Below are 67,412 nucleotides of genomic sequence, written 5' to 3' on the forward strand. Positions count from 1 at the left end.
TCCGTTTCCTGACGATTCAAAGTGTAAATTCTGTTCAGTTAGGGCTTTTCTTTTTGGCCCATCTGTTCAGTAACTATCGATCGAAATCTATAGAGTGGGGCAACGCCCCCTGTTCTCTAATAGAGGCAGCCATATGTCAATGTTGCACAATTACTGCGGAACCAACCAGACCCACGAAAGAACCAGCAAACTGACTCGTGAAAGAGCGGCGCACCCCCTAGTGGCTTCGGATGTCTCTGCAGGTTAAACCTCCCTATAATAATAATACAAAACTATAATAAACTAACTAAAGCGGAAGAATGAAGGCAATAGTAGCTCACTTTACTGTAAAAACAACAAAAACGCCCAATAAAGGTTGATACATTTAATTTGATTTAAACGACTGAGCAGTGTTTTTTGCAGCAACACATTAGTAACGTTATACTGCATTATAACCGTGCCTCCTGTCTGCTCTCCACACTCTTATGTAGTAATAAACACTCTGTGTGCTTAGAAACAGGTGTCAGGCTTCAGCACACACACACGCACACACACACCCACACACACACACACACACACACACACACACACACACACACACACACACACACACACACACACACAGAGTTAATAATTCATCCACTGACTGAAACGCTGACATGGACACCGTTGAAGAGGAGAATTTCTCGTCATTGGCGCTGATGGATGTGCGCGGACGACCTGCAGAGGGATGATGGTGACAATGAAGTTCTTCTCAAGCATACCAACGACATCTGAGCCACGGCTGGGAACCATTCTTTTTTTTGTTTGTTTGTTTTTGTTATAAATATGGTTTTACTGACAGGGCAGGAGATAATAAAAATAGGGGAAATAATGCATCTGTATAACAGACACAGACCACCTTTGTCAGGGACCGCTTAGAAGGATACAACAGTGGCAGTGATGCTAAGAACAAAACAGAGACTCATTTTGAAATAAACTGGGAGTTTCTTTTAATATTAACCGTTTATTTTAGATACGGTGCTATTTATAGCGTCCAGAGACAATTTTCCACGGGACATTAGAACAGTTTCTGCGCTGGTCGCGCTGAATGTGGACGAACCCATCCCCAGTACGGGGGTGTTTAAACCTAGACAACAACTAAATGCAAAGAACTGCTATGTTTACCAAAAGCCCGATTTTCGCAGATAAACACGTCTCTGGTAGTTTACAAGCTCATAAAACATATGCGCTTTTCTCCGAAGTGTGTGCAATCCTTCTTTAAAAATAATTCACCCCTCGTTTCTAACTTGGACCGGTCGATTGAAAACCGAGCTCTGTGCCACATCTTCCACTATGATAAAGCCGCTGGACCAGAAGGTAGCCGCGCATAAATGACACCAGTAGCTTAAACTAACGACCTTTCAGCCATTTAACACAACTTCTTTACCCTTTTCCAAAGTCTCCGACCAGGAGCCAGCGCTCATTAATGCCCATTAAACATTCTCTCGTTTTCATCTAACATTAAATGTGTTAGGTTGGGGGAAGTGGGGTTTTTGGCTTTCGTTCGTAACGAAAAAGTAACAGAAGACTTTTAAACCGGAAGACCCCGGCTTCCAGCGAAAGAAAAGAAAAGGTACGATTTTTCAGCATTACGCATTAAAATGTTACACGTATGGTCTGAGCAGCTGTATTTGTGCCGCCTGTTGCGGGCTGCTGTGTCAGTTTTCCAGAGGCTGAGCTGCCTGTTCCTGTACCAGGGGGACTACACCCAGACTGGCATTGAACGCCTCACACGCCCCTGATGATCTGCGTCTCCAAATGTTCCCATTTTGGGGGATTTTAGTCGCTTTTGATGACTGATTATGAACCCAAGGGAGGAAGTCAGCACCAAGGGAAGCTAGCAATAAGTGGATCCCATAAAGTGAATTCCCCCAAAGTTAAAATTGAGGATTTCTTCACTTCCACCTGAGGTGATTGTGTAAACCAAATAGTGATTAGGTGCTTCATTGGCTCGTTCTTGGTGCTGATCATCTGATTCTGGTCCAGATTTGAACCCAGATCCAACTCCAGCATGGTCTTAGGTTTCTTTTCTTTTATAACCCCCCAGAAACACATCGACTAATTCAAATAATGTGCTGAGCTGTTCCTCCATTTGAAAGCATTTTTTTGTCTGAATATTTTGTGTTTGCAACCAAACTGTCAATGTCATTATCCCGCCTTTGTGACCTTTTGCCATCAAAACAGATGAGGCTGGAGTCTAAATGTGCTTTAGAGACGGATGTCACAACAAAAATGACCAATTCCTTTATCAATTATGTCAAAGAATAATTCAATAAATCTCCTGTAGGTCTTGATATCTCCTGCTCTGCCCAGCTTGATAGTTACGCTGCCTCGCTCCCATAAACTTCAGCACCAACACCCTGTTGCCTTGACTACTGGTGTGTCATGGGACTTCAGTCTGAACCACCCTGCGATATTTTCTGACACTAGTTCCGAAAAAAAGCTATGTTGAGGAACAACTGGAGTTCTCATTTATCGTCTCTCTTCCTCCATCCCACCTGAACCAGCCCACGTCACCGGTGTTTCACCAGTCGTGTGGTATTGCGTAACAGTGTTTATAACTGCGCATTGTTGATAGAAAATATGTGATTCAACCACAGTAATGATATTTTCCTCTAGTTGGGGATTAAATGTCCACTATTCTATTCATATGGGAGATAAAAATGGCTTGGATGCTATCCAGCACCTTTGCCTCATTTATGATATGATGATCTATTCTTAGCATCAGCCTTCCCTCCCTCCTGCTACCGTCAGCAGCCGTCTCCCCGACCTCATGAGAGGAAAAGTGAACATTTCCATCGTGACCTACAGGGTTAACGACAAGAGGAAGGTCTTACTGTACAGTTTGATGCAGCCAAATGAGAAATTTCGCTTTCACTTTCGGGCATTTTTTATTGCCATATGGCGAATCTGGCTGTGCCCGCTTGCCTTTCTGAGAGGTTCATCTGTAGACTGTATTTAGTGGGATTTAAAACACAGAAAACCTCGTACTGTCATGTTGTCCAGGTTCAAACAGGATTTCCTCAAGAGTGGGAGCAGAAATGAGTTTTCTCATGTTTTTCTTCAGGCGTTGTTCAATGCAACAATATGCTATTTTAAAAAAATGGCTCTATTTCACAAACATTTTTCACACCCCATTTTTCTCTCATAAAAGTACAAGAAGTTATCTCATTATCTGTGGTCCAACTCTGTCAGGGGCCTAATAAGCCCCATCAGCTGTGTGAGGCTTCGTGGATGCGTTATTTTATAAGCACGGCCTTCATCCCTCCATCTCTGAGCATCTCATTTGGTCCCCAAGCAGTAATGAGCATCTGGGGAAGTGAACAAAGGCTTTCTTTCTTGTGATAAACTATTACCCAGGAAATGAGGTGGACCTAGACACACAGCGGTGAAGCCGGCCTGGTCAGAGGTTTACAGGTTCCCCTGTGAGTCTGGATGTGTGTGTGTGGTGTGTGTGGTGTGTCAGGGGTCGTAACAGAGCCTGTGTGAAGCAGTCTCATTAAGAAAAGTGGAGTGTATAGAACCGTGTGGTTGGAGGGGGGATGGGGACAAGAAGCCATGCTGTTGCTGTCTAGTCCAAGGGAAGAAAACACTGTTTTTTCCCTGCTGATCACCTGTATGCCATTTAATTTAACCTCGGCCTTGTCCGGCCTGGAATCCTCTGGGTGTCCTGCTGCTCCGAGCGTGTGAGGAAATAAACACGCCCATACGTCTGCGCCAGCTCGGCCGGCCCTCCTGGAAAAGTTCATGTGACCCTCAGCTCAGGAGGTGCTGTCACTTCCTCATTCTGTTCAACGTGAGAGCGGAAGGTATGGCCTTTGGGCCGCCGTCCGTTGCGCTACATCTCCATTCGCACATGCTGCATGTGGAAAGATTCATAAAGAACCTGAAGGTTTGGAACCTTCCCAGCCAAACGTCCCACTTTCCTCAAAGCTCCCGATCGTCTCTGGGATGTGACAGCATGGAGCTGCTGTAGAGCTCTCGGAGACAAGAACCCCCATAAGTAAAGAAAATCCTGTTGTCGTGGAATATCGGAGCGTTTGAGTAGCTCTTTCTTCTTCAGACGTGCAGTTTTGAAAATGCCAGAATACTTTCTCGTAAATGTGAAAGTCATTTGTGACTCTGAAATGTCACCTTTTTCCTTTGCTGATGTCTGACGCGAGTGATGAGAAGCTCCCCCACTCTGGCTGTTGAACAATGTCGTCGTGGCCGAACAGCCGATTTCGCCGTGTGCATAAACAGCAAAACTGTGGCGCTGTGATGGTGTTACTGGCGTCCCTGACAGATTTTCCATGAGTGGAATCCTTACAGGCATTGCAGCCATGTGGCCAGAAGAGCAATGAGAAACCACCAGCTCTCATTTTTCTTACAGGGATCGCTGGAATAATACACGCCTGCCTCAGATATTCATTAAAGAGGTGATTTGCTGGAGCGGGGGTGTTATTCACCGGGCCCATTATGTTATTCAATCGCAGGTATTAGCAGAGAGGTTTAAATTATCTATTTTTCTGACTCCGGCGTACAATTTCCCTTCTTTCTCTCTTCCTTCCCCCGCAGGTTTGCCTGTCTCAGCCCCCCTCCTACACATGCACGCACACATATGTTATAAAAGAGTCCTTTTTGAGTTCTTGTTATGAGGGCCGTATTATTTTTGTTCACTTCCACACCCGTGGTGGTCACTGCTTTATGAGAGGGGAGAAAGACTATTTATGTCCCTGTGCTTTTATTGTGTGTGCGCACAGTGCCCTAACCCTAACCAAGAACCCTGCTTACTTTATTACCAAGACACCCCCGTTACAGAAACAAACACACCAACAATTCTGTCTTCAAAACTCCTGAGTTTGTGTGTGTCCCATGTGTTTGTGTGTGTGTGTGTGTAAGGTCCTTATCCTTGTGGCCACGGGGAGGATTTCCGACATGTCTTACGTAAATAATGAATGAGATGAGGTTATTAATGAGGGTTGTGGATTTCCTGCAGGATCAGAGGGAGATTTGCCAAGGAAAATAAAAGCTGAAGGAGAAGGAAGGAGCGCAGGAGAAACTGAGCCCTCCCAGTGCCATGGGGAAACAGAACAGCAAGCTGCGGCCCGAGGTCCTGAACGACCTGAGGGAGAACACCGAGTTCACCGACCACGAGCTGCAGGAATGGTACCGCGGCTTCCTCAAGGACTGTCCCACCGGCCACCTGACCGTGGACGAGTTCAAGAAGATCTACGCCAACTTCTTCCCTTACGGAGACGCCTCTAAGTTCGCCGAGCACGTCTTCCGCACGTTTGACACCAACGGGGACGCCACCATCGACTTCAGGGAGTTCATCATCGCCCTGAGCGTGACGTCCCGAGGCGGCCTGGAGCAGAAGCTGCGCTGGGCGTTCAGCATGTACGACCTGGACGGAAACGGCTACATCAGCCGGGCAGAGATGCTGGAGATCGTTCAGGTGAGGACACCTGCTGGATCAAGCTAAAACCAAGAAAAAGGGAGGTGTTTCTCGTTTTACAGAATTTGATAAAACTGTCCCTGCAAAATTAATTTTGAGAAAATCAAAGGAGAAATGAGAAACGTGGATTTAGGCTGGAATTTGGACATTTTCTGCTCACATCATGGAGACAGGATGACCTTTCCTTGTTTTCTTATCACTGTGGCTTTATTGACTCTTCCACTGTAGCTCTGAGCCGCCTGCTGGGATATATCAATATTAGTTCGGCCTGTGGTGGCTGTGGGCACGAATGAATGCAAAAAAAAAGAGATTTTGGTTGCATTTGTTACTGCAGAAAACTAAAAAAAAGGCAAAATTATTGTCCATTTATGGGAGATACAAATAAGAGAACACTGAGCCTCACAAACACAAAGAAAGAAAATATTGTGTAAAGAAAATATTGGTTTTTGCTGCATTTTCTAGGCAATTTACAAGATGGTGTCATCAGTGATGAAGATGCCTGAGGATGAATCGACCCCAGAGAAACGGACAGACAAGATCTTTAGACAGATGGACACCGACAATGATGGTAAGACTCTGCTTTACATAAAACAAAGACTGTGGATTTACAGAAGCTGATGAGGTACATTTTACAAATACAATCATTTGTGCAGTTTAATTGTGAGCAGAAGCCCATCTCATCTTCTTTGTTGCTTTATTCCTTTCGGGGTCTTGGGGGGGAGGGAAGCTGTAAATTAAAAAATAAATGATGTGGAATAGCAGAACCATGAGTCACGGCATCGTTAACAACCCGCTGAGCAACCTCAGCACAAGAAGATTGACATTTAGCATGAATAGGGGATGTTGCATCCATGTCATATGCACTTCAACATGCACTAGTCGCTCCTCGACCCTTTGTCACATCTCCATGAGACATTTAGAGCCATTCATGTTAAAGCCAGATTGAACAGTGGGGTCCGCTGATCTTCAGCTCCAGCTGCACTTGTAAATCCAAGACAAGTCAGTTAACTCCCCTTTCGAACGCACTGCGGAACATTCCTGCTATTTTAAAAGGGAGACTTTACATTTGCTTTTTTATTATTCCCCATCTGTGAAATTAATTCCAATAGAATTCATAAGTAGCGCGCCAGCACCCCCTATTGGTGAAAGTATGCGTAGCTTATTTCTGATCTAATAAAGCCTTTAAAGATGGTGCGTGTGTGGGTGTGGGTGGGGGGGGGGGGGGGGGGGGGGGGTTAATAAAAGCCTTTTATTTTTGAAGGGTCGAGGACCAGCTGGAGCTTTTGTGTACATGTAGGTGGGTGGTTGAGCCACCCTCACCTGAGTTGAGCGACAGCTGCCCATTCTTTTTTTGGCCTCTTCTTCACAGGTAGGTTGTCTTTGGAGGAGTTCATTAAAGGTGCCAAGAGCGACCCCTCCATTGTCAGGCTGCTGCAGTCGGATCAGGGGGGCTCTCGGCAGCTGTGAGGACGGGGACACGCGCCATCTCAGACACATCATCGTTCCAGGCTTACACTGTTGAGCTGATCAGCACCTCGCCTCCAGCAGACAGTCGTTTAATTCAACACTCGGTGTCTAAGTGTTTACATGAATGGATATTTCTTTTATGGGAGTGGCTCCGCCTCTGTGGACTCAGACGTGCTTAGCTGCAGTATCCTGCATCCATGTTTCCCTGCACTGTTAACCTCGTTCTTTGCCTGCCCAGTGCCATATCATATCAACAATTACTGGATCTTGACTCCCACGTTACAACACTTCAGATCACGTTTGCGTTTCAGGATAGTTGTACTCACCCGCGGTATTGCATGACATCTTTTCAGATATTGTGACTATTTCATGCAAAATGGAGACTGTGGTTGTGTTTATTTTTTATTTTTGTAACGAAAAAATGTACTTTGTTTTCACAGAACTGAAATAAAGTCGTGTAAGAAAATTTTTTAAAATCCACATAATCCGTCCGACAGTATCCCCTTGATCTGGGACGCAAACCCACCAAATTTCACACGTCCACATTTGAAAAGGAGGGAAAATGAGGCTCAGACACTGAAGCGCTGTTTTGACAAGTCCACGTCTCAGAAATAGGTGCTTGGAGGTGGCAGCAGAGGAGGGAGAAGGACGTCAGAAGAAGAAAAAAAGACATTCTGAAGATCCTTGCTCCTCCTCACAGCTGGCAGAGGCCATATAAATATGCAACTTGGAATATTCAGCAGGTGTGTTTAACTCCGGGGACATGACGCACAAACAGCCTAAATGTCCCCAGGTGACTGAAAAAGATGATGGGACAGGCACCAGCAGCTGTCCCACCTGTGTCTTTTCTGGAGTATTTCAGCCTGGCCTCCCATTCGTCCACAGGAGAGGGGAAGCGGGTCCGACTCAGACCAGATCCAAACAGGACTGTCTGGAAAAGATCTTTCCCAGGCCGGGCTCACAACTCATCTTTGTCAAAGTCTTCGTCCATGTCCACGTCGCTGAGGTCGTACTCCTCCTCCTCGGGGAGCTGCGGATGGAGATTAGCGTTAGCAGATATCATACACAGCATATTTAATGTGAATATTTGAACAGGTGTCTGCCCATCCCTGAAGGTAAAGCTCTCGACTCACCTGTCCGTCTTTGCCGTCCCAGGCGTCAACGCTCTGAATATTGGGCATGGCCCCCCCTCCAAAGGTAGCAGTGGAGCCTCTGCCCACTGAAAGCTCCCTAGAGAAAAACATTACGGAGCTTTATCGTTCTTACTTTACATTCCGATATTGTGAGATAGTCGAAGCGCGTTTTACCTGAGGAAGTCGTGAATGCCCGTCTCGCTGAAGGAGCCTTTGAGTAAAGCGTACTTCATCTTGCGGGTGTTGATGGCTGCCATGGCGGGGTAGCCGAACCCACCGATGCCCAAAGAGGCCTCCAGCTCCAGCTGAGCACCGGCTTCTGCCCACAGCCAGCTGACGGAGGGAACGGAGACGTTACAGCTGCCGTCTATAAAAAGCATCTGAAGACTAAACCCTGGCCACTCATCCTCACCCCCACATCTTCTTCTTGTACTTGTCAGCCATCTTCATCATCACTTCCAGGTATCCGTTTCGACCCGTGGCACCTGTAAGAGGAAAGCTATTTCAGCAGCTTGTCGGCTAATTTACAAAGGTGTAGCTGGGGTGGGGGCCTTGCAGGTCTCACCTGTGTCCAGGATGTGTGGCAGGACAGCGATGACACAGAGCTGACTGTCCTCACAGGTCTTCTTCACCACCTCTTCATTCAGGATCTGACACAAACATTTAGGTGTAAATGACACCCCGTCGGCCGTGCACGGGAGCAGAGAAGCACACTGACCTCCAGCAGCTCAGGGGCAGGGGCGTTGTCAGAGAACAGATCCAGAGCCCGCTCGATGATGTCAGCGCGGGTGCGGCCTCCTTGGTAGTCTTCAGGCTCCTCCCCTTTACGGAAGATCTTGATGGTGGGGAACCCTCGGATCTACGCGCAGAACACACAAAAGCAAATTTGGATTATCTAAGCTATCAAGTCAAATATTCCCATTTCCATAAAACTAATGGCCTAATCTAACTTCTAATCTAATCTAACTGAAATGGTGTTTAATCAGCTTCTTATTTTACTCACCCCGTAGCGGCTGGACACAACCTGATGAACGGTAGCATCCACAGCTCCGAGGCGAACTTTGCCCTTGGTCTGCTCCTTGACAGCTGTGGCAGCAGCTGTCCACTCAGGTTCCAGGCTGTTGACAGATGGCAAAGTTTGCTGGAAATGTCTCAGAACGCGAGTTCAAGATGTGGCTACATAATGTGAGAAGCCAATTTGGATCCATTCTCTCAAGGACGCCACTGACTTTTTGCAGTGTCCACACCAGGGGGCGAAGAACTCCACCATCCACACCTCGCCACTCTCCAGCACCATCTGGTCGAAGTTGTCGTCGGTCAGTTCAACCACATCCTTCTTGCTGCCGCCACTGCCGCTCTGCTGCTGCGGGGAGAGCGAACGTTACTCCAACACTTTCATTTGTTTAACCTCAGATATCATTTAAAACAAAGGCGCACTTGTTTGTTGTAGCCTGAGCCGCTGGAGCCTCCACTCAGCCTCTCCTTCACCAGACTACGCAGAGCACTCAGAGCTCCGTCCACGATGGCCTGGCTGCTGCGCCCACCTGTAGCATTATTATTATTATTAATTGTGCCAATAATGAGGTGAACAGGTGCCTTTTGTCTGGTTTTTAGCCGTACCTTGGTATTCCTCTGGCTTGTTCTTATTGGCTCCAAAGATCTTAATGGTGGGGAATCCTCTGACGCCATACTGACCACCCAGTGACTTGTGCTGGTCTGCATCCACAGCACCGACCTTGACGATTCCCTGAAGGTGTTAAGAGACCAGATGAAGGTGCAATCTTGAAATTAATATAACTGAAATAATCACCCAACAAATATAGACAACCTCCCCCTGTTTTATTTACAGTTTTTCCATTATGCAAACAAGAGATTGGAAATACTGTTGAAACATCACGTGTCAAAGTTCTAGAAGCGGTGGAGGCATCATGTTTACCTTGAGGGCTGCTGCTGCCTTCTTCCAGTCTGGAACCAGGTTCCGACAGTGGCCACACCTGTACCAATAAACCATAGAGGACACATCAGAACATCTGACTCCAACCAGCAGCTACAGCCAGGATGAATTCAGTTTTATGGAACATCGAAGGTGCACAACTTCCGGTATCCACTCGGCACTGTTACCCTCGGAAAGCTTTCACACATTTATGCACAGACTTCACAGTCAGAGTGTCAAGTAACAAGTTCTCCATCACCGAGCCGATGGCTGTAATGTAAAGGAGAGACTTACCAGGGCGCGTAAAACTCCACCAGCCACAGAGCGTCACTCTGGATCACCTCCTTGTTGAAGTTGGAGGGGGTCAGCTCGACGACATCGTCGTCGGGTGAGTAAAAAGCCCGGACAGACAGGAGCAAGGAGCATCCCAACACTCCTGCAGGAAACAAAAGACTCGTTCAAAACACCGACTACGAATGGAGGAGGACGACACAAGCAAAGAAACGGCAACGATGCGGTTTGTGTGCAAGTAACAAGTGAAACTAGAGTTTAATTCATTGACTTTCACTGACGATAGCGCAGGCCGGGCGCTGCTATGCGCACCCTAACTTAGCTGCATAGGCTAACCGCGGAAGCAAAGGGGCGCCCAGACACGCACCGCAACGACAAACAGACTTTGGCGGCGCGGTGGGAGGTGTTCCCGGGAGTCACTCACCGAGTAGAAGCGGTCTCATGGTTGCAGCTGCTCTCCGCTCGTCTCCCTGTTAGCGACACACAAGCTCGGCCGCCGCTGCGTCACCCACAAAAGTAGATGGAGAAGTCTCACCGTGGCCCGCGCTGATTGGTCGGCTGCTGGCCGAGCGGCGTCTCGGCCAATCAGCGTGCGCCGTGTAGCGCCCAGGAGCGGCGCGTGAATTGGGGGGAGGGCGGGAGTTCCGGGGAGCGGAGGGGCAGCAAAATAAACTTTAAAGTCTGACCCGCTCCAGTAAGTCTAAAACACGTCTTATAATGGCGATAAAGTGCTTAAACCGACTCACGCACGTGATTTCTAAACCCTTTGGCAATTACTGTGGTGTTTTTATTGTAAAAGCAAAGACATCGTCAAATAGTTCAGAAATTGACTAGTGTATAAATACACGCAATAATGTTAAAAGTAGACACCCCAAAGAATGAGGTAGATCGGAGATTATCAGTAGCAGGAATAATTTCATAAATAGGAAGATTTGAGTGGTCAAACTGCAAATAAACTGTGCGTCTCATATCAGCAAATAGGACGGTTACAGTCCAGTCAAAATGATTTATTTACTGTACGATGCAGCTGTGAAGTAAACGATGTATGTGCCGTCATTTAATGTCATGTATTTTCACTCAAACCTCCTTAAAAATGTGAAATAAAAAAAATCACGTGAACTAAATTTTGTACTGAGTCTGACTCCTGTTGCTTTTGCAGCAGTCCCGATTCAATAATTAATCCGCGACACTGCAGGGGAAAAAAATGCCAGAAAGAAAATGCAAATTTTAGGATCTCAGTGGGATCGCGTGCATTCTAACCTATTGCCAGTAGAGGGAGACAAACACCGAGAAAAGCGCTGTTTAGAGTTTGATCGAATGCGTTTGGTCAGAGAGCTTCTGCACAACTGTATAGCGGCAATGATACAAATAAATATAAAGAACTAGCAAATAGAGTAGATAAATGAATAAATTAATAAATATCCCCCACGCACTTAGCTAAGAGACACCGAGAACACGTCCGGATTCACAGCTTGACGTTTCTATTTTATTCATAACTCTTCCAATCGAGTTTGGCTTAATTGGCGGTAATCGAAAAAAATGGATGCTGAGTCCATTTGAAAGAGTTTATTTTCTAGAAATCCAACAATAAGAATTAGTGACATGTAAGTAAACGCCGCTGATAAAGACGCCGCTAGAGCCAGTGGAGTGGATTCCTGCCTCTGAATTCATCGCACGCCGCTGAGACATACGAGCTGCTGCGCCTGGCTGCACTGCGCTGCGTCAAACTGCCGCACACAGCTGTGGCACGGGCGGAAAAACGGTTTTTCCAGCCAAAATAAAAGCATATTGAACTCTCCAATATACTTTAACTTTATTTTCAACGAGTCTTTCCCATACTTTGCTATGGATGGTCATGTTCTGTAGCATAATGTCTAAACTCACAGACCGTTTTATCCATTTATAATGTATGTATTGGGCACCAGTGATGAGAAGAGGGTCGCCAAAATCATAGTTTTAGATGGAAGGACGAAGGTGGCTCAGTGGATGCCCACATTAATCTCTATTGCTTTTCATCCACCATGGTGAGCGCGCACAGGCTCTCGGAATGCGTTCACCGGAAATTCCCCCATGTGGTTATGGATGGCTTGACATTACGCGCACTCCAATGCCAAGTTTCTCAGAACGCACAGGCGCACGGGTGTTCATCGCCAAACACGGTGGGTTTAAACGGAGAAGACTCGCCTCTACTCAAGTGATCTTCTGTTGTAGAGCCATACAAACACAGGATTAGGAATCTGGAGCGGTTTTACGCACAGCGCCGAGACTTTCGAGTTTTATTCTTATTACTATTATAAATCACCACTTGTGCGGAAAATCCCGATCAGTTGGACTGTCACTAAATTGTCTTCACCATAATGTGGGGGGTCCAGAGGACACGGTACTGCAACGGCTCGGAAGCCAGCGAAGAGGCAGAGATAACTGTCAACATCGGCGGGGTGAAACAGGTGTTATATGGGGACGTGTTGACTCGCTACCCGGACACCCGACTGGCAGAACTGGTGGACTGTTCACTCAAGACTTCCGAGGACATCTACGCTTTGTGTGATGACTACGACCCCGAAACCGGGGAGTTTTATTTTGACAGAGACCCCGATGCGTTCAAATGCATAATGGAGCTGTATTATTACGGAGAAGTCCACATGAAAAGAGGCATCTGCCCCATTTGTTTCATGAAGGAGATGGACTTCTGGAAAATCGGGCCCGACTTCCTCGACGAATGCTGTAAAGGCCACTTGCAGGAGGTGCAGGATGAACTTGCGGAGATCGCGGAGAAAGTGAGGACTATCTTGGTGGACCGAGAGGGGGATCCGTCCGCGGGAGGCTGGCAGCGCTTTCAGATGTGCGTCTGGAGGCTGATGGAAAAACCGGAGTCCTCTCTCCCCGCGCACGTAATCGCTATAGTTTCCTTCATCTTTATCCTCGTCTCCTCTGTGGTGATGTGCGTCGGAACCATCCCCGACCTGCAGGTGGAGGACTCAGAGGGTAACCTATCGGAGCACCCGACTCTGGAGGTGATAGAGACAGTGTGCATCGGCTGGTTCACTATCGAATACATCCTGCGGCTCATCTCTTGTCCAAATAAAGTTAAATTCGTCCTGGCTTTCATGAACATCGTCGATTTTATGGCCATCATGCCATTCTACGTGGTTCTGATCTTGACCTCCTTTGGCGCAGGGGTGATGGAGCTGGCCAACGTGCAACAAGCGGTGCAGGCGTTACGTATAATGCGCATTGCGCGCATTTTCAAGCTGGCGCGACATTCCTCTGGACTCCAGACTCTGACTTCTGCCCTGAAGAGCAGCTTCAAGGAGCTCGGGCTGCTCCTCATGTACATGGGCGTGGGGGTCTTCCTCTTCTCCGCACTGGGCTACACCATGGAACAAAACCATCCGGACACTCTGTTCACGAGCATCCCGCAGTCGTTTTGGTGGGCCGTGATAACCATGACCACGGTGGGATATGGAGACGTCTACCCGAAGACCACTTTAGGTCGATGTAACGCCGCTATCAGCTTTCTGTGCGGGGTGATCGCCATAGCGCTGCCCATACACCCCATCATCAACAATTTTGTCCTTTTCTACAACAAGCAACAGGTGCTGGAGACCGCGGCGAGGCATGAGATTGAGCTGATGGCTCTGCGCTCCGAAGATAGCGGCCGGGAGGCATCGCCCGGCGCCCATAAACACGTCTGTGGCGCGGGGGTCTGGGACAGCGACACATATATCCCCTTACTGAAAGCCCCCAGGGGAGGGGCAGGCATCCAGACCCCCAGCACGGACGCAAGCTTTGAGAGCACAGTGGAGGCCACCGAATATTTCATCTCATGAACACTGAACACCGAATGAAACTCAAGCCCATCGATTCAGCGACTCGGACGCGTTTGTAAATAAGAGCATAGCAGGACATCACAGATCGAGGCACCAGGAGATCCTACAAATGGGACGTATGCCAGAACTATTGACTCACGAGCGGTTCCTTTGCGCAGTAACTCCCTGCGGACCGAGGGGTTCAGCAGGACCCCCCCCCCCCCCCCCCCCCCCCCCTACCTTCCCCATTTAGTCTCCTTATATAACACCATCCCCAGTCAGCACACTCCTGCTCACTGGAGCTCATCCCTCTACTCACCGAGGGGCTTTCTTTAGTAGTTTGTTATTAACAAATATGAGTAAAACCTGTACCTTAGATCCCAGACTGAGGAAAGATGATGGCAATGTTTTTGCTGTGGTGACATACTGTATCTGTGTTAATGCATAAGATAGAAAATCCCCAGGCGCCAGTTCAAAGGACGGACTGGGATCAGATCTGTAACAGACACCAGAACTCCAAAGGCTCAGTTGGCTGCAGGACATGTTCCTGTTTAAATTCTGCAGCAGCCGTCACCCCTCAGATCTCCACCCTGAAACTTCAGCACCGCGCTCACAGGAAGGAGCAACAGAGGCAGCAGAACCAGGACTTGAGCCGCTTCAACTCCCATTTTCAGTGTGTTTTCAGATAAAGGTTAGTTCATGTGTAAAACAAATGAGTAGAATGTCAAGAAAATACGAATAAAAATGGCCATAAAACAGCAGGTTTATGTATGATTAAGTGCTTTTGAGGCTTGTGGGTATGAATATAAATGCAAGTGTGATTGACATGAACCTCAACAGGTCTTTGCACAGCAGGAGAGATCATTAAAATCTAAAAAAAAAAACCCAAGCTGTGCGTGGATGTGTCGGCTGAACCTGTCACATACTGATCATGAATGTGTTCTTCTCTTCTGAAGTTTTCTGTAACCCAGAGCTTGAGCACTCAACCCGCCCCCCCCCCCCCCCCCCCCCTTCCTTTCCCGAGCCCACAAAAAGCCCAGAATGTTGCGCACACAAAGACGAGTCCACAAAATATGTACATAAAGAACGCCGGCGGTGGTGAAAATGGCGCAGCGTTGGGAAGATGGAAGTGCTGCGTTGGCCCTGGGGGCTCAACAGCTGAATAAAAATGAATCTCTTTCCTCTCGTTGACGAAGCTGCATAATAACAAGTGAATCCCAGCTCCCAAAAGTCGCACATTCATCCATTTTTGAAAGAAATCCCCTATAACTGATTTATCATTACGGCTCACCTTATTATTCAAACGACCCCTCAGCTTGATCATTTGGGCAATTGTATCTTGGAGTTATTTCACTGTTTTCTCGACGGCTTTATCGACATCTCAGCACGTTAGTTATGGTTGAACTGGTTTAGCTGCATCATTAGCAGCTACTTTAAGGCTCTCAAAAGAGGCTACAAGCATGAAATAATAATGAAAAAGATGTGAATGTTTGATTCAAAGCACAGAGGACCTGTTGGAGCAAGGAACAGCTGGTTTATTTGACTTGTTTCCCTCTCTATTTTCTTTTCTGAGCGTTTGCATTAATCGGCGGAGAGCAGGCGCGAGCCCGTTTGATCCGAGCACGGATCCAGCTCAGCTCACTGGTTTTTCACCTCAGCTCCAGAAGTTATGCGGCCCAGAGCCAAAAGGCAACGAAGGAGCTCCGGCAGGACTCTGTGCGCCCTCCGCCCACACGCCTCGCCTGTCTCTGCAGGCCAGCGGTAGATGGGCACATGGCCTGTGTGCACGCTAACAAGCGTGCATTGTGTGGAGACACAATGACCCCGCGAACACACGTGCATGCAGATTTAGAAACCCTGCCATGTGCAGGAGCACCTCCCTTCCGCTCCGCCACCCACCATCAAGTGCACAGAAATAATTGCACCACAAACAGGCGCTCCTTCGGCCGTGCACGTGTCTTCCCCTCTGCTGGATGGTTTACACCTACACGCAGGTCACCAGCAGCAGCGTGGGAGTGAGATGGGAGGCTTTCCTCACCCTTTCCTCACGATTACACTCATTATCCCTTCACCGCTGCCGGGGGGGCATTTTAAGCTGGAGTCCATTGTTGCATCTTCAGACGCTGCGGAAAAACACCGCGCGTGCACGCGGGGAAGTCAGGCAAACGCGGGGGAACGGGGGAGCAGGCCGCGCCCCGCTGGGTTCACGGTCGCTTCATCGAAACAGGCATCAGCCATCATCAAGGCAGCTCCCCACCCCTGACCTTTACAGCCTGGACCTCCTCAGTTTCAGACCAAACCCTGGAGATCGCCTGTGCACCAATGAACCCGGGAGCGGTCGTTGGACGCTCACCGGGACGTGGTGGCGGTGATTCTGTAGGCAGGGTGACGCTGAAACACATCAGGGACGAAACCACTTGGAATTCCACGACAAAAGCGGGAGAAGCTCAGCCTCTAACGGGACCTTTAATAGATTTATAGTCTGCAGATGGTCCGGTGTGATCATTTGAATAAGAATGTCCGGGCATGGTGTTATGTCTCACTACCGGAGGGGGGTAATCTCAGAAATGTCACATCTGGAAGGCGAGGAGCAAACTTTACTGCGCTGATTATGTCTTTTATTCCCTAGGGAGCGGCGGGGACACGGCATCCTGAAGCAGAGACCCCCGCACGGCTGCACACTAATAATTACACACATTAAATACTGTATGACCTTCTGCAAAATAGCAGAGGATGACGCAGGCAACCAATCTCCCAAACTGCGCTCATATCTTTTGCCCCTCGAGCCCATTACGTCTCCCACTTCCTTTGTCTCGCGCAACGTCCTGAAAATAATCGTTTCCTGCAGGCTTCTGGGAACATGGACGACAGCACACTTCATTATACACAGGTGTGCCGTTCCTGAGCCGCACCGCAACTCCCCACGTGGAACCGAGGTGTTAAAGGTGGCAGCCTGAACGAAAACATTGACGCCACTGAGCCGCTTCCTTGAGTCATCAGAGGGAACATCAGCGCTTGGCCGCGGCGGAGAACTGAGTAATGGTTCCGGCTCGGTGCGATTCCTTCAGGGTGAGTAGGTGGATTATCAGTGGTTTATTACCTTTCACCTGCTCCTGATCATGAAGACTGATGCTGGAAAGACTTTGTGCAAAGCAAAGCTGCAATTGATTCTGTTCCCAGAAACAGTCTCCATCTGAGGGAACTGGAGACTCTGAGATCTGGATCTCCCAGTCGCAGCCTCGGTTTTTATCGGAGGAGTGTTTTACGGCGCCTTTCATGGCGACGACAGATACAAATAAAGCCCAGTGAGTCTCTGCGCCGGCTGGTATCTGCTGCTCTGACTGTGGCCTTCTCCTAGCTGTCAGATTTAATGAATCTGATACAGAGAATCTGTTCCTGAGCAGATCCAATGTCCTTTATTTCATTATTGCTTCAGTCAGTCGCTGTTTCAGAAGAGTTGCTTAGATTAGCTTGTGCATTTATTGAATGCTAAGTTATTTTAACACTGTCTGAACAACCGAAATGATAAAAACTCCCAAAACAAATGTGTTAAGCTCACATAACATATATAACTTATTTATTCTGTCTTCTGTCAGGAATTCAAGCAGTGAGGGATTAGTCTATTCTGATATACAGCCTAACCCAAAGCGTCTCCTCTATAGTGGAATAATCAAAACTCTGAGTGTGTTTATTGTGGATGCTTCAGCATGACAGCGATGATGATTAGAGCGGTCGCAGCTTCTTGGCTGCCCACAGCCTTGCTGACTGTTCCCACAGGACCGACCGGACCTTTTATTTCACCCTCCAATCTTCGGAAAAATCCCCACGACGGTTCGAGCCAGATTGGAAATATGAGTGTGAATAATATGAATCCAAGGCAATGTGCGTTTGCCTCCACATGTTTACTCACCAGAATATAAACCCGAATCGGTTCTTTAAATTCAAACATTTGTCAGTGAGGGAGCGCCCCACACACGACTCGCTCAGCAGATATGAATATGTAAATCACAAGCCGGCGTCCTGGTGGATTTCTTCGTGTTGCTGCTCGCTAATGTGTTGCTTTGTTTGAGCTGCACCACGGTGCCCACTGACAGCCTCACGGTTCAGACTCAAAGCTTTTCTGAAGCAGTTTTCTCCCCGACATGAATCCATCCGTCCCTCTGCAAATGAATTTACTTCGAAAGTTATAAACAGCAACACATAAAAGGGCAAAAACTGGATCTCCTGCGTACCGCTGCGCACATAATAAAGAGCTACACCACCGTGTCTGTTTAATATTCTCCTCTCAAGACGCTCTGTTCCTTTTTGGTCTCTATTTTAAAAATATCTCAAAAAGGACACGTTCCACCGGATGAGCCATTTTCTTGTGGCCCCGTGTCACTACCTCTGATAAATGTGTGGACATCTAATTAAAGAAATTGCCCTTGAGAGGCCCTGACCCCAATGATAGATCGGACCTTTCTTCTTCGTCTTCTTCCATGAAGTGGATCTCATTGTGGACCACTTCTTTGATTACAGTGCAGGACTGCAGATCATAAAGTCATTATTTAGTGAGGATACAAGCAGCCACGCTTGACATTTACAGTGTCTGAGGCAGATCTAATCAAGCGCGCATCATCGACTGGTGTCGACTGGTGACAGCTGGGCATTATTCTCATGGCTCTTCTGCCTTCGGCTGAAGTGAGGTTTCATTCAGACGCATGATAAATGGAACATCTCCGGCCAAAAGATTTGTTTCTTTAACCTCACTTTTAGGTCAAGCGCACGGCAGAAGGAATGGAACGGCTGTGGACGTTTACGTAAGAATGGACGTTTCTGAAAAATGATAAGCTACTCTAAGACATCGCTAGCCTTTAGAAGCTGTAGAAGAACTACTCCTTTAAAGGAAATACTGAATAATGTGCTTAAATAGGTCAAATTTAGTAAACTTAGCCGTTAAAAAAAATTAAAAAATATGCTTCTGAGCTTCTGTTCGAGTTCTCTGAGGGTGTTGGCGAGCATATGTTTGAACGTCAGAAATAGCCAGGCTAGCCATTTCTCCCTCACTTGTGTTTAAGTTGGGCTAATTAGCCGCTGGCACATCTCCATAATTAATGCAGGGGGATTACTGAATAATTGATTATGGAAACAGGGATCTTTGCTGGAGCTCGTCAAACCATTGACTCGGCACATTAGCAGAAATCACAAACAGTTGGCTGGACCCCGCTTGCTCGCCACTGACCTTGACCTTGAGGGGTAACTATAAACACGCTGCTGCATACTGCATACCCCCCCGCCCCCCCCCCCACAGCAACAGGTGAGCGCTGCCCGGCCAGAATATAACCCACATCCCCTCAGTGTGAAAAGATGAACACAGAACAAATGTGTCACATCAAACTGTGTCCTTGTCTAATCCTTCTCAGGTGGCTACACACCCTCAGCCCTTTGGGTCCCGGCGTGGATCTCTGTGGGTGAGTATGGAGGGATGGCGGGTCGCAGGAAACGGTGGCGATGGATGCGAGAGAAGGATGTTTCTGCTCGCCGCCGCGGCACCCGCTGCACTGCTGCAGTGGAATATTTACATAGTAATTAAAGAGAGTGGATGTGAGGATGTCAGATGTGAGTCGGAGAATGAGGAGTGCAAAACTCTGCGGTCAGAGTGATGTCAGGATTAGAGCGGGGGTGGGCAGATGAAAAGAGGGTCGTCTCCTCCATTGACACGGGGATCGTTTCCTCATCTGACGCTACGAACACGTGTCATCCCAGTTTGTTCCTGGTTTAAAGTCGCTGATGTGCTTGTGTGTGAAGAGGTTTTGCTTTTTTAATCATCCTGATATGCGGACACATCGACTCAAGCTCAGGTCACAAGTAGAAAGATCTTGTCCTCCTCTCCTGTCAGCGTCTGTACAGCAAATCCAGTCGTAGTTTTGGGATGTATTCCCATTACTGGGGCTGTCAAAGCTGACATCTTCTCCCAAAATTAATCAAATGGCATAAAATATTTCATCTCTGGTGCAGGATTCATTCCCTGTTTTACACACCCTGCAGATCCTCATTTAAACACCGTTTCACACAGTTATAATGGGTATTATTGTGCTTAATATGACTCCCATGAGAGCCCTGATTAAACATCTGAATGGTTGGACAGGCTAACTATTAACATATTCAGGTTTCATTATTAATATATTCAGGTGGTCGATGTTTACCGCTGATACATTTTTCATTTGCTCTGCTGAGGCTCGGGTGGACGTGACATACTGTACCTGCTGCTGGTGGCTCCTCCATTAACACCTCCGCTCCCGCACTTAAACGGCTTTGATTTGTAGCAAGACGCTAAACACAGAGCCCCGTGGGGGAAAACCCAGAAAGGGGAGTTCAGTCCTTATTCAGATTTACGGATGATTCATGAGAGGGGCCTTTGCACCAGTTGGGCTGATAAAACAAACGCGATGATGACAGATAATGCTAATGTTCATGTGTGAGACTGCGCCGCTTTGAGCAAATAAAAGTGAAATGAATTAAACTACACATTGCATGAGGAGCATCGCATGCTGGTCTATATTGGAGGCGTACACAGCACACTGTCAGTCCGTATACACAGCATGGAGGGGTTTGATAAAGGGTTCAGGGAGGAGCATCAAACTGGTGCAACGTGCTAGCATGGTAATTCAGACAGTCACAGTGCGGTTCCTCTCACCCACCTCGGGGGGAACCTGTAATGAGCCGATAACAAGCAGATTCCTGCGCCAAGCTGAGGCTCAAACACACGACAGAAGGATAGCGACCAGAGAGACGCCGCGGTTCAAGAGCAAAGGTGAGCCGCCGCTGTAGGTCAGGCCGTAATGAGAGCACATCTCGTTCAACGGGAAATTTCTGAACTGTGCACCAGGTTTAACTGCACCAACGCGATTCACTGGCTACAGGAAGAGATTAATGGCCCCTTTTCCACCAGCAATTACAGGAATTTTTGTAAAAGTAATCCTCAAGAAAGCAATCCTCACCATTAGCGCTCAAATTAGGCAAGATACCATTATGACAATCAGAATCCTCAGAATCTAGAACAATGCTCATCAGCTACAGCAGCCACAGCTTCCTTCTGTGTGAATCTGGTTTCATTAATGCCGCAGCGAGCCGGAAGCCCGCCGCCCTTCCTCCGAGCCCATCGGAGACCGAGTAGCCTCATCCTCATTCATCAACGTCACTGTTATAGCTGAGAAACGTCAGACTGTCGGCAGGATTTAGAAAGAGCAGGTAAATGTCAAGTGAAGATGGGTGAAGACGGGGGCGCCTTTAAACAGGCGTGGGTCGAGGAGGGAGAACGACCCCACCGACCTTGAACATCACACGGACGCCTCAGGTAGAAGCTAAACAGGAGCCCAAACCACAGAAGTTCTCCGTCTCATCTTGGGAACATTTGCGACCAAGGTTTCATTTCCATAAGTAACAACCTGGAGAGGAGGCCATGTTTTATATTTTATTAGAGCAATAACTTAGATTTGAAGAGCACTCAGCATAATCAGGGCTTGTGTGTTTGCGTTGTTTTTACTGTGGAACAGAATGAGAGAGAGCTGAGAGGAAGGGGGAAAGAGACGAGGTCATTTCTCACTTCTCAGCTGTTTCGCTGCCCACACACACACTCCCACGTGCTCGACACCATTAAAACAATAAAGATGCTGCCGGAACAATGCTGCAATCTGGGGGAGCAAACGAGCGATGAAGGACTGGCTGCAAGAATGAGGAGACAGGAGGCAGAATGTGGGAATGCAGCTCCGAATGAGCTTTTCTTTTACATTCACTTTAGCATCTAGCGCCCCCCAGAGGGCTGGAGAATATCCAAAAACAGAGAGATGAGAAACAGAAAGAGGAAACCTTTAGGGATTGTTATTATTTGTGCCCTTTAATACAGTTAAATGTTTGCAGTTCATTTGTGTTTTTTTTTATTTTTTAAAAGCTCAGCAGCTGCCCATCAGGGCTGAAGTCCCAGCTCACTGCGGGTTAACAAAACCACTTGTCGATGTCTGAGAGCTTCTGGGCCTGCACACATCACCTCCTCTCTGAAAAAAACATTTTGTGGATGGACAGTGAGCCATCGCCACAAATACTCCATCTTCTCATCACAAATCCAAGGGTTTCCCGACAGGATCACCCTAAAAGAGGCATTTATGTCCAGGAACCCCGGAGGCAAATGCTGCAGCCTGTTCTGATTGAGCAGCAGAAGATCCAGACGCAGGAGACCCCCGAGGAGGTCTGCCGGCAGCTCCTGCAACCGATTCTCCTGTAAAAAGAGCCGCGATAAATTCAGGTTGCTGGTGAAGATGGAAGATTCCAGGAAACGCAGTCTGTTTCCGCCCAGATTCAGAATCTTCAGGTGGCGAAGGCTCCGAAAGGCGTCACGATGGAGTTCTTGCAAACGGTTGTCGCTCAAGTCTAAATTCTCCAGGAGGGGAAGCTTGTGACAGAGAGCAGCGGGTAAATCTGTCAAACGGTTCCCAGACAAATCCAGCCAGGTCAGGCTGCTGTTGTCAGCGAACCAGTCGGGGTCCACTTCTACGATCTGATTGTTCTTCAGGACCAGATTGTGCAGTGAGGCGTGCTTGAAGACATCCGCAGGGAGGAGAACCAGCTGGTTCCCTGTCAGATCCAATCCATTCAAGCCAGGGACACCTTTCATCAGATCTGGAGGGACTTGTGCCAGCTTGTTGTGATACAGCTGCAGGCTGCGCAGACGTGGCGTGGCGTTCAGGTGGCTGGCTGTGACGCTGCTGATGTTGGTGGATCGGATAGCGAGCCGAGTGGTGTTGGAGGGGAAACCGCAGGGAGGGAAACGTGTGAGGGAGCTCCCGCTGCACTCCACCTCTGCACTCGAAGAACAGGTGCACAGATCCGGACAGGGGCAGGCGCCGCTTTCCTGACAGCGGCATTTAGCCAGCACGCCAAAAATCAGGACGAGCCAGAAGTTCATCTTCAGGACGCTGCACAGATACGAAAAATGTACCATAGGATGTAAAATATAAAGCATATCACCACTCCTACCTGTGAGAAGGACCATCTGTGGGATTATGGACTTGGTTAAATATAAATTTGAGCATATTTGTTCCCAGAAATGAGTCAGCACGACATGTTGCAACAAAACAAACAAATCGGCGGATCATCTGCCGAGCGCTTACGTGTTCTGGACTTTGGGTCTAAAGCAACAGACGTCAGCGCAGATCAATTGTCCCTTCTTTCTCTGTCTATTCACGTGGAAACTCTACACATATGAATTTTACAAGGTTTTAACAAGTTTTGGAGAAGTGAGAGTCTAATAAGAATGTTCTTCCTGAATCTGATTAGCAAAACTTCAAATCTAGGGAATTAACACATTAAGTGTGTCTGAAGATAGACTAATCAGTGATCATGGGTTGTGTGAAAGGGTCTTTAAAGTGCTACAATAACCCAAAGGACTCTTGCATGTATTTTCTTGCTACATCCAATGTAAAAACCACAAGATTGTTGATTTTTCTGACAGCTTTATTTGAAGCCGAGCTCGCTTACACACAGAAACACAACATTTCTTGGGGATATCACTGAATCAGACACCGACCAGTACATGGATGAACAATTTAAGACTGGTCTAGTTCGCTCTCTGCCAGGGACACGATTGAGCGGCCAGCCAGAGACGGTGGCCTGGCACAGGTGATGGTGCCTGGCAGGAAGAGCTTGTTCTTGTTCTTCTGAATCCACCTCCAAAGGTATTTCATCTGGCCATCACACAACCAGGGATTGCCAGTCAGGTCCAGCCCTTCGTCGTCCAGAGAGGTTAAAGGGTCCAACAGTCCAGTAGGGATGTGTCTCAGGTGGTTGTCATCTAGACTCAGGACTCTAACCTGAGTGAGGCCCTGGAAAAGGTTTTGGGGCAGTTTGCTGAGCTTGTTTCGTGACAGGAAGAGATAGAGGACTTTAGATGTGCTTTGGAATGTTGCGGCATCCAGACTGGCCAGTTTGTTATCTTGCAGGTTTAGCCTCTCGAGTTTGGAGAGCGGGCTGAACACATTTGATGGGATCCTGTCCACCCGATTGTCGGAAATGTCCAGGTTTTCCAGGTGGGACAGCTTCTGAAGAAGCGAGGCCGGGATCCTGGTCAAGAGGTTCCCAGACAAATCCAGCCACGTGAGGTTGCTATTGTTAGGAAACCACTTGGCATCTACTTTTTCAAGCCGGTTAGCCTTCAGCACCAAACTGGAGAGAGGCGCGTGGCTGAAGACATCCTCGGGCAGCTCAGACAGTTTGTTTTCCGTGAAGTCCAAAGTGTGGAGTTGAGGAACGCCTCTGAGGAGGTGCGAGGAAAGCCTCCTCAGGTGATTGTTGTACAGGTGGAGCTCACGCAGCTGGGGTGTGGCACTCAGATCATCCTCGGTGATGGAGCTGATGTTTGTGTACTGGATGGTCACCATCGTGGTGTTTTTCTGGAGACTGCCAGAGGGGTACTCCGTCAGGGCGACCTCATTACAGACGACTTCAGCTCTTCTCGAGTAGCATTTGCACAGCGGCGGACAGGACGGAGAGCCTCGGCAGACGCATGTGAAGCAGAGGAAAGCCAGCGTGTACCAGGACTTCATCGCTACGGCACAAGAGGAGAGTACAGATTAAAGAAACAGCAGAAGCTTAAATATCTCTGACCCTTGTCATTTCCAGTTCCCGCCTGATCTGGATTCCAGTAATACAACTTACTGTGTTATTTTTTCAGTGTCGTCAGACCACTCCGGCACAAATTTTCCAGCTCATTTGAGGGGAGATGGATGTCCCCTCCGCTAATCAATACTCAGTGGGTAAACAAGGACCGTCGCAGTCATTCGTCAGGCAGAGCCGCACGCAATGTACTTTAGCCTGCATGGAAAGTACAAGACCTGCAAGTTTTATCTCACTTATTGAACAAGTTCCGGTAAAAATGATCGCGTGGTTGTAATAAATAGTGTGAGCATGTGAGCATCCCAACAAGGTAAACATGGACAGTAGTTACACTACATACAGTATTCATAATTTATATAAATGACCTGCGAAAGCGCTTGTACGCTGACGACACGGCCGTTTATTGTTGAGTTTCTACAATTGCCTCCAAATGTCCTGTCCCAGTTTTCCCTCAGCGTTCACACTCTGGAGGAATGATAGAGAAGTGATGAGCACATGGGCACGGGTATCGAGGACTCATTTATATGAGCAGTTGAGGCTGAAATTAAATTCTTGTTTACAGGTTCCTGTAAAAAAGAAAGCAAAAAGAAAGCTTGCCACTTTTTAACTACTGTAGGGGTTCAGCAAAGCAGTTCACCTTAATAGCATGGTAGCCTTACATGACTTAATATTGGTAATATTAAGTAATACACAGGAACACAGTCATACAGTGAAGGAAACACACATCATAGTTACAATGGGTGGAAATAAATGGTGGAGGAACAGCACACTGCTTTTTCTGTAATTACAACAAATTTCGATCAATAACACCCAGCGGCGGTGGACCTCTGACAAGCTCTGGTGTGTTTATTGGTCTCAGGAGAGAAGTGAGCACGCATTAGAGGTAATTTAATGATGCGCGGTACCGCATCACATGACACTTATCAGTGATGCTTTGTGTCCGAGCAACGTTTAAAGAAAAGCTGTGCCCAATTTCCAGGCGTCTGTGAGCGACCAGGAGGACGAGCGGGAGGAAGATGGCGGAGGGGCCCCTGAGCTTGGGCCGGCAGGCGGGACTGGCAGGTTTTGCCGTTGTATAACAGGGACATTTAGTCACACAGCTGATAGATAGAAAGGATCAGACCTGCAGCCTGAAATACGATTTCAGCAGATGGGAGATGTGATGAACCGTTGCATTATGTATGATGAGCGCGAGTGGGCTTTGGGCCGTCCTGAAAGATTTATTTCAGTCAAGCCCACTCAGTCCGCATGCAAGGACGGAGACGTACCAGGTCTACCGTGGCGATGTACCCCACAGCTGTATGAACGCCATATGATGGCGCCACTAATCTCATCTTGTTTAACTTGTGATTATTACACTTTACCATTATGTGATGCCACAGGAAACCTCGTAGACCTTGAGAATAACTCATTATTATCCTCAGTGGAATAACCACAGTATTTATTGGCATGACCAAGCAGCATGTTTGATAAATATGAAGGATTTCACATCTAATTGGCTGTATTGTTCTACATGGTCCACCGGAACCCCCCCTTTAAACCCATGTGTGTATTTAACTGGCACTTTACACCAAAGGGTTGAATTTTTGTGTGAATGTCAGGATGAAATAGACAAATCCTCGAGGCAGGGTTCCAACAATTGATATTTCTTTTTATTCATGTTTGTAAAGTGGGCAAAAGTATTGCAGTTTTCTCTTTAATGGCAAGAACATTCACATTATTCTGTCTGGCTTTGCTGTAACTGTGTAATGTAATGAAGTACATCCTGCCTGAAAGCTTCCACGATACATACATGTTGCATTAGGTGCTGCTCTCTTATCCACAGAAATAAATCTATACTATGAGCTAGGTTTGTGTATTAATGCACAGGCAGGCTTCTGACACCTATATACAAATCTCACGTACACATCCAGGTTTTTTTATGATTAGAAAAATAACGCAGCTTCAACAGCCGAGAGCTCATTTTTAGACGGCCTCTCATGTCGGTCACAACCAAAAAAATACCATGATGGCAGCATTTCTGTCCATGTTTTCAGTCGCAACGAAAGGCGCCGCGTCCACACTGTGATCATCGGTCCGCAGCGAGGAAAACACACACCTTTGTTTGGCCCAGGGTTAACTGCGAGGAGAGACGGGGACAGAGAGAGAAGAGAAAATGATGTGAAAACCTGGGAGGCGACCAACTGCATGGCTGGACTTCAAAGAACACCCACGCAAAATCCACACGCAGAACACAATGAAGCTTTCCAGCAGCGGCGCGTTGTATAAGTGAATGCACCAAAACCAGACAGACCTGGTTAGCAATCTTGGTCTTCAGGGTAAAATAATGCTTAGGAAACAATATTACACCACCACGGCCATTTCTTTATAGGGAAGAATCAATGCTGCATTCAGCAGATGCGTCTTAACATCAGCTCCTAATGTCCGATACAGGGTCCGTTAGCATTAGCTTTATATGAAGCAGAGCGTGTTTTAAAGTATTGAGACGTTTAGGTATAAATTACAAACTTTTTTGCAATGTTTTTGCAAAACAAAAGGTGTTCATGCTCTCATACAGGGATGATGAATGAATGAAATAGGTCCATCAGGTGGGTTGTGTGTTTGGGGCTGTACAGTATTGGAGATTTTGGAAGTTTTAACATGAACGTCTGTTTGTCCGTCAGTCCATCTGTCTGTTCGTGGAACGCTTCAAACGTGGGATTTAACAGTAGCATAAAATGTGCCTGGTGAGCATGCTGAGTTTTAAAAAAAAACAAACCTCTTTCTCTATCAAACGTGAACAATTTCACTCCACTTTAGTACACAAACATGCTTCGGATCACGCAGAGAGCTTCCCTAATGAATGCGAACACACGTGCAGGAGCCCATTTACCCCCCCCCCCCCCTTCACTTGCTTCAGAAGAACAAATCATCATCATCATCATCGTCCTCGTTATCGACATCGTCCAACGACCAGCTCCAGTCGTTCAGGCCGAAATCGAGCAATCTGAAACAGTGAGTAGGAGGTTCAGGCAGGACTCAGTAATGTGCTGGGATGGAACACGCCAAGTTCATCTCAGGCTGGCGCAGAGCCACCGGTGATAGAGAGCAGCTTGTTAGAGCGACGGGACGATTTAATGGACGCGGCGGCAGCGGGACATTGTGAAGGGCGGACGGCTGATGACAAGCCTTGTTACCTACAGCCTCCCAGCGTGGGAGGGATGCTGGGGTCAGAGGTGAAGAGGGTCAGTGGAGGATGATGCGGAGCATGGGGCCGCTGGTGGGGGGGGACGAGAGCAAGTTAGGTCGTAAAAATATGATAAGTCAGTGATGGAACCACCCTGGGAAAACAGGTTGGGGTAGTTAGTGGCTCCTGTGGGGCATTATGAGCCCGTTTCTACTCAGAATTAGGATTTTGCACATGCGGGTGATGACATCACCATATCGGCCAGAGTTGAAACTACATATGGTGCAAAAAATGAAGAGTTTAAGTGGTCAGAACAGGTCGGTAAGCTGAGATTTGGTTTACTAGTGCAAAAATAAAAAACATGAGCTGAGGGCATAAATGGAATTTCTCACGTGAATAGTGACCTTCTCCTCACCTCGTCTTGCCGGATGTCTGCTGCTGTCTGCCAGACTGGATCTTGACGGCGCCGCGGTGAGGCGACATGTGAGGAGAACTCCTGGGCGACGGCCTGGGGGACACTCGCGGAGAGGAACGCGGCGGCGCCTCGGGAGACGTGCTCAGTGAGGCGGCGGGACCCAACGTGGGATGCTTCCTCGGGATGCGTTTGTAGAGGTGACTGACCCAGCGCTGCTGCTCCTCCTGAGAGTTGGTCAGCAGAAGCAGCTCTTTGGCCGTGGACATGTCATAATTCACTGAGGACGACAGGTCAGTTCCAAAGGTTAGAATCATTGGCTGATGTTCCCAGTGTTTCCTAGTGTATACTGGTTCGTCTCCAGGTGGCGTGCATACTGACCCTTGCAGGGAACAATAACTTCCTCCTTCTTGTCCAGGTGGTCCTTGTGGCACTTGGTGTGGCAGCGGCGGCACTCGAGGGCAGGAGGGGGCTTGAAGACGTGCCACAGGGGGCGGGTGCAGACCTCGCAGCTGGACGGGAAGTGGTAGAGGGTGAGGATGAACTCGTGGCCCTTGTGGCTGATGTACGAGAGTCGTTCTCCAAACGGCGTGGGCTCCATCACGACCTCCTGGTCGCGTTTAACCTCGCCTTCGTTAGCGTATAGAATCTGTGAGAAGAGCGACAGATGCTAATGAGCGGAAGGAATGGAAGGAAGGCGGAGCGGACAGAACTAAAGGTCCTTGAACGTCACCTGGAATATCCTTGGGATTTCTTTGGGATCTGCTCGGTACACATCGGTGTGAGTGACTGGTCGGACATGAAACAGTTTACTGTAGGAGGAAGAAGGGGAAGATTTAGGGTAAAACAAAGCTTTCAAACATAAAGAACATAGATCAAACTGCTGGGCACAAATCACCAATTTTATGTGATAATGAATGAAAATAAGGACTCACTCAATGTCCAGTGTCATGAAAGGATTGCCCTGTTCCCGGTCCAGCTCGCTGTTATAGAAAAGGATCTTCTTACTGCTAACAACTAGATACTGTGAAGGAAGCGAGGGTCAGTGGAAGGTAGCGAACTAGCAGGAATGGTTCCGTACGTGGAATGAAGGAACAGTGATTTACTTTTTTGTCCCATCCAAAGCGCTTTGTGTTCTTGGTGGGAAGTGAGATCCAGCCCTCCAGCCTGGAGTCTAGACCACAGAGGGAAGAAATAGAATGAATCCAAAGGGAGACACTTTGAATCATCATCACCACTTCAAAAAACCACCTTGACATTTCAGAGCTGCGGTGGCATTTCCACCGAGCAGATGCTTCGAGGAGGGAACAACGCCTCACTCAAGCAAAAGTGGCTGGAAGCTTTATAAAACAAGAAATCTGCACATTCACACAATGAGCAAAAAGGGACGCGCGTTGTGTTAATTTAAAGAAGAGATTATTTTGGTAAAAAATGCAGACAAAACTCAGAGCTCAGGATTAGAGACACGCAGTAGATTATAGGGTTAGTTGAAAATCTGCAGGATTAAACCAGGGTTGAGGGTCTTCTGCTGGGAATTCTATTAATTCGACTTTTTTTTTTGATAATAATAATGATAAATTGGGGTTTTCATTTACGCCCCTCTCCTGGGATTGGGCGGTCATGCAGGGTCACCTCCAGGTTCAGCCTCAGGGGGCTGCTCGTAGGTGAGCGCCAGGGGGGCCGGGCCCTGCTCCACCTGCCCGTCACGTTCGTCCTCGTCCTCAGACTCGGAGTCAAAGAGATCCGAGTGCAGGCGGGGCCGCGTGCCGATGCAGACGGATTTGTGTGTTCGCTGGTAGGTGAAGGACATAGATTCGGAGGTGTGGGAGTGACTAATGCGCACTGCGCCCGGTAAGCCGGAGAGAGAGGTGGAAGTGAGAGGAGAAGGGGGGAAATACAGAGTCAGCGTGAGGAGCCGGTGAAACTGAAAAAAAGCCTGGAAGTTCAAAACAAGAAGTGAAAACAAACGGCAGGAACCCGGAGGGCCGTGTGAGGGGATCTGGGAGCGGACCCAGAGGTTACCTGGGTATCCCTCGCTCGTGTCCAGGTCGTTGCCGCTGCTGATGCTGGTGGAGTCCAGTGAGTGAACGCTGAGGGTGGAAATCTGGCAACGCAGCTGCTCGATGTCGCTCTCTTTGCTGTCCAGCGCCATCTGAAGCTCCAGGCGAACCTGGTTCTCCTCCGCCAACAGCTGAAGGTCAAAAGCAGCGGCGTTAGCCTCCTGCGACACGCCGGCCACAGCGGATTTCTGCTGCCCTACTGACCGCCTGCATATCTGTCATTTCCCTCTGGTACTTGATGATGGTGCTGTTGAGTTTCTCCTTCTCTGCCCGCAGCTCCAGTTGCAGCTTCCTGTTCTCCTTCTCCCTCCTGTGAACCTCCGTGCCCCCCCGCACCGGCACCCTTCTGTTCATCACCTCGGCCAGCTTGTTGATGGCCTGGAAGCGAAACATACATTAAAGCCTGGAAGAATCTTACAGATCTGAGCGATGTAGAGCCCAGGTTCAGCACCAGCCTGCAGCTCAACGTTATTCTTAACCACAGACGATGCGCTGGAACTACATCTGCGCCACGGAAGTTAAACTGAGGAGAGAAAGCGTGCCAGGCTTTCCAGACGTGTGTAGGCGCCCAGACACACCTGGATTTTCAGCGTGCGTTCGTTCTGCAGCATCCTTTCGAAAGACACTTTGTGCGAGTTCATCTGCTTCTCCGCTTCTTTGGCTTTCTGCAACTCTGTAAAAATAGAAAAAGAAAAGAAAAGTCCGCTCAGAAGCTCGTGGAGAGGCGGTGATAAATCTGAAGGCCACCGCGTCCCCGTCAGCCGCTGCCGCACACTCACTTTGCTGCATTTCTTTCAGCTGGTTGTTGAGCTCCTCCTTCTCTCCGGCCAGGTTGGCTACGTCCACCGTCAGCGTGCGGTTGGACTCCTCCAGCTGTGACAGTTGTGGAGGCAGAGGTCAGGGACACGACATGAAACCAGCATTTCTGCTGTTTTTAGACTCAGTAATCACAGCCGGGGTCTAGGATCAACTTCGTCCTCTCACCGAGCTGATGGTGGACTCCTTGTCGCCGAGTTCCTGCTTGTGTCTCGCCATCATGTCTTTGATCTCCAGCTCCTTCATGATCTTCTCCTTCTCCAGGTCAGAGTACTGCTCCTCGGCGATGGAGCGGGCCAGCTGCTCAGCGTCCACCTTGGTTAAACTGGCTTCCAGCTGGGCCGTCAGTGACTCCCTGTGGTTGACACAGAGTCCTTAGCTTCAGTAAACACTCAGTTTTTCTAATAAGAAAAACTCCAAAAACCAGTTAAGTATCACATATTTGTTCTATTGTCTGTCAGTTGCGACGCTTCAGCATATCTAGTGGAATTCAGATTTTAATTTGTTTTCCTCTACTGTTTATGTGTACGTGACCCAAATCACGTCAGGGTGGTTTTTTTTGTTGTTTTTTATGGCTGCAGTGGTGTCTGCAGCTCCAGTGTTTAGGCTGGAAGTCGCTCACAGCTAACCAGCAATCTCACCTCTCCTCCTTGTACTCTGCCAGCCGCCGCTGCAGCTCTTTGCACTGTTTGCTCTTCTTGTCGCTCTCGTCCTTCAGCTCACGGACCTGCGTCTTGTACAGGGTCTTGAGGGAGGAGGGACGGAGATCCAGATCATTTTATAGTGCAGATTTAGTGCAGCGTGTCACATATTCCCACCGCCGCTGCAGTTTTGTGGCGAAGGTGCAGAAAAATGCAGAAAACTGTGGTTTGGAATTACCGTGAAATACTGTTCTGCCTCCAGCTGGTCTTTCAGTTCCTTCAGCTGGCCACCCACCTCCTGCTTCTCCCTGGAAAACAGCCAACAACCTGTCAATCGTTGCTGCTGGCCAACTACCCACAGAGCCGAAGCGCTTTGCTCAGAGTAACAAAACACCGGGGCTGCGTGTTGGATCAGCTCATTGGGTTTTAACCTGCGCAGTTCCTGGTTCTGCTTGTCCAGGGTCTGCTTCATGTCCAGCAGGTGGTTGAGCTCCTGCTTGAGCTGTTTCTCTGAAGAGCGGAGCACCGACACCTGCTGGGTCTGCATCTTCAGCTCGCTCTGGCTCAGACTTCGCCTGTGGCTCTCCTGCTCCAGCCGCAGGCTCAGGTTCTTTACCTGCACCATCGGCCAAGAAAGAGAAGATACATCAGTCATTTTTAAAATAACCCATTTACGTGCCTGGACTGAGCGATGCATCGGCGTGCCTCAGCGGTACATGTGGGTGCTATCAGCCAGCCCGTCACTAACAGGTGGCGCAAGGCGACAGTTCAAGCTGCGCACTAACCGATAAGAGCTGTCGTCATAATTATTTCATCAGGGATTACTCAGTGGCGTGAAGCGAAGAAGTATGACCTCACTATAAGATGCGACCGGTCCTACCTCTTCGGAGAGTTTCTCCTTTTGGGTCTGCAGCTCATCCAGCTTTTGCTTGGCCTGCTTGTAGTCACAGTCCAGCATGGAGTGCTCCTTCTTCAGCTGCAGCAGCTTCCCCTCCACCTGCATCTTCAGGCTGCGCTCCTCCTGCAGCGTCAATTCCACCTCTGGAATTCAAAAAACAAAAACCCAAGGAGGGGGTTTGTAGCACGGTCAGAACTGCCAATTTTTGGTTGCGGTTTTAGCTCGAAAGCATTCTCAGGCCATTGTGCGCTCTCACCTTTCAGGGTCTCAGAGGTGGCCTCCTCGATGGAATGGTCGATCTTATTTTGATCCACCAGCTTGGCTTTGGTGGCCTTGTGCTCCAGCTCCTCCAGCTCCATACTCTGCTGCAGAGTCCTCAGCTTGAACATCAAGTCTATCTCCTGGTTGCTCTTCTCCTGCACCATCAGAAATGTGTAATGCCGTAATGTTTGTAATGTTTTCGGACGGAAAAAAGAAATGAAAAAAATCACAACCGACCTTTTCAAGGATGCCCAACTGCTCCTGAAGCTTCTTCTTTTCAGACAGGACTTCAGAGTGGGAGGATTTCACTTCTTTCACCTCCTCCTTCAGTCTCCCAACACGTCCTGAAATTGAGTAATGGAAAAAGGGACGATGAAATAAAGGAAGTATTAAGCATTGTGTTCTCCTTAAAGGAAAAACAACATGCGTATTTTTCCTTGAGCCGCCTCCGCCCACATGTGGCATGGCTGTTGTTTGGGTACGTCCCCTCTGACCTCAGCGGCTGGCACTGAGCACCTTCTAACTTTCCAAACAGCCAGTCGTGTAAGAGGTGCTGGCTCTGGTGCCGCTTTGGCTGCTACAGCCCTTTGAGCAGATGTTTCCACCTATGATCTGATATTTCCCCGGGCCTGGTCCAAAACTACAAATTCCCATCTAATACCCAGTCCGGCCACCAGCTGCTCTGTTCCTGCTACTGGCCAGAGGTTTACTGCAGCCGCCCTCGGAGCTAACACTCTGATTATGAGCTGTCATGGAACCAAATTAACCTTTTTTCTTACCTGGCACTGATGCTAACACTTTTAGAATATATGAGACCATTAAATAGATGTTGGCCTGTTGGTGAGGTTTTAAAATGTAATAACCATGACCCCCTATCTGATTTATGTTCAGTTCCAGCCTCTATATGTATGCAGCCTTTGCTACCTCAAAGCAGCTAAAAAGCTGTTATGACACTGGAGGGAAAAGTTCTTCTAAAGATTCTAAGTTCATGACTGTATGTCGCACTTTGCTTCAGTGTATCTCAAATGTTTGGGAGAATGTTTGCCATAAAACAGCAGTCATATGAGGGCAGTAAAAGCCACAGTGGATTTCTCGTAGACCGCTTTAATCCTCCCAAATTCACCCTGCAGGTCAGCGATGGTTTCGGTCCTGAGGTTTCCATCTCTCCTCTCCTCGTCCAGCTCGGCCTGCAGCGCCGTCAGCTGCTTCTCCAGCTCCATCCTGTCCTTTTCCAGCTGGCTACACCTCTCCTTCGTCTCCCCCAGGCTGGCCTCCAGGCTCTGAGCCTGTTTCTGCGCCTCTGCCTGACTCTTCTTCAGCCTGGCTGCCGCCTCCTGTTCCGCCTGCAGCCCAGCGTTGGTGTCGTCGAGCTGCGGGATGGATGAAAGGATGAAACTTTCTCGCTAAAGTGGGTCAGTGCAGCAGTCAAATTAAAGGGGTTAAATGAGGAAAAAGACAGACCAAGCTGTACTGAACACAGGAAACGCCTTCATGATGGAATAAAACACCTCTTCCTCACTTGTTTCTGCAGTTGGATATTCTTCTCGTTGGAGATTTGGGAATTCTGGTTCTTTTTCCGAAGATCCTCCAGCTGATCCCTCAGGTTGTTCACTGTAAAAAAATGACAGCGATAACTCTAAAACACACAGGTTTCATCATGGGGTCGACACTCAAGCGGATTTGCTGTGGATTCCCGGCAGTTTAGATGGCAGCTATGTGGATGGGATATTTTGCTGGGCGCTCACATTCGTTCTCCAGGCTCCGCTTCCTGTCAGTCTCGAGCTCCACCTTGCGCAGGTTCTCGACGCTCTGGTGCTGCAGCAGAGCTCGTTCTCTCTCCAGCTGACGGAGCGAGGCCTCCACTTTCTGTCTGCCGCTCATCTGCGGGAGCGTGAGCAGAGTGAGCTCTGTTCCTCTGGCTTCCTACCAGGTCGGGTGAACAACAGGGCAGGTTTCACTCTTACCTCCTTGTCCAGCTCTTTCACAAGCTTTTCTAAACGGTTGGTGGCATTTCTGTGGAATAAAAAGGCGCAAGTTCCCATGATTAGCAGAAAGCTAAATTTTTGAACCTTCAGGTCTCACTTATGTAACTCAATCAAAGTCTCCCCGCCTCAGCTAAAGGGGAGATTTCAAACCTCCTCATCCGGTTGATACAGACTGAAATCAAGGCCTCAGATTAATCATACTTGCACTTCTGCTCCAGCTCATCTTTGGCCTGCATCTCACAGTCGAGCTGCTCCTCCAGCTGATGAAGCTTTTTCTGAAGCTGCTCACGGCATCAGAAAAACACAAAGGCTATCAGCTCAGAGCCATCACCATCTCCCACCCTTCTGTTTTAGGACATACGAACCTCTGTGTTGGTGTCCGACTCCTTATTCTCGCTGTTTTCCTCACCGTCCTTTGAATCTTCTGCCAAGTATTTATTATTCGCCTTCAGTAACCTACAAAAAATGATGCGATTAAAAAATACAAATAAATATCAGAATTATTTTAGAATCTGCTCACTTAAACAACAGCTAATGCTCGTTGGGCCCTCATCATTTCATGATTTGGTCAATAAGAAAAAGATTATTTTCCATCACAGATCAGGTTTGTCTCATTATTAATGAAATTGAAGGGACCAATCAGAACAATCTTCCTGCTGTTACCGGGGGGTTGCCTGTACTGGTCACATGTGTACATTTGAGCACCATATTTTAAACCCTGGCGCCACTTAGCTGCTTAATATTCATTCACTTCAGACGTGATGTTTCAGCTTTCAATAAATGATCTCATGCAGCGAGCCTAAAGCCATCTTTCTAAAGTTCTGGAAAGTCTCTTTGGAGAGATCGAAGACCGTGTTCAACGCACACGTCTGCTGCCAAATTCTGACGGGGGAATCCTGGGCGTGCGTCTCTGGGAATCATTAGATAACCTCTGTCAGAGCATTTGAAGTTGTTTTCGCTTCACTTCAGAAAGCAGCGAGCAAAAAGAGAACTGAATATGGAAATGCTCCCGGAATATATCGGAAAATCATTTCAGAGGAGCTATGGTTCATCCCAATTTAATTAAAAGCTTTCGTTGTGACCTTGACTCTGCTTTGTTTAAATTAATGTAAACGAGAAAGACGTGGAATCCCTGGCTGAACTAAAAAAGCATCCTGAGGTTAAGGCTGATTAGAGTGCTATAGGATCAGAAATTCAACATACAGCTGTCGGTTTTTACTAGTTCCACCAACTTCAGAGCAGTTCCACTGCAGCCTGAGCAAAGAGAGCATTTAAAGGGCTTCTCAGAACAAGGCGGCAGTGTGGAGCACGAACAGGCGAACACTGTCCAGCTGCTGCGTGACGGTATTAAAAAGGCACGGGTGTGAAGCTGCCTGTGCCTCTTAGACTCAGAGCTGTCTACAAACTTGCTTCCTGACTCCACATGCCCATTTTAAACCACCATGGTAGGGACTTTTTTATAAAACCCCTTGTAAAAAAAAAATCCACTCCAAATGCCAATTTAATTTGCGAATGTGCATCAAAACACTGACAAAAAGTGAACTTACTGGTCCTCCTTGAAGTAAGTGAAGCCAACAAACGGCAGCTGGTTGCCCACGAACGCTCTGGGTGGAGGGAAGGTCTCAGCGTTGCCTTTGTCATTCTCTATGTCGTCAAAGTTGCTGGTGTCGATGTCACTGCTCAGCTCTGGCACGACTGGAGCCACCGCTGGAGGGGAGAGACAAGGTATCATGGAGGAGGAGGACCAGGAGGAGAAACAGCAGTGCTGCTTCACAAAGAAACCTGCAGCTGCAGGTATTTAAATCTAAACAGCATGTCCAAGAAACCCACTTTTCCAGGATATTCGTGGTAAAGCTCTGGGCAGGTTGGCGAGAGACTGACACCCCTGCTTTGCCCGTATAGTGCTCCCTTTGTGTCCTGCACACTATGTCTTTCAGCGGCAAAACTAAAATGCTGGCTCTGGCTTTTGCAGTGGTAACCACGCATCCAAGATCTGCCCGAAAGGCAGATTAAAATGTGCCAAAGGACCAATCAGATAAAACTCAGCCATATATAGTTCCCAGATAAAAATGCCGCTATTGTGGATTGAGTCGCTGGCTGGAGGCAAGGAGCTCGTTAGTGTTTGGTCGGGACGCAAACCTCAGCGTGACGACTGCAAGGAGAGAATGCAGGGAGAGACCCGAGCGCAGGAATTAAAACAAATGAGGGATAAAAAAACTTGTGGCGAGACAGAGAGAGACACGGGCCGCTCCGTGGAGGCCCATGTGGCATCGATTCCCAGAATACGCTCTGATAGCGGGCAGCTAATGACAGGCGTCCGTTGCCACAGCGAAAGCGAGAGAGCGGGAGAAAACCCTCCGAACTCAAGGCGCCCTTCTCATTAGTTCCCAACAGGCCGCACGGCCTGCCCCGCCTTCCCCGCCTCTGTGGGGTGCTGCCTCCAGTCTAACGCATCCATCTATCAGCGCAACCACGCCGCTACTTTATAAACATCACAAGCTCGAGGAGAGTCAGCGCCGCTCTCTCCACGGGGCGCCGCGACGGGACGGCAGCAGGGTGACGGCTTCGATGCGTCTGCGACAGAGCGCGTGTGTGCAAACGCAGCGGCAGCACAGTCGTAGCTTTGTGCTCCAGACTGTCTGAAGTTTGGTAAAAACATCATGTCTGTGGCCTTAATCAGAGCCAGGTGAGAAGCTGTGAGGAAAACTGAAAGGGTCTGCGTGTAAGTCCATACCGACAGCGTTCCTGTTCGTATCTGTAAAACATCCCTGTGATTACTTCCTTCCTGCCTTAAAGACGCTTCATCTGATACTAAGGTGAGATTAAGGGTGATTCTTTGCAGATGTGCAGACGAGCCTTTCTTGAAAGTACAGAAAGGTCATTATTAGGAGTTACTGCACTGCTCAGTAAAAGCTCAGTGCATCACTGTTCAGCTTCAGTCTGTTCAGCGCAGGTTGTTACCCTGCAGTCTGTGTGCGTCACTAATAGCTCCGATAATGACAGATTTAAGCGCAGAGCATGCGTGTCATATTCGTGCAGGCTGGCTGACTCATACGATGAAAATTCATCATGAGGTCAGGGTGAAAAGCACAGGGCTGCAAAGAATGTGCTAAAAATGATAAGCAACATAAGCAAAGTTAAAGGGCACACATTAGCAGAGATGGGAAGGAGGGACTTGCCAGCTGCAATCCTGGACCATAAAAGCCCCACTAGGTTTGAAAGACGTGCACACACTCACTCTCTCGGATGATGTCGAAGGTCCACTGGTTGTTCTGGAAAAACGCGTGCCGCTTGATGTCATCCACTCCATTGCGTCCCAGCCGAACTTTCCTGAACACAGCGAGAAAATCAAACCTGTCAGCCCTGTAGCACGCTGTAGCCACGCCCCCATTTCACAACTCCACCCACCACCATCATCAACATGTCATCCCAAATGCACACACGCACACGGTGACCGTGGGGGACTGACCGATCCGACCAGCTGCCGGTAGACGGTGGAACCTTCTGATAAAGTTCCGGGAGGAGAGAGGGAGCGAAGGCAGCGGGATCGGGCCGCGGGAGGCGACGGCAGCAACTCCGGCACGACTGCCCAACCTGCTGCCTCGTTCCCTCTCTTAAAAACCACACAGACCCTCCTTTTTGACCCCCCCCCCCCCAAAAAGTGGTGCAGCAGTTTGGGCTTTGCCACGTGTGGGACATTCCACATCCCAGAAAGAGGAAGAGAGGGTGGGCAAGAGAAGGAAAGGAAGAAGGAGAGGGAGAGTTTTTTAAATCCATCCCCCACCCCACGATCCGACAGGTAGGTCAAAACGTCAGCAGGACCCAGGTGTCAACGTCGGGAGAACTGACGACTGCAGGGAGGGAGGCTAAAAAACATAGGAGACGATGGGAGGAATAAAAGTGCCACCAAAAAACAGGAAAAATAAAAAGATTTCTAAAATAAAGAACAAAGAGATTAATTCAGCCCAAGCGCTGCAATATTTACGTGTGTGTGTTCGCGCGTGTGCGTGTGTGTGAGCTGGGATTTTGTCTGCGGTGTGAGAATGTTGAGTTAAGGTAAATAAACAAGTGAGAGAACATGAAAGGTTGTTCTGTATTGAAGCAGAAATGGCCTGTGTTTAACCCTGGGGCAGGGTTCCCAACGTAAACAGGAAGTGGGAGGGGCCAGCAAAACAAGCACATGACAGACAGCCATTGGAGCGATTGACTCTAAATAACAATGATGTTATGAAGTATAGCTTGCGAATGGAACGCTAAATACGGCTGGCACCATTTGGCTTTTGCTGAGCAAATTACTTCCAAAATAAGATATTTTATATTGAACACTGGGTGCTGCCCATTATTTAGAGGCAGTCCCACATAAAAACACACCAAATGTGCAGCAGTCTGCCGTCACTCTTGTTATATCGCTCCTTTTTTTCAAACATTTGTTAAAAATAGAGCATCTGGTGCCATTTAGCAGGAAACCTGTAAGAGATTTATACCTGCTGGGAAACAATGAGGAGAGCAAAGCTGTGCACAGGCTGCCCACTGCTAGCTTGAATCAAAAAATAATGGCAAAACAGTCTGAAATCACTAAACACAAACCTGTCAGAAAGAAAGGCACAGATGAGGTCTTTGGCATCCTGAGACATTTCCACATCTTCTGGGAAGATTAGGGAATTCTTGTGGTTCATGATCTTCCCGTAAGTTCCAACGAGAGACTCGGCATAGAAGGGGGTTTCACCTGTAAAAACACATATTCTATAAGATCCTCTCCACAATACGTCTGATATATAACGTGGTGATACTCACCAACCAGTAACTCATAGATAAAGACTCCCACAGACCACCAGTCACATTCCCGGCCGTAGTAACCGTCACCACCCTGAGACTGGAGCACCTCTGGGGAGATGTAATCAGGCGTACCTACAGCTGTGTCGCAGTGAACCATGCCTGTCTGCCAGCCGAGAAACACAAAAATAGAACATTAATGACTGTATCGGACTGTCGGGGTTAGAGGAGACAGCAAACAAGCTTAGAAAAAAAACAGGCCCATGAAAAGCAGCGGGAAAAACATTTGCATTGTTGCGGTTGAAAATGTCTATGAAACCTCACCAAGAGGCTAAAAACTCAGCGAGAATGGATGATTTATGAAAGAAAGAGCCAATTTCGGGCAGAGCTAAGCTCCGACCATGTTTGTGTGACTCATTCCGTCTACCAGAACATTTGAGAGATGTGTGGAGAGGGAGCGTGTGAACCGGGCACTCAGAGGCCCCCGCAGTAAAAAACAAATAGGTGGAAGTGAAAAAATGTCCCGACCAACGCCGGGCTGTGGGCCGGCTGTTGGGCACAATAACGCCTGAGACCTTTTAAAAAAACAGTGTCGCTGCAGGAAGTTCACAATATCAACACTTGGTGGCGCACCGGAGCTTCAAACTTGACCTACCGAGTCCATCTTCATGCAGGTGCCGAAGTCCGCCAGCTTCAGGTGGCCATGCTGGTCGAGCAGCATGTTGTCCGGTTTGACGTCGCGGTGGATGAAGCCCATGGAGTGGATGGCGTCCAGCGCCAGCACCACCTCGGCCGTGTAGAAGCGAGCCCACTTCTCGGGTATGTCGTAGTTCATGGTGAGCGTGACCAGGTCGCCGCCGGGCATGAACTCCATCACCATGTAGAGGTGGCGGTCATCTTGGAAGGCGCAGCACAGCTGGAGAAGAGCCGTCTCAGATCTGTTAACGCACTCGACAACATCCTAAGCAACTACTTTAGACTTTAAAGCTCTCGTTTTGAGTCTGACAGCTCAGTTTTCCTCTATAGAATAAATGTTTCTGTGCACCTGCACCACCCAGGGGCTGTTGGAGAAAGCCATGATGTGCCGCTCCTCCCAAAAGAAGGCCGAGTCCGACCGCTTGATCATCTCAAACTTGTTGAGCTGCTTCATGGCGTAGACCTTCTGAGAGGCCTTGTGACGGACCTAAACAGGAGCGCAGAGGGGTAAATATCAACAGCACCGTGGAGACAAAAACAAGACATCGACAGTCTAAAAGTCACAGAGATTAGATAGAGGAGACGAGTCGGGGGAACCTGGAATTGCAAACAAACGCCCATAGAAAGGCATGTTTGCACAGGATGTAAGCAGAATTGCTGAGAGCCCCCCTTCCCCCTCCTCAGACTTCACACTCTTCACCCACTCACAGAGCCTGTCCAGGCTTGTTTCTCCACCACAAGACGCTCTACAGGGCACAAATTCAGGCGTGTGGGAGCACAAGGGACAGGCATTTGGGAAAACTGAGCGTGGGACAGGAGATGCCCCCACCTGGGGGACCCGCAACTGCTGCATGAAGGTTTCAGGCGTACAGAAGAGCAGCAGAGTACAGGTGCATATTTTGGTGGATTGACAGGGTGCAGCTCCCTCTAGTGGCCCTCATTCCTGGAATTTTTACAGGAGGGACCTGGAGACACAGAAAGTCTGGAGCCTTCGTGCTCCTCGGTGCAACTGCTGCCCTGGGACGCGAAGATAAACACACAAAGGCCTCTCCTCACCAGCTGCACCTCCCCGTAGGCCCCGCGGCCGATCAGCTTCACTTTGTCAAAGTCGGAGAGCTTCACCTGCAGCTCCTGCAGCTGACTGGCCGCCTTCTCATCTGCAGGGTGGAAACATTGGACATACCCGTCAACTGTTGCTCCCAAGGAAGAGGACAGGAAAGCTACAACCTTTAAGCTAAAGAGAGCAGCAGTGTGGAGGAGCTGTCAATATTCAGAAGACACGGGATCAGCAACGCTTATTCAATGTTAATGTCAGGATTTGGAATTTAAATTTGCTGTCGTAAATAAGAGCTGACAGGAATTCTTTAAATATACAGGCAGAATATTGGCTCGCAGAGCTCTGTGGTCTTTTTGTCACTTTTGCAGGGGCCAAAAAGTATCAGATGGAGCCCGGGGAGACCTTCAAGGGTCAGAGGAGGGACAAAATTCTTACCACCGACACAGGAAGACCCTGAGAACGGTGCACCCGTTGGCACTTACATCGGTTGAGGAAGGCGTCTATGTTTTTGTTTTTCCGTAGAGCGGGATAGTTCAGATCACGCGCCAGTGCGCTGATGGAGTCCTGCAAACACAAAAAACAAAGCCAGGTCACTCTCTGGACGCGAACCCAACGGTATTCCGACGCTGACTCCACGTTTTATTTTTGCTGGGAAGTTTGGGGGCTATTGTTCATCCGTCAGCTTCGTTAGCCGCGGACGGATAAAAATCAAACCTGATGAATGCGAGGAAGGACTGCTGATGTTTGTGGGCTGTGAACGCAGCTAACGAGCAACACAACAGAACAATGAAGACTGGATGGAACGCCACAACAACGCTGTTGAAGCCCCACACACACCATCACCAAACCAACAAATCTCCCCCCCTGCAGCTCCACGCAGAGCGCCTGGAATGAAAAGCCAGTGAGGCTGCGTCAGTGTCATCAGGGCTTAAACCGGCAGGGTTGAGTTTCACATGGAAACCTCTGAGGCTTTTGGTGGTGGTGGTGGTTGGGGGGGTGCAACGGAGGGTTGGACGGAGTCATCAGTCCTGTTTGTTCAGGGACGGGTGAGTGGGTGGGGAGTGGAATGTGGAATAATTCTGCACCTTTAAATAGCAACGGTGTGGAGAGATACCCCCCGACCCCCCCAACACAGGCGGGCGGAAATAGACCTGAAGGCTCACAAGCTATTGTGGGACAAACAGCTTATGGTTCTGGATTCAGGCTGAGCGCTCCCTCCAGGCTACATAAAGGGGTGTGTGTGTGTGTGTGTGTGTGTGTGTGTGTGTGTGTGTGTGTACCTGCTTTAGTGCTAAAGGTTAATTTAGGCCAATTTTGTTGAATCAGAAATATTTTCAAGGTGTTCAAGGTGGGGTCTTTTTGTAACCTGCTTATTGGTACTTTATGATTACAAATTACAATTAAAGTCATTTAGCTGCCACAAAGTCTCGTGTTTGTGGGATGGTTTCAGGTCTTTGTGGATACATTTAATATCTGACCTTTTTAAACCTTGAATTCATATTTACGTCTTCTGTGGAGAAATTATTGTGTTTAAATACTATATTTAATATCATATTTATGATATAATCTTTTATTTAAATTTAGATGATTAATGTTTTGTTTTATTTCTGTTGTGGAGTTTTATTAAAAACAAAGTAATAACATAGGAGAAACGTACGAGTAAGTGGCATTTTTCTACATTTAGTCAAACATGATTCATGTTTTACTTAAAAACAGTAATTAATTACTGATCCTACAATTATTTCCCAGGAAACTGTTGTGTCAGAAGATTCCTGTAAGCTGAAAACAGCTGCAGGAAGACAGCAAGTAAACAAGTGAGTGATTTTAATGTCTGGCTTTGCACATGTTTGCAGCTGGCAAGACTACACAGACTTTTACCTGGAATGAGGCCAATATAGAGAATTTGTACAAGACACAAGCCACCCTGTGACTCCAGAAAGGTGTCGTTACCATGGGCAACAATATCTGTCTGTTGTCGCTGCCCACCAGTGTTTAAAAACAGCTAATCCTGAGACAGGAGAGGCCGGGCAGGAGCAGAGGCATTTTTTAGGGACAGAAACTCGATTTTTTACCTGCAGCCGGGACGGATCTGAACACGACTCTGCGGTTGCCGTGTGGTAACGTGTCCTCAGACAACACCTCACACCCACCCCTGCAGTGATCCGACACCGTCTCTTCAGAGCCGCTTAGAACGCGTCGAGATGCCTCCACCCACCAAAAAGAACGTTTAATGTTTCCGTGTGTGGCGACTTTACAGAACCGCTCTGTGTGTGTGTGTGTGTGTGTGTATGATTCTGCTGGCATTTTTGTGATGCCGTCTTTCATTTATTCGAACCGTCTCTAAATAAAACCCTTCTTCCACAAGCGCGGCCTCACACCTGCCCCGGCCCGTCTGGGCCACCAGGGTCATGGTGCATGTGCAGCACGTGTCAATAAGTAACACAGTTTAAGACATATTTTCCTGTACACACACCACTGCGGTAACTGAACACCTGCTGAACCTGCCGGGCCATTTAAATGTGATTAAGTAGATTTATTTTAGATGAATCCATTCCATAAAGCACCTGAAGCGCCCACAGCCACTGCAGCCCTACCTGACTGGTCTGTTGTGAGGTGAAGACATCCCATATTTACACCACTCTGCCCACGTTAGATAAACATTAAGTGTCCATGTTTGAAAGCACTGCTGCGAGTCGGCAGCAAATTGTGACTGACCTTTAAAAAAAAACACTTAGTAGATATAAACCAGAAATGACTCCGATTCCTTTGTGGTGCGGATTTAACAAAGATGTCACGATGCGACAATGATCGCAGACAAACAGGAAACTGATGTCAGGTCACGTCTGGTCAATCCAGGAAGTGACTTCAGCTTCCTGTGTGGCAGCTTCCTGTATTCAGGCCCTATGGTGACCCAAGTTGGACTCGTGACCACAGAGAGAAAGGGTTCAGGGCTGGTTTGGATGGACGGGTTCATTAATGTCAGATTTAACAGTCACAACTTGCCCCCCCCCCCCCCCATCACCACCACCACCCTCATTAGATAAGGCTTCCTTACCATCACCACCCTCATTAGATAAGGCTTCCCTACAGGAGGAACTAGTGCAGGGACAGCATATTTTTGACTTGACATCATCGGTTTTGTCTCATCGGTTTGTCTTATTGACCCACAGCAGGGGTCCACTGACAGCGAGGGGGGGTTCAGACCCGCAAGAGCTGCATCTGAACGCAGGGGCACGTCCTCCCTGCCTCAAACTGCACCTCTCCATGGCTGTAGGCTAGAAAACAAAGGTGTGTGAGGCTTGAAAACCCCGCAGATTGAAAAAATGTGTTTGCTTTGTCAAATTGGGTGAGTCGGGTCTTTGGACAGGTGGGGGGGCAAATGAAGACTACCGGTATCAACAGTGGCAAAACAGGAAATGTTCAGCCCATTTTAAACTGTCTGATCTAATTTCCCAGTATGTGTTTTTACAGCTGCAGACTTTGGTTCAATAAAAGGTTTCGATTACCAGTGATGATCCGTGCGTGTTTTCCTTATGGCCGTGTGTCATGACACTCGTACCTGTATCTGACCCTGAAGGCGAACGCAAACTCACCAGTAGGGTTTCCAAGTTTAGTGCCGACTGGGGGTTCCTCATAAGAGCCTCCAGCTTCGCCAAGCGGCTTTCCTGTCTGCTCTCCGCTCCCGGCATGATTCCACAAGCGCGGATCCTGCCCAAATAACATTAAAGTTGCGACAGCGGCAAAGGGAATGGGGGGAAACACCTGGAGGTTGTCTTGTGTCGGGTGCGCGGTCTCTGTGCGCGCTCTGCCTGGATCATTTCATGTCAACGCGAGCCTCTGTTGGTTAATAATTCGGCAGCCGTCCAGATAAAGTCGTCTCCAACCTTTTGTCAGGAGCGCGTCACAGGAAAAAAGCCACTCAGATGGACTTTTGACACCCGGAACGTCGGGGCGCGTCTCCGCCAGGTGAGTCCCGTCCGCTCCCAGGTAACACGGCTCAGTGTGTTCGGACCGCAACGAGTCTGAACTCAGGGACAGATCAGTGTCAAGCCGTCAAAAAAGTAACTAACACCACTTCCGGTTAGGAAGGTGACAACAATAAAACACATTGAATGGCCAGAAAATAAATCCAAGTCAATCAGTGCAATTGAGTTGGGGGGTTTGGGGGTTATTTTTTCGTCTCTAGCGGCGTTGCAATCATTTATTTGCAATTTGAGGGTAAAAAGTCAGAGGTTTGCACAATATTTATGTGGAAGAAATATCGATTTTAAATATGCCGAAAATTAACTTTATTGTTTGGATATTTTAATAAACTCTTGTTTTCTCTTTAAAAACCTACTTTCCCCCCAGTACAATCTTAGACTTATTTATTTCCGGGAGCGTGTTACATTTATTATAGTTATTATTCATTAATGCTTTTATTTTGAAGGAGTTGAGATTTATCAAACACACATCTCTGTCTCTTTTCCTGTGCGCTGACTCGAGCTCAGAGATTCGAGTCTGCAGTCCTCGTGTGGATCAGGAACATTAGCAGTCCTCCTTGCTCCAACCGGGGCTCCCACCAAACCGGAATTCCTGCTCTCTTATCTCATCTCTCGGCTTTAGAGTCGCAGCCCAGGGCCTGGACCTGCTCTTAGTATTCCAGGAATGCTGATGCGCTGCCTCTCAGACGAGCTCTTGTTAAAAATAGAAATTTACGGCACAATGCGTCAGTGTTCCCTTTAAAGAGTTGCCAAATCTATTAGGCGTGCTAAATGTTTAATTCACAACGAGCAGATCTTTATTGATACTGTGATGAGACCGGCCCTTTTGTTTGCTTTAAAGAATAACTTTATTTTACTTTACAAAGAGATCTCCAAGAAGGCTCTCAGATATTGAATCTATATCCAAATACAAACAATCTGTATACAATCTATTTAGACATGGGTTAAATATTTTATATGTACCAAGCAACTTCAAAAGTCTTCTTGTTTGTCCAAACCTCAGAGGAACACACTTCCCGTGTCAGCTCAGAAATGGCAATGAGTGACATGTGCAATAGCAGTCTTATTACAGAGTCTTTATGGTTTTGGCCTTTTTCCGGGTGACCACCTGATGACTGACGATGTCCCCTGGACAGCCGGCGGTGACGCAAACGCAGAGGCACGACCTGTGGCGAATACTGGGGCTGGGATGAGCGGGGATCAACGCGCTGCGCATGCGCACAAACCCAAGTCCCTTTGGAATGACAGCGGGGTTGGGTCACATTTGGATTTATTCTAGGAATAGGTCACGATGATTTCTTCTCCCAGGGGGCAGGTGAAGTCTTTATTAAGAGGCTCTGAGCGGGTCCTACATTGCGGGGGTTGTTGGCAATATATGGATGTAACGGATATATAACGGCAGCGTGATGTGTAGGAAAAGCACTCTGCTTTTTGGCATTGCGCATCGGTCAGCTGGCACCGAGTGCAGAGTTGGCTGTAATGTTTGGAACTCTGGGGGGGGTTTCTGAGAACAGGACAGGTGCAAACTTACAAAAAAAACACTGCCCTCTAGTGGGCGTTTAGTATATTGTACAAAAGGCAGGGGGGGGGGGGGGGGGGGGGCGTTTAAGAGCTTCAGCACAAAAGAACATAAAAACTATTTTTGGGTGAAAATCTGCAAAAGCATCATCCATAAGTTAACATAACAACAAGGTGTTGGCAAAGGCTTTGGATCAAACCCAATCAGGTAGTGATAATACTGACTGTTGCATCCCACCGAGGGGCTTGGTGTAACAACACGTTTGGTAGCTGATTTTTAGATCAGAAAGCCGCCATTGGTTTAACTCTTCATGTGCACTGATGCACTTGGTTTTGATTGTTTCAGGTTTGAATGAGTCAGGTACTACATACAGTATCTGTTGGCCTCTCCTCATAAATTGTATTTTGTTTTAAAGGAGGCAGGTGGCATCATTTGCTCTCAGACTCCTGCAGAGTCATTTATCACCCACTTTATTACCTGCTCCGGAATAACATCTCAATCCCAACTGAATTTCTCTCCTTCCTGGAAAGATATGAGTAGAGGTGGGAATCACAGTCAGTCAAACACCTCTGAACCAGTATGTTACTGGGTAACGTATTATTATTATTATTGGGCACAAGGTGGAGGGTTAGAAGGGTGCACTATAATTCTAGTTGTCCATCAAAAATGAAGAAAAAGAGCTCCTGAAGTCTGAGCCCCCATCGGCCAGGTAACCCAAAACCTGGAGTGGGGAGTCAGCGTGGGATATGGGGAGAGGAACAATGTGGCTCTTTGTGCAAGCGGGGCAGGGAAAACAAACCGTTTCCCCTGGAAAGAGATCATGTTCAGGCTCCATCTGAGAAGACCACACAAGGCAGATCAGAGCCATGTCTGCTGTGTACGGTGAAGAGGAGGAGCAGAGAGAGGAGAAGCGCATCTGGATGGCCACACACTTGTGCACAATTAAACATACACAGCATTGTCAGGCAGGGAGAGGTGCTCTGCGATATTCCACGCCAAGCGTTCGCTGAAAGCAACATGTTATCCATTAATGATCCTTGGTCCGAGACGAAATCTGCGAAATCTGTTCTCCTCTTGTCTTGAGATAACATGGCCACCTGGACAGCTCTCCAGGCAGAGCACCACTCTGTCAGGCTTACGCACTGGCTGCAGGGTGTTGTCCACTAGAGGGCGCCGCACCGCCACACAGTGTTAAGCAAGGAGTCTTCATCATGTAAAAGGAGGAAGAGCACGAGAGAAGGAGGAAAAAGTGGTGAGTTTTTATCAATTCTGGACCAACTGTGCGTAATTTTCTAGTTCTAGAGTATCACATATCAAACCCTCCAGTCTGGATGCTCGTTCTTTAATCCGCCCATTCTCCATAAACACTGAGGAAAAGGCTTTTAGTCATGTCAACACTCAGATAACAGTCACAGAGGGTGCAATCAAACTAGGAACATCTGGCCTCTTTTCTCTCTCACACAAGAGCAGAGTTTCATTGAAAAACACGCATTAAGCATAAACAGACAGACTTATATGCTCACATAGGAAGGCCAAAGCAGGGTTCTGTATTCCCTCTGTCCCATCGTGTTTTAGTTTCAAACACTTCAAACGCAAATACCCATGCGGTGGGATCGGATTACACGGAACTATAAAATACCCCAAATAAATGCGAGGGGAAACTGAGACGATTTAACGGACTGTTTCCTGAGGGGAAATCCTCCACTTGGCTGTCGAGTCTGACAGATTCCTTTCTTAAATACTTTTAGCAATGGAGACAAGAGGAAAAGGACAGCAACGTTTGGCACAGAGCACATAGGTGATGACTAAAGTCGTCCACATACGGCAGCCAGCTCTTGTTACACACAACACAGGGCCATAAATCCATCTGCACGACTCTGGCAGCACGCTGTGATTTGATACGTACCGGTTGCTAAGGGGATGTATAAACCCACAACAATAGGAAAACCTTAAAAAGGGAACTCACTACGCAAAGGGGAATCGTTTAACTTTGACACAAACCATCTGCGGTATAAGATAAAGGTTTGTGTTTTGCTTTTCCTTTCAGCACACATCAGTTTGAAACAAAGCTGGCTCGTGGCCTTCTGGAGAAGAACGTGGAGAGAAAGCAGGCCCGCTGAAATCCAAACCAGCTCTGTAATATCAGCGGATTAATGCAGGGACGTACAGTAAAATGGTAACACGATCTCATTATGGCGAGATACCAGCTGGTGAGGACAGCGGGTGGTGTTACAGCCATTTGGACTACCAATCAGGCCAGTGAAATCAATAGGCCTTTTGATTGGTCCAAAGTCAGGAGGGATTTTTCTGTTGCATTTGTAACAACATCTGGTTGGCAACAGTCAGCAGCTAGAAAGGGAAGTGAAATAAAAGTGTTTGAAATGGAGAGAAGGGTGGTAGAAATCCGCGGGAAAGGCAAGAGAGTCTTATAAGCTGCCTGATCATCAGCGCGGTCTCCAAGTAAGCGCACCAGTTTAACTTTGAGATCCATTGATCCGGTGTCCAGATTGGACCTCAAGGTCATAGTTTAAATTCATTACATCCTGTGAATTTGTCCTTCGTCTGCTTGTTCAAAATATCTCCTCGACTTAGACAGAAAATATCTTGTCAAATCTGAGATCCCCATCAGCATCGCAACTAGCCAGGGTTGTGGTGTCGTGATCACCTTTCAAAGTGACTCTCACTGCCTGCACCCTCCATCTCCAGCCTCTGTTGTAACCCGAGTTTGGTTACTGGGATTCACTTTCTTTGCAACTATGCTGACTAACTGAGACCTGTGGCTAAACTGTATATCTGTGAGGAACACTAAGCACATCCCCTCCAAACCCTTTGTAATTGTAATTTAATCTACAAACAATGCCCAGAAGACAGAACAGCCACATCAAAATGCAGCTGGATTTAGAATGCTCATGCAAATCCGTGTAAGTGGGCAGATTAGTCCTAAATTTACCCTGACCTGATCCAGCAAATGTTTAAACGTGCAACTCAGTAATGTCACATGAACCAGACTCACCTCCATCTGCTACTTATTCTGGTCTCGGATTCGGAGGCATCGTCTCTTCAGAGGCGGCTCCATGTCTGCACCACTGGGAATATTAACAGGGCTCCGCATGCTACCCTTGTCCCTGAGTTTGGGCAAGAGCAGTGGGGTGGTGCTCCCACCTGTTTTTGACACTGTAGGCAGAGCATAGGCATGGTCCTCATCGGGAACATGGGGGTCCTCTCCTACCTCCCCCGCTACTGCTAAAGATTCTTCAGACTGACTGACTGGGCCTTCAACCCGCACTGGGCCTATGACAGAGCACTTGTTCTCTTTGATAGCCTCCAGCTCACTGAGCGGAGGATCAGGGGGGGCTGCTGGTACTCTTTGGGGAAGAGAGTCCGGACTGGTGGGTGTGGACGAGAAGGATATCCCGTTTAGACTTCTGAGATGGTCCTGAGATGGCAGGGCTGAGGAGGTGGCAATATAAGGATGACTTTTAAATGTAGGACTACTTGAGGCGTGTGCATGTGGGGAGTGCATGTCTTGATGAAGATGGATATTATCATTGGAAGGGGACCTTGGTAAAGGAGGGGTGGGTCTGATGATGTTATGGAGTCCAGATCTGGTAACCTGCCCTGTCCCTGACTCCTCTATCCCTGGTTGGTCAACAACTCCATTGACACTGGGCCCCTGCTTCACTTGGATCCTGGGAAGAACCCTTTGGATTACTTGCCGCTCTGGCTGTGGCTGTTTAAAGTCTGTGATCCCCTCTGATTCGGAGCAAGGGGAAATGTTGTACAGCACTCTGGGGGAGGATGCTCCACTTTGAGGTCCTGACGTTGGGGCAGGGAATGAACTCTCAGACCTAACCCAATCCGTATCCCTCGTGCTGGCATCACCTGGAGAGGAACGACCTTGAGTCACCTTTCCATCGAGTTTGTGAGATAGCGCTTCATGGACCCCGGGAGATGGCAGCCTTTCCCTGGATTTACACCTGTCTACCCCATCTGGCACAGGTTGGATAACACCACTGTGGTTTTGAGTTTCTAAGGTGGCTTTAGGTGGAAGTGGTATGGGGATAGGAATGGGTATGGGCACTGGCAGTGGAACAATGATGGGATAAGGCACAAGCACAGTTGGCTGTGGGAGAAGAGGGCTAAAAGAAGGAATACCAAAGTTCATTATTGGCGGTACTGGGACAGGACCTCTTGGCATCATGTTGAGTGGAGGGGAGTGCAGGCCAGGGAAGTAGGCTCCGGGGAAAGGATGGATCAGTCCAGGAGGATTAATTGAAGAAGAGGTTGGAGGGTGCAGGTGTGGAGAGTGAGGAGGTCTTTGTATTGGGCTGGAAACAGGGCCTGGGTGTCTTGGTGGGTTGGCAAGTGGGCTTTTGAGGCCCTGAGCATGAAGAGGGGGTCTGATGAAGGGCATGGGGATTTGAGGCACCGTCTGATGCTCCAGGGTGGTACACGCAGGAGGTGGAGGATGAAGAGAAGCGGGTTTGGGCGACACATCCACAGCTGGATTATGTAGAGCAGGCTGGATGGGTCTCTCCATCGTTCTCAAACCGGATACATGGACTTTGCAATTAGAAAATGCCTCTGACGGGGAGATGGAGGGGGCTACTGGTGATGCGTGTGTTGTTGTGGGGTCTTTGGGAGACGCATTCTTATGATGTCTTTCTCCCACACTGGTACTGCTGCTCCACGACTCAGGCGTGAGTAGTTTTTGTCCTGTCACAATGCTGTCTGGCCTTCCTTCCTGGTTAGGTCTGCTTGGGCTTGAAGTGATGAGTGCTGCACGGGCTTCCCGGTAGAAGATATCCATCTTGTACTGATTCAGACACTTGGTGCTGCAGAACTGCAGTCTTTCTTCACCGGACCCAAAGTCAAGGTATTCTTTAGTGTGACGCACATGCTTGCACCAGTCACACACCTGTGGCACAGGGGAGAGAGACTGCGAGGAGTTATTGAAGTGAAGCTGAAACCCCCAGAACAAAAAGGTTGTTTGAGACATGTTTACTTTTCCAGAACCCGTGAGAACCCTTTGAATGCCCTAATCTCGACCCTGTCTGGCTTTATGCTTAACTCATTAATGAAGTAAACCACATATAATAAACATCCTGGTGTAGTAATGGGCTGACAGTCAGGAAGTGACACCTGTATGCAGAAGTAAAGGAAGGAAGCCTGTGTTTTTCATTGTGAGTCATTTTATTTTAATAAAAAATTTGATTTTAACAGAGCTCAAGACCTTTAATAGGCTGTCTTTTATTATATTTATTACTTTGTCTGATTTTGTTTCTTCATAAAATGAATAAAATTGTGTTATTAAGCAGTAAAACTTATTATTAATATTATTATTTTATATTTAAGTACATCAAACACCAAATGTAATGTATATGTAACCACACAGTGCTTTTATTAGAGTGTAAAAACAACCATTACAATTGTGTTCTATGCCCCCTCATAATTTTCCTGTAAGGGTTCTGGAATCTTAGGTGTTAAAATAATACTCTAAAAAATGAACAAAGACAAAACCCATTGATGGTCTCTACTTACTCTGATGTTGCTATTTAACTGCAGCACCAGTCTGGGTGATTCCTCTGCATGAGGCCGCTGAGGGGATCTCTCACCGTGGAGGTCCTCGTCTCTGGCCTGACGGGAAAACCATAGAGGCTCGTGACTCACAACCACCGGAAATGCGGAGCTCACTTCAAAACCAATTTGATTGATTCATTTCATTTTGCCATGGGGTCGCCGCACTTGATTTTAATCACAGCAGTATGTCGATCCTGATCCTTAAAATAAGTTCTTGCTTCTTGAATTGAATTGAATTATGTGTCAATTTCTTCAACTTGACATACAGAGGAATTAAAATTGCCTTTCTCACTATCCCATGTGTAGACAAGCAGATGTCATACAATAGAGCGCACAGGCACAACAAAAACATCCTAAACTCTGAGGTAGTAATAAAGTGCAAATAGCTTAATTAGCTTTACTGTTTAACTGGTGCTAAAACAGGAGGATATAAAAGACAGGATAAACATGTAACACTAGTAGTGTTTCAACAGTGTATAAGGAAAGAAGCGTGCTGTGGGGTAGGGGCCCCGTTATATGGTATATTTAGTTATATCCGGCTATATTCTTCTATTACAAGTGCAAAATATAGCCTCAAATCAAGAGGCTTGTTGTCAAGTATAGAAGAGGTTTGAACTTCAAGACACTAGCTCCTAAAGGTCAATATAACAAAGGGAAATTAGTGTGTTGTGAAACACATACTGCCGTACAACCTAGATTGATAATGCAGGAGACGTATAGTCATATTATTAAAGGCTTTGCGAGGATTAATACACGTAAATCCTCCTGATTGGTGCAATTTGATCTGCTGAGGTTGGGAGTGCTCTCCCATCTCTCTGACCCATTGAATCGTGTTGAGTTACGAAACATGAGGCAGCTGAAGGTAAGGTATGCGCTGAAAGTGGACACCTCGCCCCAGGCCTGCTGGCTTTCCTCTCAGACAAGCAGCGACAGGCCAATGGCAGCGCTTGCCTCCGAAAAACTAGAGGGTTTGTTGCACACATTCTGTTCATCCCTCCTTTTTGTCCCCGCTGTCTGGCAAACACAACCGCCACAGTCTAAACAACGGTGAGTGTGAAATGGGATACAGCTGCTGGGCACGCCGCACCTCAAAAAGAGCTATATCAGTGTCGCACGGGAAGGTGAAAAATCATGGCACTGTGCACTGGAGTGGTTCACCGCAGTTCCAGCTTTCCTGTCCTCCAGACCGAAGGCACTTAATGGCCGGCCCCCGCTCCATTAACATGAAACTGATACTAAGTGTCCTCTTGAAAGTTTGACCTCTCTCCCGCCATTCCAGCACTAGCTCCTCTATCATAACTAACACAGCGAGATCTCCAATACAGCTTTAATTTAGGGAAACAGCCCTTCATCTAAACATGCATTATCTGTTTATTAGTCATCAGTGTTCAGCCATGTTTACCTCCTCTCATCAAGTGGATGTGTATTGTGCACATATTTCGTTCACCACCCACCTTATTGCGTTTGAAGTACGCACGTCTGCAGGCAGCAAAACACTTTTCGCTGCAGAAGCTCTTGAGCTCGGAGCCCATGCAGAGAGAGTAGCGTTTTACCCCTTCCTTCTGGCACCAGACGCACACGATCTGCACATTCTGTACGTCGTCCACTGCGGGGTAAAAACAGAAGAGGTTTTAGGGTAATTATTGACTGTAATTTGAGAAGGTAGGACTACCCAGCTTTGTCAAAACAACTTAGCTGCTTTAGCGGATGTGGCTGTCGGCTCTAAACGGGCCTTTTTCTGACGAGGCCACTAATTATAGAGGATTTAGGCAACTTTATGTCCGAAAATGTTTGAAGAGATGAAACTTTTCAGTGGAGTAAATGTGGAATAGGTATGAAATGGTGCCCTTTAAACACTGGACTGGCGATTTAGTCGGTCATTTTTGTCAACATTTTACTGATTTATGGGCTCGCAGCTGTAAAAACAACTATAAATTTGTAACTTCACTCTCATCTGGGCTTGAAGGACATGACCAACACCTCGATTTGGTGTTGACTTAATCTGTCAAACCATGACTGTGCACTACCTGCTGAGGGCTTGATAAGGGGCACGATGACGGGGGCGCTCTTGTGCTCTTTGGGGTTGGTCCGGGATGGGTTTGCTGAGGAAGAGGAGGAAGGTGAAGAGGAAGGGACACTGGAGGACTCTCGCTCTCCAGTCTTCATGGTGAGAACAGAGGGGTTGACTTTGGTCTCCAGGCTCCTGGGTTTTGGCGAAGAGTTTTCTGCAATGCATTACTGAATTAAAACCACAAGCAGTCTGGTGTCTTAAACACACCGCCGGACACGTAACCGTGCCCTCCGCTGTCGCTTGGTGCAGATGCGTCGAGAAAGGTAACGAGCATCTGATTGAATGAAACCGGAGACGCTTCGGGAGAGGGTTGTCTAATGTGCTCCATCTGCACGGAAACCTGTGGCTCCTGCTCCGCTTCAATGGGAGCCTTCCTGTCGGTGGACCCTCGACACGTGGCCCCTTACCTTTTAGCACTGACACATGCTGGCGCCTCTCCCGGTAGTTCCTCATCTCGTTGGCCTCGGAGTCTCGCAGCTCTACTTTGTCGTAGCCGTACCACCCCAGCAGCTCGTTCATGGTGCTCTCTGCAAAGGTCTGAATTAGGAAAAAGAGAAGGCTGATGAAGGTTCTGTGTAAAGGGATACTGTAAGTGAGCCCCAGCCTGGGAAGTTGGGACCGTACAGTATGCGGCTGTGAGTGGAACTTTTTTATCCTATGTTAAACATAATCAGACCGGCTCTGAATCAATGCAAGGGATTCTTCCTCAGCTTCGGCCCAGTTGCAGAAATGAATACGTGCACAGTGGAGTAGTGTATGACGCTTTTTCCATGATGTGTTCAGGTTGTTTACCCTTGCTAAATCTGAGACGGAAGGCTCTAAAACCTAACACCAGTGTGAAATCAATGAATCATTCCCTGTTTATCTCTTTTAATTAGAAAAAAAAAGGAGAAAAGAAAAGGGTTCTCCGCAGATGGGATGTGTGGTCCACAGATTTTCTTTTTTTTTTTTATTACGACCAGATGAAAAAAACACAAAGGTCGCTCTCATTATCCACCCACCCCCTCGGTCTGTTTTCTGAAGCCAGGATTGGAAAAGAAACTTGATCTGGCTGAGGGTGGAAATCAGAGCAGGACACCCTACACCACTGCGAGGTCCCACGGTTCTCGGAAATGCCCCACTCCTCTCTAGTTCCCCCGTCTCTCTCCTTCTCTCTCTTCAGTGTCCATCCCTCCCTCCCTCTCTCTTTTGCGGCAGCTTTCCCTCTCCTCGTCTCCTCGTCTCCTCGTCTCCCCATCCTCACCATCCTCCCCTCCATCCCTGACACCCGACACAGTGCCGCCTCTCGGGTTTCACCCTTTTCCAGCCTGCTGTGGCAGTTGTGCCGTAGTGCCGTCGTGGACCCACTGCACATTCTTTCCCCTGCTTTCCTCACTCCGACCTCTGCTCTGCACTCGGGCCTCAGTGAAACGGATCTCTCCCCTGCTTACTTGACTTTCTGCTGTGTGTGTCTGGGAAAGTGTGTGGGTGAGGGAGAGCGGCGGTATCATATCCAGCTAAATATGCCTAACGATGATTAAAGTTAGGTATCCAGTGTCTGGTGCTGGGTTCGAGGCTGACGTGGAGGGAGTGGGTCCCACTGTGGCGTTGAAACAGATGTATTACAGACACAGGCTGGACCTCAGCTGTGCTCCAGATCTTGGCCCTCCCGCCTTTCCTCCTTTTTATCATTTCATTATTCATTATTCAAATTAGTATTTTGACTTTTGTTTTCCAAAAAAATAAATGCATAAATGCAGCCCCAAGACTGTCCGCGCGATGTTCCTTTCAGATGTGGCTCTCTCTCCCTCTTTTTTTTTTCTCACCCTCTCTTCCACTTCCCACAATGTTGTTTCTGTTTCTTTCTGGCAGTTCATACAAACATCTGCTTTGTGAGAGTGACAAGCCATATCCCAAACCACAGAGAGAGCCGCAGCCAAAGGCAACAAACCGGGGCCGACCCTGAGATCCAGCCCAGGCTGGCTCGCATCAAGTGCGGATAGGATTTCACATGTTTTGATTAAAATTAGTAAAGTTGTAACTCTACACCTCCCCTGGTTATCAGGCGCTACAATCCAAACTACTTACGCAGAAAAAGACACATTTCCTTTCTCATGAATATCTCCTCCTTCCACCTACCCTTTCCTTTTATATTTCCTTTAGTTAAGGCTGTCACAAAGCCAGTGTCCAAACCAAAACAAAGCAGACGATCCGTGGATTCGTTTCCATGCAGTATAAGCCGGGAGTCAAAGTGTCTGTTGCTGTGATTTAAATCAGTCTGTGCAGGGGTAAATAGACAGAGCTTCTTAAGTTACACACAGACACTATCATTGAACCGCTGTCTGGTGTCACACGGGCCACCCAATGAAGGTGGGCGATGGTGCTTTGGTGTTTTTCCACTGCAAAGCGGATGCGAGTTATTTTAGGTGCGTAAATACGCTGTCTCCTCGGGAGAGCATGACGGCTGGCCCACAGTCACGCAAGAGCGAGGAAGAAGTGACGCACATCTGGATCTCCGCTGGACAGTCGTGTCCGGCCACAGCTGGCGTGACATGGCGTCACGACGGGAGTCGGACCAGACCAGAGTCGGTTCCCTTCGCATGTGTCGTGAAAATGTCTTCCGTGTCTTTGAGTTTGTTATTTGTTTGTTTGTTTTGTTTTGTTGGGGGGTGTTACATGATGGCTAATTTATTTTTAGTGACGGTTATCTTTACAAAAAAAAAACATTTCCATGAATGATTGTAATCAAGCTCCGAAGCCAGTCAATGAAACCAAGACAGTTTGTCTTATTCCCAGTACAGACTTGTGCGCACTTGGCTCAAATCGAGACGTCGTGCGCGCGCGGTAGTTTTCGCTGCATCCAAATGATTTAAACTTCTCGAACACGTTTTTAAAAAAAAAAAAAAAGAGTCTCACCTTCATCTCCTGATTGATCTCCCTCTTCACCGGGTGCGCAGGCTTCCTGCTGCGTTTATTTTCCGGAGGTCTGCCTTTTTCCATCTCTGGCATAGTCCTGGTTCTGGCTGGATCCGACCCGGATCACTGTTGCGCGTCCGTTGGAGCGTCTTTAGCGGAACTGTGGAGAGTGAAAGCTGTCACTCCTGGTGACAGCGCCTGTCATTCCGTACGTCTCAGTCCCTCAATTGGGGTTTCTCACCATTTGAGTCCACTGAACATGCGTGCACTCCGTGCGGGAGTCTCCGCCGTGAACAATCGCCACTCTCTCCTCTCCAACAGCAGCAAAAAGCTGCCGGGAACAGAGACGCGGCTTCCGGTTAAGGACCTCCAGAATAATACCTCTGTGGCTAAAAACAAACTCTTAAAAATGACCACAGATAATGTGCACAAGAATACGAAATATTACATGTTTGAAATGCAAAGATATAGGCTGAGCCTTAAATCTCTCTAGAAAAGCCCCCCCCCCCCCCCCCTTTTTTTTTTTTGTTAAATTTCGCACACCGCGACCGTTTTCCGGTGTTTGCAATCTCCCCAACTTGACGCCTCCCTCCCCGGACAGGCGAGGGTGGGCTCTGAGTTGATGTAACCCAACACCTGGCGCCCACCCCTCCCAAATCTGGACAGATACATTTCATAAGGAATGCAAAGACTGTGTTTTATCTGGGGGGAGACAGTACAAACACTGTACAAACGCTCTTGTCTTAAAATAAAAAAGATGAGAAGAGCGCGGTGCGTCACACGATACGCACGGGGCTTTTTCAAGTGGCATCCGTTTAATCATTGCCCGCGGGTGCGCGATGCATGTAGATGTGCGCGCCCGGCTTAGACAACCACCTGAAATCGCTCCTCGTCTCCTCCTGCCTGAAAAGTACCAGATATCCGAGAGCAGGATTTGCACTCGCACATGAAAGATGCGTCTGACCTGCGCCAGCGCGCGACCCAGAGCCCCGGACATAAACATTTGTCTCATGGTTATTCCTGATGGAAAGGCCAGGCGGCTTTATTACAGGGTCGTGTTTCCAGGCTTGTGACATAAAGTTGGACAGTAGCGCAAACACGTTTATGCAGTTCGAGTCAATTTGCACAACTTCTTTTCTCCGTGGAAGAAGATGATTCTTGCGTTCTGGTTTCTCGGGATTGGCACAATTGACCCCTGGGATGTTTGGCACTGCTGCCACAATGGTGTTATGTCAGTTTACAGCCTGGTTCTCGCAGAATCTTCTTGAAAGCGCACAGGCTCCAGCCGTCCCTGGCCCGCTCTGGTTGGAGGAATCCAGGGAGCGCGCTCGTGTAAACAGAAAGACGATCCTGTGAGCAAAGCTTATGTTTCTCCCCCTCGTACACCCGCTGATGACACCTGATCCGGCTCAGCTTTGGGAACAGAGCTTATCTGATGCCTCACAAGAGGCCTCTCTCTCTCTGTAACACCGCACATCTGGTGCCTCTGGGAGCGCTGTCCCCTCCAGGGGTGTGTGAGTGTGTGTGTGTGTGCATCCTGCTAATTCACCAACATCTGGATGGAATTGTGTGCAATGACTAGGTTAGTCATTACCCGGTTTGTCAAATGAGATGACGATCCCAAACGCTGTAGTCGGAGCTCCATAAACAAACACGAGGCTAATCTTCCAGTAATTTACAGTGGCTGCCTGTCACCAGTAGGGGGCGGTATCTGGCCGTTTCTTATCAAAGGTTTAGTTGTGCGTGTAAGAGAATTTAAACGGTGTTTTCCCTGCATCAGATAACAGTCAAAAGTAGTGTTGCTGGCACAAGGGCCAAAATCATTCGGGAACTACTAGTTAATATGTTACGCTTCCCTCAAAAAGACACTGAATTAAAATCAAATCGAAGGGAAATTGCGGGAATCGACCTTCAGGTTAGGTTATTATGCTGCGGGACCGAAGCACACTGAAGAACAGCACTGCAAATGAATAGTGAAAAAAACTACTGCTGCATTCCAAGATGCCTGTAACGTCCAACAATGACGCAAAAATACACGTTGTTTTACCTGCTCTATTATATATCAGTTAAACACACAGATCTATAAACTGGCGAAGCCCTAAAATTAATATGCAAGAACACAAACTTTTTGTGAAGATCTAACATGCGGAAGCACTTAATTTTTAAGTTATATCAGCGGGAAGAAATATACATGTAATAGCCGGTTCTGAACACACCGTGTCGCTGTTGCCGCGTCCAAAGTCGCGTTCTTCAACAGGTTGAATTAACTTTCCCGTCCTCTCGTTTCGGTTGATTAAAAATAATAATTTAGCTGCACGGTGTAAAAGTAAATTATTTCCATGAATACAGAGAGGTGTTCCATAATGTTGACGTCAATACGGAGCCTTGGGGTTAAACCGATCTCCCAAATATAAACCAACAAAAACACACCCCAGCGCCGCTTCAGACAATTCTTATTTGTCTATATATGTTGGGGGGGGTTGGGGGGGGGTTCTTTTTGCATGGATGTTATCTTTATTCTCACCGAGTACGGGAATGTGCACGCACAGCTACGTCACGGAGCCTCGGCCGGTATAAAAAGCCGCGTCCGACGCTGCGTCCTCAGTAGAGACACAGCAGCGTCGGTGGAAGTCCTTCTGCGTTCGGCCAAGGTTCTGAATCACAGCTTAAAGATAATATAGTTCTTAAAAAATGTCCAGAATGACGATGGTTCAGTTCGGAATGGTTTTGTTCGCTGTATGTTTGTTAACTCAGGTAAGAGGAACGTTTTATCAAAATTAAACCGTTTTAAATTTACGCTCTGTATAGATTTAATAGTTGTGGATTAATTATATTTTAACGAAATTTGCGGGGTTGTTTGAGTTCAGTAACGTTTGGGATGCTTAATCCATCCAAATTGACCTAAAAGACTCCGAACTTTTGTCCAAATTTGCTTCACTTCTCTTTAGCTGCACCGTAATTAAAGATTCAGAGGAGCGCATTGTCTACCTGCGGGAGGGGGTCTAAAGTTTCTTTTCGGCGCGGTGCGTGTGCCAGCAGTAACCTGACACGCACGCCATGGACATGAGGCATCTGTTCGGTTTTGCAGAGCCCGGTTCGCGTGTGCTCCACCAGTCGGGTTTTATCTGGGTCTCCCCGGGTTCTGCTGCGTCCATCGCTATTAAAATTCGATTCCTCTGCTCCTCTGCCTCCCACCAGGTGGCCTCTAACAACAACACAAGCCCCACACCGGGGGGGAACTCCACCGCCCAGCCCAACATCACCACCACCATGGCCACAGGCACCTACAGCAGCTCAGCCAACACCACCTCCCCCGCCGGAGCAGGGCTCTCCGTGCACCCGGGCACCTTCACCCTCCTCCTGCCCGTCTCCATGGCAGCGTCTCTCCTGCTGCTCTGCTACTGTTGAAGCCCACCCTGATCCAGACACCCCCCCCACACACTCTCGTCCACCCCCCACCCCCCCTGTCGTCTGCCTCGCCCTCCTCCTCGTCGCCAGAGACCACCAGACTGACATGGACAGAGCCCCTGGGCTTGTTTGTGCTCCTTCAGTCGTAAAGAAAAGAAAATCTGTAATTCAACACATTCTATTAGGGGAAGGGGGGGTGGGGGGGGTGGGGGTCCAAAACCTGGAGAGCCCACCAGCATCTGAAGGACTGGCGTTGCCGCCGTCCTGTCCCGGAGACCCCCGCGGCGGCCGACGCCCCAGCGCCTCGATTGACATTTGGACCACTTGAGTGTACAGTTTTTAATCTTCCTCTGTTTTTGTGGCCTCGTCCGTGAAGTGAAGTGTGGCACATTTCCTCCTAGAACCGTTCAAAAGCCCCCCCTCCGCTACAGTTCCGCTCGTTCGGCTCTTTGGTGACATGTCAGACGCGTCGCCACAGTACTCCTGTCAGGGCTTTTTTCTGAAATAAAATGGTTGTGGTCTCTTACATGAAATTTTTGGAATGCTAGGTTAGACACAAGAGAAACGACTACGCACAACTGCACAGGAAGGGTTGCTGTTGGATTTATAACGCCCCCCCCCCCCCCCCTATAGTTTATATTTTGTATAAATGGGAACATACTGTTTGTTAGTTTGGGTATAATGTAATAAAAAAACCAATGTACAATAAATGATGGAAAACTGAATGAAGTGTGGCTTTGACATTTGTTTTGTTGCAAAGTGAAGGTGGAAGTGATCGCAGACGTGGTTACAGGGCCCAGCTGGAGGGTGTGGTGATGCTGCATTAGTGACCTAATGCTGAACTACACGCTTCAGGGAGGCGCTCAGTGCGTCCGCCAGTTGATTCAACACGTTTTCTTTTAACTATCTTCTGGTTATTTTGGGGGCTAATAGACGGAAATGAAAAGCAATCCAGTAAAATAAATAGAATTAATTGCGTGCGTGTGTGTGCGTGCGTGCGTGTGTGTGTGTGTGTGTGTGTGCGTGCGTGCGTGCGCGTGTGTGTGTGTGTTCTGAGTGAACTCTGTGATGCACGAGCGTCGCCTGTAGCTTGGAAATGCCTCAGCACTAGCAAAGCCAGCCTCATGACTCATTAGCCCAGACTATTGTCTCTCAATCCTCTCTGCACTGTTAACCTCTGCTCACGCCGTCCCCCCCCCCCCCCCCCACACACACACACCCCACCCCTCCCCATTGGACCCCTCCGTCCATCCGTCCCTCTGTCCCTCCGTCCCTCTGTCCCTCCGTCCATCCGTCCCTCTGTCCCTCCGTCCATCCGTTTGGCCTGACTGGACTGTCCATGTGCGTGGTTCTGGAAATGATTCTGCCTTTTTCTTCCTAAAATGCAAATGAATTCAAAGGAGTCGCTGAGAACACAGTTGTTTTCGGCAGCACCGCTATAACCCGGAGAGTTCTGGGGCCTGATCCGTCTGCTCCAAACACCGATTACATTCTACACCTATGAGCAGCTTCCGTTTATTTAAAGTCACACAACTGAGCTCTTCCACGCGCTGAAAGGCGACTCGCAGCCGACCGCACCCTCCCCGACCATCAACTGTTCCTGTGGAGGTGACGTGCCGGTGACATTTGAAGGTCACCTGGGCTGTTTGGACCCACAGAACGAGCATGTTTGCGCCCTCGAAGAAGACAGTGAGCTGGAGAAATGGGAAGCACGCGCTCTGCAGCGCAACACGTTCGATTTATTTCACGTGATCCCGTGAAAGGTGTGATCCCAACGTGATCCCAACGTGATCCCGACTCGGTCGGTTGTTGCTCCACCTTCCTCTCCGCCCGTCTCAGGTGTCACGTCTCTTTGTTGCCTCCGTCGTTTTCTTGTCTGTTTCCAAGAAACTCGGAAAAACACACACACACACACACACCTTCAATCATTGATCAGCTCTGTGAATAATTCAGATGGTGGAAGAGATAGAAGCACACACACCTGTATGTCTATCTCTGTGAGGACGCCCCGACTAGGCCCATTCTAACCTGAACCTCACAACCTCGTCCAACCCCCTTAAACAGTCCTTTGAAGTTGTGAGGACCAGCACAAATGTCCTCACTTTGCTAGCAGAATGCAGATTTTGGTAAACACACACAGTTGTCAGAGCCACTGGTGTGTTTATTCACCCATCGTGATGAATGTGTGCGCAGTGGCGTTGGAGACGGGACGCGACCTTCTGTTGTTAGCGATTGTCGTCCCCTTGCGTCTCGTGTCAAGTTTCAGGTTTGACATTGTTGCTAAGTAATAATCGTTAAAAGTCTGTTGCCTCTGGCAGGGAGGGAAGTTTGAGCAGAATAACACAAACCTTATGAGCATATTTGGATGAAATCTTCAGGAAATGCTGCCTCTGGGTCATGGAAGATCAATTTGGGTGATGTTTGGGATTCTGGAGGGGCTTTGTGCTTTGATCTTCCAAATCATAGGTGATGATCTTGTAAGTCACAATCTGTGAGGAAATGAGCTGCTTGGCGTTGGTCCGAACTCGTATTTATTGTAGTTACAGGAAAACAACTGAAACTTTTACGCCTGTAAAGGTGTTTTGCTCCGACCTCAATTCCAAAGATTGTAACAATAAAAGCAAGAACAAGAGTTGATTGATACTGGCTTTTATCTTTGACCTCTCAGGGGTCACAATCAGCCAATAACAATCGCGGACTGTTGTCGGAGAACCTTCTCTGCTGTTCACTTTTATCGGCACGGAGGAAACATTCCACACTGTGTGTGTGTAATAGTTAATATGTTAGTGCTGGTTAGTCATTTATCGGTAGGATTTAAGACAACAGCCGGAGGACAATCATCACTTATTTACAATGTATTTCTATTTAAGCTGCTTCCAGTGGAATAAATATGAGACGCTTGACAAAGACAAGAGTCGAATTAAAAGTGGAAATCATTAGCTTCAGATCCGTCCAGTTAGCTTAGCACCAAGTGCTATTTGGGGATCGAACAGAATTTCTCAATTTATATGTTTCATTTGTGAAATTTGTGTTCATTAAAACATCAAATGTTTACTACAATACTACAATGTCCAGATGAAGCCAAGGTGAGCAAACACACACACACACACAGCTAAAGATTATGTGAGCTAAGCAGAAACTAAAATTCCTTTCATCCTCTGCACTCATCATGTTTGAGGTTTGGCTGCTCTTTCGGTGCCATTTACATGGCCACAAACCATCTGTTGTGGCATTTGCATGACGTTAGGATAAACCACCATCGGGGATGATACATATGGCTCGTGTTTATTTAAACAAATTAATGTTACCTTTAATTCCAGTTGCATGAAAATAAAATGATGGAAACTGGAAGAAAAAACCCAACAAAAACCATTGATTTGTATTAATTAGACAGATGATGCTGTCAGAGGCGGATGGAAACAGACCTGAAGGTGTGACGAAGGCTGACGTCATCCAAGGTCCTTTCATCAACAATAACATTTACATAAAAAAGCTTTGACTATGTTTCCATGCTAGTGACAATAAAGTGGAGACAGCTTTTGCTTTATTACGTTCCTGTCAGTTTGCACCACCTACATGTCTTAATTTTGCGTCTCGATTTCAAATTTTAAAAACCGTCTCCTTCCTGTGGCAATCGATGAACCTTGTTGGACCTCCGACACACGATACAGCCTGTTTCTGGGGACAGCAAAAGGAAGTTAATCCCGCTTTTATGGGTTGCTAACGGGGCCGCGCTGATATTTTACGCTAAGGTCTCAGGCCGACCTTGAATCTAAGCTGTCGTTTGTTCCTTGTGGTGGAGCTCGTGTCTGCGGAGACCATCGTCTGCGATAAGGAAATCCATTGTAAACAAATCAGTCAAGAAGCTGAGGGAACAATTTATTCAAATTATGACCTGATGAGAGAAAGGACACGGGAAAGGTTGTAAATCAGCTGGAACATCCTTCCGGCGCGGCCTTGACACCCCCCACCTGTTGGCACAATGAGGCGCTCTGTTGCCGAGTCGACGGGGAACTTAAGGTAAACAGTAAGACGGACGCCATCCGCCATTAAGCTCTCAGGTTTCTGTCGGTTTGACCGATCATAAGAGGCTCATCATTAGGTTGGATAAATAGATCCTCTGTCCCCATTTGCCATTTCCTGGCTGGAGGCTGCAGTCACCATGGTAACCAAACAAAAGGAAAATGTCCGTCACATTTTGTTTTAATGGTTTTTTCTTTTCTTAAGACATGATCCAGTGTTTTATGCTTCCCGGGAGCCTCGCGAGGCCTTTTTTTAGATGATTGGTGTGACCTAACCTGATTTCATAACCAAATCAGGCTGGATGCCAGATGCACATCATCAATCTTCCCGCTGTCGGCGGCGACCGAGCCCAGCGTGTCCTGGGAGAGCGCCTACGGTGTGACAAACATACACCTCCGTTTGAACCTTCGGGAGGACGTGTTATGCCGTGTGATGTTTGCTGGGAGGAGTTTTTCACTGGCTGTGTGTGCAAGGGTGGCTCCAAGAACCTGCAGGGTGTGTGTGTGTGTGTGTGTGTGTGTGTGTGTGTGTGTGTGTGTGTGTGTGTGTGTGTATCCAGCAAACATTGACTGTTGAATTAACGCGGATAGAGAGCATCCAGTTCTCTCCCTCCCATCTGGGAACACTGTCAGGGGCACCTGTCGGAAAGCTGCCTGCCAAAAACCTCTGAGGATCTCTGGTTTTATCACTCAGAATCGTGGAGGCAAAGCCAACCGTTTCTGAGATCCTGAAAGGGCTCGCTGAGAGAGCCAGGATTATTTCACTGGTGCAGGTGTGGGGAAAAAAGGGTAAAATAAAGCTGCAATGCAACAACAAGCCCTCCCAACACCAACGTTGCCCCAGAAGCGTTTTAATCTAGCAAAACGTTACTGAGGTTTATCTATTTGTGAGGCAATTGGCTGTTTTGTGACCACAGATCCTAACATCTCCATCAGATAGCGATTAGCATGCCACTGATGTCAAAATTAACTTTGGGCATCTCAAAATAGCAAGTACTGCCCTGGCAGAGCTGGGTTCTGCTGTGCTAAGCTAGCAAGAACACTGATAAATAGATTTGCTACTTGGAATTGAAATTTCTGTTAAACATTTTCATAGTTCTAAGTCAGCGTGTGTGTTCGCGGCTACTCTGGAGCAGCGTTTCCAGGGTGTAATCTGACCCCGCAGGTCATGTGTTGCTCTTCCACTCAGTTTACACATCGTGCTTCAATTGCGACAGGTTGGAGGAAAAGATAAAAGCCATTCAGGAAGGCAGAAACGGTTTTACTCCATCGGTCCATTCTGGTCAGAATCAGATGGCGCTGGCACGTCGGAACCTCTGAATGCAAAATAGTTAAAAAAGAAAAAGTATGTTCTGCAGTAATGGTGATTGAAAAACGGTTCCCAGTTGGACAAAGACAACACCACAAATTCGCCTGGCTGATTTCCATATCTGGGTTTCATCACACGCCAGCGACAAGGTGGCCGTTACAGGGCGGGATTGGCCTTTCCTTGATGGTATCTCTCCTCCTCCCACACTCCACCTGCATGACAGTTCTATGGAGAAGGTGTCTCACCCTGGAGTCAGCTGTCCATCCAGGTGCGACACGCCGCGGCCAGCGGGGGAAGCTGAGGCGCGTCCGCCACGGCAGCGTCGGCCCTGGGATATCTGGAGGTGTGGCCTGTTTATACGGGGCCTAAATCCATCAGATTGGGACACAAGGCAAAACCGAGGCTAACCATTGTCCCAACAGCTGCCTCGCCGCTCGGCGCCGACGTTGGATTGGATGGCGACCGTGAAGCACGTCGGCCTGTGCAGTGTGGTCGAACTTAAACAGGCAGTCGGTAGTGTGTTCTGTTCTTTCAGAGGAAGCCTGCAGATAAGATGCTATCTGCACTATCTGCTCTTCTATGTTTCCTGTGTGTGTGTGTATGTGTGTGTGTGTGTGTGCGCGTGCGTGTGTGTGGGTGTGTGTGTGTGTTTGTGTAGGTATGGGTGAGTCAATTACTTTCAGCCCCTTCACTAAATAAGCTCTTATCTGTTTTAACAACACATCCCAGCTAAACAAACGATGGCGCTGCCTCTGAATCATTATAACTGTTAAAATAAGTGATTATCTCTCCAGTCTGATCAGAGAACTGCTGGCAACCTCCAATCTGGACCATACATTTTTTAAACTCAGGTGGGTTGTAGTGGAAATTTTGAATCTCCGATTCAGAGTGAAACATTTCTGGTCCAGGGGCTCATTAATGCAAAATTAGACAACCGCTTTTAAAAATAATAAATAAACCTTAAAATATTAAACCTTTAAAAACCCTGGTGCCAAAGCTGACGAGCTCACGTAAAATAATCTGTGATGATCAGCCGCGGCAATGCTCAAATCTTATGATAGACAATTTAAAGCCACATAAATCCAAATGTAAATAAGACCTGAGAATAAAACTCTTCCTGCT

At 47.9% G+C, this 67,412-nt stretch overlaps 7 protein-coding genes across 17 annotated transcripts; 2 read left to right on the forward strand and 5 right to left on the reverse strand.

Annotated features, from left to right (window-relative positions):
- Window positions 1–1,281: 1,281 nt before the first annotated feature.
- Window positions 1,282–7,391, forward strand: hpcal1 (hippocalcin-like 1). Of its 2 annotated transcripts, none has more exons than XM_029849116.1 (4): window positions 1,282–1,594; window positions 5,000–5,458; window positions 5,921–6,026; window positions 6,832–7,391. In XM_029849116.1, exons 2-4 carry the CDS (start codon window positions 5,081–5,083, stop codon window positions 6,978–6,980), a joined length of 633 nt encoding a protein of 210 aa, XP_029704976.1. In that variant the 5' UTR covers window positions 1,282–1,594; window positions 5,000–5,080; the 3' UTR covers window positions 6,981–7,391. The 2 variants fall into 2 exon arrangements, with proteins under 2 accessions (XP_029704976.1, XP_003971873.1); XM_003971824.3 differs by having other exon boundaries at window positions 1,285–1,594; window positions 6,828–7,391.
- pdia6 (protein disulfide isomerase family A, member 6) lies at window positions 7,318–10,861 on the reverse strand. 2 transcript variants are annotated; one of them, XM_011612241.2, is made up of 13 exons: window positions 10,707–10,861; window positions 10,286–10,427; window positions 9,995–10,052; window positions 9,679–9,805; window positions 9,496–9,602; window positions 9,288–9,418; window positions 9,062–9,176; window positions 8,777–8,917; window positions 8,624–8,708; window positions 8,471–8,543; window positions 8,233–8,391; window positions 8,059–8,155; window positions 7,318–7,955 (listed from the first exon to the last, which is right to left on the reverse strand). In XM_011612241.2, the coding sequence occupies exons 1-13, from the start codon at window positions 10,723–10,725 to the stop codon at window positions 7,884–7,886; spliced, it is 1,326 nt and encodes a 441-aa protein (XP_011610543.2). In that variant the 5' UTR covers window positions 10,726–10,861; the 3' UTR covers window positions 7,318–7,883. The 2 variants fall into 2 exon arrangements, with proteins under 2 accessions (XP_011610543.2, XP_003971872.2); XM_003971823.3 differs by having other exon boundaries at window positions 9,288–9,421.
- Window positions 10,862–12,208: 1,347 nt separating this feature from the next.
- Window positions 12,209–14,308, forward strand: LOC101067045 (potassium voltage-gated channel subfamily F member 1-like). Its single transcript, XM_003971861.2, has one exon. It carries the CDS (start codon window positions 12,640–12,642, stop codon window positions 14,110–14,112), a length of 1,473 nt encoding a protein of 490 aa, XP_003971910.1. The 5' UTR covers window positions 12,209–12,639; the 3' UTR covers window positions 14,113–14,308.
- Window positions 14,309–21,547: 7,239 nt separating this feature from the next.
- LOC101067269 (leucine-rich alpha-2-glycoprotein-like) lies at window positions 21,548–23,257 on the reverse strand. The gene is made up of 2 exons (XM_003971862.3): window positions 23,104–23,257; window positions 21,548–23,042 (listed from the first exon to the last, which is right to left on the reverse strand). The coding sequence occupies exons 1-2, from the start codon at window positions 23,220–23,222 to the stop codon at window positions 22,037–22,039; spliced, it is 1,125 nt and encodes a 374-aa protein (XP_003971911.3). The 5' UTR covers window positions 23,223–23,257; the 3' UTR covers window positions 21,548–22,036.
- A 305-nt stretch (window positions 23,258–23,562) lies between these two features.
- LOC101067487 (leucine-rich alpha-2-glycoprotein-like) lies at window positions 23,563–24,936 on the reverse strand. Its single transcript, XM_003971863.3, has 2 exons — window positions 24,781–24,936; window positions 23,563–24,670 (listed from the first exon to the last, which is right to left on the reverse strand). The coding sequence occupies exon 2, from the start codon at window positions 24,666–24,668 to the stop codon at window positions 23,673–23,675; it is 996 nt and encodes a 331-aa protein (XP_003971912.2). The 5' UTR covers window positions 24,669–24,670; window positions 24,781–24,936; the 3' UTR covers window positions 23,563–23,672.
- Window positions 24,937–26,368: 1,432 nt separating this feature from the next.
- Window positions 26,369–45,544, reverse strand: LOC101067715 (rho-associated protein kinase 2-like). 6 transcript variants are annotated; one of them, XM_029849110.1, is made up of 34 exons: window positions 45,097–45,544; window positions 41,986–42,067; window positions 41,503–41,603; window positions 40,796–40,933; window positions 40,406–40,666; window positions 39,772–39,916; window positions 39,565–39,703; window positions 38,216–38,307; window positions 36,525–36,684; window positions 35,343–35,433; window positions 35,179–35,258; window positions 34,957–35,005; window positions 34,738–34,873; window positions 34,512–34,603; window positions 34,116–34,362; window positions 33,230–33,336; window positions 32,988–33,147; window positions 32,714–32,874; window positions 32,265–32,449; window positions 32,072–32,141; window positions 31,834–31,937; window positions 31,361–31,547; window positions 31,156–31,249; window positions 30,955–31,049; window positions 30,581–30,754; window positions 30,339–30,507; window positions 29,949–30,158; window positions 29,423–29,490; window positions 29,252–29,340; window positions 29,050–29,128; window positions 28,698–28,965; window positions 28,320–28,596; window positions 27,633–27,724; window positions 26,369–26,857 (listed from the first exon to the last, which is right to left on the reverse strand). In XM_029849110.1, exons 1-33 carry the CDS (start codon window positions 45,190–45,192, stop codon window positions 27,634–27,636), a joined length of 4,497 nt encoding a protein of 1,498 aa, XP_029704970.1. In that variant the 5' UTR covers window positions 45,193–45,544; the 3' UTR covers window positions 26,369–26,857; window position 27,633. The 6 variants fall into 6 exon arrangements, with proteins under 6 accessions (XP_029704970.1, XP_029704971.1, XP_029704974.1 ...); XM_029849111.1 differs by lacking the exon at window positions 27,633–27,724 and adding an exon at window positions 27,915–27,994 and having other exon boundaries at window positions 45,097–45,543; XM_029849112.1 differs by lacking the exon at window positions 26,369–26,857 and adding an exon at window positions 27,915–27,994 and having other exon boundaries at window positions 27,653–27,724; window positions 45,097–45,543.
- A 771-nt stretch (window positions 45,545–46,315) lies between these two features.
- Window positions 46,316–57,930, reverse strand: jxc1b (Jxc1-B). Of its 4 annotated transcripts, XM_011612192.2 has the most exons (8): window positions 57,793–57,930; window positions 57,552–57,711; window positions 55,064–55,193; window positions 54,613–54,810; window positions 54,040–54,191; window positions 52,547–52,642; window positions 50,019–51,944; window positions 46,316–48,209 (listed from the first exon to the last, which is right to left on the reverse strand). In XM_011612192.2, the coding sequence occupies exons 2-7, from the start codon at window positions 57,642–57,644 to the stop codon at window positions 50,028–50,030; spliced, it is 2,586 nt and encodes an 861-aa protein (XP_011610494.2). In that variant the 5' UTR covers window positions 57,645–57,711; window positions 57,793–57,930; the 3' UTR covers window positions 46,316–48,209; window positions 50,019–50,027.
- Between the last annotated feature and the right edge of the window lie 9,482 nt (window positions 57,931–67,412).

This window comes from Takifugu rubripes, chromosome 16, assembly GCF_901000725.2.
Source record: "Takifugu rubripes chromosome 16, fTakRub1.2, whole genome shotgun sequence".
NCBI classification, from domain to species: Eukaryota; Metazoa; Chordata; class Actinopteri; order Tetraodontiformes; family Tetraodontidae; genus Takifugu; species Takifugu rubripes.

What these genes read in the sequence shown, in the direction of transcription:
- jxc1b (XM_011612192.2), bottom strand. Translation starts at nt 57,644, where the DNA reads ATGCCAGAGATGGAAAAAGGCAGACCTCCGGAAAATAAACGCAGCAGG. An exon ending in GCATGTGTCAGTGCTAAAAG is followed by an intron (nt 54,811 to 55,063) that starts GTAAGGGGCCAC and finishes AATGCATTGCAG; the next exon opens with AAAACTCTTCGCCAAAACCC. An exon ending in CCTTATCAAGCCCTCAGCAG is followed by an intron (nt 54,192 to 54,612) that starts GTAGTGCACAGT and finishes TTTACCCCGCAG; the next exon opens with TGGACGACGTACAGAATGTG.
- LOC101067045 (XM_003971861.2), top strand. Translation starts at nt 12,640, where the DNA reads ATGTGGGGGGTCCAGAGGACACGGTACTGCAACGGCTCGGAAGCCAGC.
- pdia6 (XM_003971823.3), bottom strand. An exon ending in AGGCAGCAGCAGCCCTCAAG is followed by an intron (nt 9,806 to 9,994) that starts GTAAACATGATG and finishes TAACACCTTCAG; the next exon opens with GGAATCGTCAAGGTCGGTGC. An exon ending in GCCACACATCCTGGACACAG is followed by an intron (nt 8,544 to 8,623) that starts GTGAGACCTGCA and finishes TTCCTCTTACAG; the next exon opens with GTGCCACGGGTCGAAACGGA.
- LOC101067269 (XM_003971862.3), bottom strand. Translation starts at nt 23,222, where the DNA reads ATGATCCGCCGATTTGTTTGTTTTGTTGCAACATGTCGTGCTGACTCA. An exon ending in ACAGATGGTCCTTCTCACAG is followed by an intron (nt 23,043 to 23,103) that starts GTAGGAGTGGTG and finishes GTATCTGTGCAG; the next exon opens with CGTCCTGAAGATGAACTTCT.
- LOC101067715 (XM_029849110.1), bottom strand. Translation starts at nt 45,192, where the DNA reads ATGCCGGGAGCGGAGAGCAGACAGGAAAGCCGCTTGGCGAAGCTGGAG. An exon ending in AACCATCGCTGACCTGCAGG is followed by an intron (nt 33,337 to 34,115) that starts GTGAATTTGGGA and finishes ACTCAATTTCAG; the next exon opens with GACGTGTTGGGAGACTGAAG. An exon ending in GCTTTGGATGGGACAAAAAA is followed by an intron (nt 29,341 to 29,422) that starts GTAAATCACTGT and finishes CTTCCTTCACAG; the next exon opens with TATCTAGTTGTTAGCAGTAA.
- LOC101067487 (XM_003971863.3), bottom strand. Translation starts at nt 24,668, where the DNA reads ATGAAGTCCTGGTACACGCTGGCTTTCCTCTGCTTCACATGCGTCTGC.
- hpcal1 (XM_029849116.1), top strand. Translation starts at nt 5,081, where the DNA reads ATGGGGAAACAGAACAGCAAGCTGCGGCCCGAGGTCCTGAACGACCTG. An exon ending in AGATGCTGGAGATCGTTCAG is followed by an intron (nt 5,459 to 5,920) that starts GTGAGGACACCT and finishes TGCATTTTCTAG; the next exon opens with GCAATTTACAAGATGGTGTC. An exon ending in GATGGACACCGACAATGATG is followed by an intron (nt 6,027 to 6,831) that starts GTAAGACTCTGC and finishes CTTCACAGGTAG; the next exon opens with GTTGTCTTTGGAGGAGTTCA.